Below are 72089 nucleotides of genomic sequence, written 5' to 3'. Positions count from 1 at the left end.
ATCTTGTGCAATTCCTGCCGCATGAAATCTAACAAGGGCATCATCTTAATCGAGTGAGCAGGATAGTTGTCCGGGGTAAACTTGGAGCGAATGTGTTCCACCAGGCGTTGCTGCTCCATTTCTGTCCTGCATATAGGCACATAAATACAATTAAAGCATTCAAATCAGCTAAGAAAGCACGGACAGATTCGGCGTCCTCACTGCTTTAAAGCCAACCTTGAAACGTACACTAGCAGCTATTTTCGGAGGTGCGGGTGCTTTCACTGATGTCTTTGAATCGACCTGGTAAAACAAATTTTCAATAACACAGCATAAGAATATATGTAAAAGTACATACTTCTCCGAGAAAGAACCATCATTCCAGTTTCCAGTTTCGAATTCCCTTTTGTGAACGAATGAATGCTTTTAAAGGGACACTGAAGTGAATTTGTCAAGCTCCCATTTTTGCTTGCACTGTGTAGACTGGCTCAAATTAGCACACTTTTCATCGTTTTTACGATAGACAAATCGGTAATTATTTTACAAAGCGCGAAAGAAGAAAAACTACCATGCGCGGTTTGCGGCGGCCGCACCAACTAAAGCTGTGACGTTAGGAGGAGCGGGCACCGTGATTGGACGATGCCCAAGGTGAGCAACCAAACAAGTTTCGGTTTCGGTTTCGGTTCTGTAAAACACAACCGGTGGCGTTGTTGGATGGGCATTCTCAATGACTCAGTAATCATCGTACCGCGCTTCTGCCATGTTGTCAGCTGTAAAAATTCATAAAGATAAGCCTCCTAGGACGGCTTGGAATCGTAGCATTCACTAGCCGAAACCTACGCAGTGCATGAACGCCCTCCGCGTACCCGTAGACGCCCAAATGTCATGCGCTTTTCCCCCATAATTGGAGCTTGCCTCCCTCATGCCTGTATCGTAAAAAGCGTGTTCGCACCAGGCCAAGGGTCTGTTCATTCTGGCCTGTGCCCACTGCCTGCAAGCAGTCGGTGCTTATGGCAACAGCACTCCAACGAGAACTCGCTAGCGCGCCATGCATGTGCCAGCCTGCGCGCGTTTTGTGAACTAGTTTGTGTAGCCATGAACGTTGCGGCCCAAAAAAAGGTGAACTCAATATAGAAAACATCGGCGGAAAACAAAAAAGTTACCTTACAAAAAAAAAAAGCACGTACCCGCGGGGATTCGAACTCGTGACTTGCAAAACATTTGCGGTGACATACCCAGCGCCCCAGACTACTGAGCCACGGAGCGGGACGCGAAGGCCTTGCTAATATGGGATATATATTGTAGAACCGGTTTACACTTTTATTTAGTTTTGGCATTTCAAGAAGCTTAGGTGACTATTTGTTGTACTGCGATCGTGCAGTAAGCGTCGCCCGAGTTTTCACAGTAGCTCACGTCTAGCAATTGCATTTCGTAGACGGAAAAGCGTTCGCAGATGCGTAGTCGTGCTGCTGACCGCTGTGCTTGTTCGCCCAGCGCAAAAAAGTGCTTCCCGCGCCCTAGTTTTACGCTGTACGGTAAAAATATCAGTTGATTTTATTTCCTTAGTACCTATATTGACTTCGCAGACTCTTCTCCCGCCTTCAAGAGGCCTTATATTTTCCTACTGGCGTACCAGTCAGCGAAGCGTCGCATGTGCGCTTGTGCAGCACTTGTGTGAAGCGAACTTGACGTGGAGCTAGATACAGTGTACAAACAAACCAAGTAAAGAAAGGCACATTCTTCCATTCACAAACGTGTCCTGGCTTCGTTTCAACTAAGCGAACGAATTGCGACCAAGCAATTTTTTTTTTAACCTCCTTGATTGCGACGACCTGCCGGCAGCCGGCGGACGAAACGCTGAGCCGACTGACTCTGTCGGCCGGGGAGCCGTGCAGTAGCGCAGCCGTGGCGCAGCCAATTGCCAGCTCATCCCCTCCTGACGTCACACGAAAACGCCACAGAAAATGGGCGAGCGTAAAGAGAGGAGGACAGCATTTTCGAATTAGTTTTTCTACTAAATAAAATCGCGTAAACGCGCCTAGAGTGGTCGAAACATGGCCTGGGGACTCCGGACTACAATTTGCGCTAGTAATCCCGCAATGTTTACATATCACTTCAGTGTCCCTTTAATGCCTATTTTTCACAGCCAACGCTTCGTCGCGCAAAATTAGGCATTGGGGGATTTGTACCTCGAGCATGATGCGCCTGGTTATAGCATGTTCATCATTTGGTGTGCCGGTCTAGTGCGCTTTGAGCAGCGCACAAATAGTTCGCATTGGTTTGGGTGCGTTTTCAAGGATTGAGAAATATATTGCTAATTTAGAAAAATTTAGTCACCAAACAGACTCCTAAGAAGCTAAAGGCAGATCGAAGGAGACCTTGGCTGTGGTGGCATTGGCGTAGTGTCTACGGAGCCGTCATATGCAAGGCGGGCTCACGACCTGCCTATGCCCATGCACTGGTCGCACGCTGCTTTAACGAATGGCGTGACTTCCCTCGCTGTCTGTGCGCACTGTACAGTAGTCAAAACTGTTAACGACAACAATACACGAGGTGCCTGCCTACGCACACAGTGGCACCTCACGATGGCTACAGCCGCATCTTTGGCGCCTGGTGATCAGCACTGACGATGCTGCTCCACTGCACTCGGGTGCTTCAGGGCATGCGCACAGGCTGGCTTAGCAGCCCCAGCGCTATCGTATGCTGCCGCTTTGTTCATACGCTGGCATCTCGTTCTTTGTTTTTGTCAACAGTTTGGATGACTGTACAGTAAACTGTGCAGGTTATGCAAAATAGAAAAACTAAAACGGGAGCGAGGAAATGATTACAGGGGGGGAAAAGCAGAGGAGTGAGTATGAATTCAGTACCTGTGTTCTACAGCGAGCGAACGTGACAACTGAGACATTATGGGCAGAGCACTATTAGGACGGTCTACGAGACGCGGCATTTAAACAGAGAATAGCGGATTTTGAAAGCCTGAGGAAATCTGGCGCATCGGGGCGAACCTTAATGGAGCGTGTATTTTGTTTTCGTTGTTGAACTCGGTATGCTTGGACTCACAAACTCCGCTCGTTCTATTTAACGTCGCTCTTTCTAACTAAATAAAACCTTAGAAAACAAACGCGACAAAAACGCTATAGCGTTTTTGTCACTATAGTGTTGGGGTCCTGTATGAAATGTTTTACCGGCTTTTTTTTCGATGAATTGACTTCTAAGACCGTAGTAGAGTGCAGAGATCAATGTTTCTGCCGGAATAGATATGCTGTTAGGGTTGGAGTCTATTGCCACTTGCAGCTCCCCTCACAGGCAAACCTTGGGAATCAAAGATGACGTATTTGCGAAACCATGGACCCCGAGCTCATTTAGGTTGGGCCCACCAGCGCACTAGGCTGTGCGTGGCTTTCACTTGTCTGGGGAAAGGGCTTAGTAGTGTCTGAACCAAAGCCAGGGGAGTTCTGGACCTTCACAGGCCCCTTGCAGCGGCAACACGCTACTTTGACCCCGCTTCTAGCAGACGGTGCCTCTGGTCTGAACTGCACTGTCCGGAATGAGCAAGTCGTCTTTTCCTGTCCTCTTCCATGTTCTTTCTCTTTACTATCTCCTTTCCCAACCCTGTCCTGCCATATTTTTCTCCCTTAGTTCTACGCTTCTCCAGGCGGCCAGGGTTAACCGTGTACAAAGGGCTAACCGAGGGTTAACTGTGTGCACTCTTTATTTCTTAGCTTAGGGTAATGGTTGCTAGGTACGGTTAGCATGTGCTAAAAATGTCCCGTTCCCTTGTTGGCCTCGGTGGTGGGCGACCAGCATTGCCACCCAACAGATTTTATGTTCTAGGGATGCTTAATCTATCCTCCCCCAAAATAAACAGAACAGCTCGCTAAAAGGGGTCGCACCGAAGCACTGCGAATCCAACCACCTCAGGCAACTTTCAGCAAATAGCTAGTGGTACACCCTACCGATGAAAAATATATCACTGACCTGACCGCCTTCTTCATTGGAAAGTGCATTAAAACATTGTTGGGAAACCCCACAACGTCCAAAAGATCCCCTCTGGAGACCTCCTTGTTGACGTTACGCGAAAAAAACAAAAACAAAATGAGAACATTCTAAAGCAAGAAAAAAGTGCTAACTTGACCATCACGTTTCGCCACATCGCACGTTTACAGTGCTCAAGGTAATATTTCCAAAAAGCAACTCCTCCATGAGACAGATGCCGACCTCCTTGAGGGAATGCGAGACCAAGGTGGTGTTGGCGTCGTAGGATCGTAATGAGAAGAGAGGGGGAGGACATGAAGACACGACACATCATTCTTACTTCGCCACCGCTACCCTGCCGGAGAATGTGTCGGACGCTTTTATTAGCTGTCGTGTACGCGCCTAAATTCTGAACAAGAGGAGATACTTTAATTGTCCACACAACGGTCATGGCGCGACCGCAGGCCGCGGAAAGCTCACCTGTGCTAAATGAGGTGAAATCGATCACTCCTCTGAAGACTAACCAAATACAATCATGAAAAGTTCGAACTCTAGCGGCTTCCACCCTGCGCACTCGCTATCATGCCCATCTTTGAAAAAAAGGAGGTCATTCAAACCAACGTAACCCGAAGCATAACTTTAGAGGCGCACCAAAACCACGCCAAAAGCACAATGCAAGGCACCGCCCTACGGGAGTTGGGGATGCGTTTTGTTAGTACTGCGGCACAGTGCAGCATAGCTGATGTGTGGCTGTCTGTAACCTACTCCGAGTGGTCACCAGCTCCATCTGCTTCTGCAGCAGGGTCGCCAGTGTCTCTTTCTCCTGTCAGGCTGCGATCGGCAGTACCGAACCCCGCTGTAACTCCTCCCCCCACTGTGGAGCCCGTGGAGGCTGGGGCGACTTGCACTCTTGAGGGTCGTCCCGCTGCTTCCGGTCCAAATCTGCTGGTCCCCACAACGTGTGATGGCAGTGACGGTGGGACCGCAGGGGACCCCACAGCTTGTCATGCCTTTTCTGTACTGCGGGCTCCAATCTTGCAGCCCGCGGTTCTTTCACGAACCAATCCACGGGGTGGATATGGGAAGAATGCCACCTCGTTGACGCCTGAACTTTCAGACGATGATATGGACACTTCGTCATCTCCACTTGCACAACAGGTACCAAGTGAGCACCGCAGAACACTTGGCCGTGGGAAAAAAAACGACTCCTGCGTTCAGTGCCCTAAACAAGATTCATTTACCTGAACCAAACCATAAACATACCGACAAGTACATTTTAATATCTCTATTCCATATTCGCAGTGGAAAATTTAGTCCAATGGAATTGTAGTTGCCTCATGTAAAATTTAGATGGTGTGTAAGAATTGCTTCATAAACAAAAATCCAGTATTCTATGCCTCCACGAGACACCCCTGAATACTAAGCAAAGTAACTTCCTGAAACAATGCATGGTCTTCAGAAAAGATACAGATGGCTTTTCTAATTCATCTGGTGGATTAACCATTGTGAACAGAAAATCCGTCCTATGTCAGCCAATTAGACCACTCACCAGCATTCACGCGGTGACGGTTCGTGTTATAGTCTTTAATCGACCTATTACAATATTTTCTTTATACATATCCCGGGTTATCACTTGTCTTAATCTGAACTCGAGTGCTTGATGGATAACCCTCCTGAACCCTTCATCCTATTTGGAGATCTAGATGCCCATATTCAAATGTCTGGTTCTAGAAGAACTGATGTCCGTGGACGTTTAATCGCAGTTTTCCCGGTCTCTACCGGTGCTTGTCTAATGAAAAACAGCCAACGGATTATAATGACACACACAACACGTACTCACTCGTGCACTTGGCAATCAGTTGTGCTGCTCTTTTTTCACCCATAGAGTGGCAGAAGTACAATACCGTTTAAGAAGTGACCATTTCTAGGTATTCTCAGAGCACCTAGACGACGACGACCCGTACACACCCCTTTGAAATGAACTATTTGAACAAACGGCTGCAGGCTGGAAAAATTTTAAGCAGAAATCTCAGCTATCCCTCGCCTCCTTAGAACACTTGGGTAGTGATGAAGCATGCATCTTGTCACAGCGCACATCCTCGTCTCTACGGAGCATTTCATTCTACAGACTTATGGTAACACAAGCGACCTAACGCGGTCCTGGTGAAATAAGGAGCGTCGTCAAGCGTGCCAGACACAGAATATGGCGTGGGGTATTCTTCGCCAAAACCCATCTGCCGACAACCTTCTAGTTTTGAAGGGCGCCAAAACCATGGGAAAGCACATCTTCCGTAGGGCCAAAAGCAGCAGATGGAGGTCCTTCATAATTTCACTGAATTCTTGCATTATACACGAAAGACATTGAACAGGATACCAAAACTTATTGGACAAAGGTCGTGAAGCACGTGAAGCGGCGATAAAACGGCTAACGCGTCAAGCGGACCCGGAGATGAAGCAGCGGTGAAGCAGCGGCAAAACAGAAAAAATAAAAACACACATATCCACACCGTGAACGATGCCGAGTGTGCGAAGTACTGGGACGCGAATTGTCTTGCGTGTGGCGCTTGTCATTGCAGTCCATTACTGCACCTCAAATCATTCAAAACTCAGAGTGCCTCAGCACGCATGGACGATGACGCTCATCACACAGGCAATACACTACTTGCGTTCCAGTGCTTCGCACCCTGGGCATCGTTCACGGCATGGAGATTGTGATTTTTGGTATAAAACTCTGTGGATGGGCCACTCTAATTTGCAGGCGCCTCCGACCACGAGAGGCGTTTGTCTTCCCCAGTACCAGCCGGGAGCGGGGACTGGCCAGCTGGACGTATCGTTTTACGCACTGCTGTATCACCGCAGGCAGTTACGTAATCGTATAAACCACCTGCGCTAATACTTCAATTCTTACATGTAGCAAACAAAAGCACGAAACAAGAATGGAGTGTAGCGCGTTCGGTCGAACCTTTTGTACAGTTACGCCGAGTTCAGGCTGTTGATACAACTGTCGTTATATCTTTAAAGAATGAAGTATTTGACGTCTTAGCCAACCGAACCGCGTGGCCCGCCGTTTTTCTACGTCCATAGCTAACGATATGGCTGTTGCGTAGGTAGTCGGAACATAGCCTTACGTACTGCATGCGCTTATAATACATCGCGTCAAAATACCTACTTAACTTCCGTGTGGCCGCTTACGGCAGGTATAGTTAACGGAAATACCCCTTGCTCATCGCCGTGTCTCCAAATTTTAACGACCCATACTAAATGGCGACGGCCCCGAGCCTGTCCGAGATGCGGGCACTCGCAATCTATTTCCGCAAGCTATGGCAAGCTATTTATGACCTAGAAGTTATCAATCGATGTCGCCAGCATGCTTGGATGCCGCGCGCTCACTTGCACTGGGCAAGACTAATGCGCACTGTACCTCAACGGCAAGCTTGCGGATATAACAGACGTATGCTTTGAAGTCGGCACGCCTAATTTTTCGTCCACAGCCAGACGGCGCTGTTTTCAAGTCGCAATCCTACTTGTTGGCTCATCGGGACTCCAAGTGGAGCGTTTGTACTAGATTGAAGCACCTCCCCTACAAGCTGGTCCCCGGGCTACAATCTGGTCAGCTTAACTACCTCACATGCACATTCTCAGAGACTGACTGGTACCCGGCTATACATTATTTCGGCCGACATTTCAACGGACACCTTTTTGTGCAACAAAAACAAGAGCTGAGTACAATTCTTTCCTAAACTAAAGCGTTAATCCATATGCCTTACGTCGCGAATATGACATGGGGTGGTAAAACGATGTAGCGCGCGAAGCAGAAGCAGGGAGCATTTAGGCTCATCCGGTCCGTAATTGCATGCAATAGCTACAGACACGATTGGCATTTTAGGGTCGTGAGGCCGTGTCGTAGCCACTACCTCACCAAGGATTCGCGCTTTCGTCTATTAAGAGGACCGGTAAGAGAACATCATCCATAGATTTCTCCTGAATGCTGGTCTCACTTCCCACATTACACGCGAGAGAATACACCCTACGGGTATTCCATATTGAAATTATGAATATTACTGTTGTACACTCTTGGGACTATTTATTTTTACATAGATCTGCCGGTTTCTTTTACTGCTTCATTTTCGAAAAAGCTACTATCCGATCTCCTCCTCAGACGACCGTAATGATGACCCCCACTCTGTGACTAACCCGCGTGTCTTCGCGACTAGAATTGATACCGCAGGGGCCGTATACGGTGGAGTTTCCCTAGTCCCAACCTTTTCTTCTTGTTCTCCTAGATGCGCGCTTTCGGCTGACCCCTAGGACATTCCAAAGCTGCTCCTTCTCCCTTAATCCAGCACCGTCACTCTGGGCGTTCCCTTTCAGTAAAGGACAACACCAATATTATTTCCCGGGAACGCACTAAGCGTGCCTGAAATGACGCAGGTGTGTGGTGTGGGTACAAACAGCGTCAAAACACAGGTTACACAACGCTTGGATTTTTAAGCTAACATCCAGTAACAAACAAGCAAAAACACAAAAAAACGTTAGTGCTTCATTCCTTTTTTGCTGGCATGAAACGTCTATACATGACCAGCAATTGTATACACAGAAGGGGACGACTAATAAATTACGCCCACCTCCCCTCGCGGGAACCCTGGTGTGATGCGACGCTGAGGGTGGTTCAAGCGCAAGCGGAGAGCCACCGTCGACCGAAAGGCCGCCGGAGAGCGGCACACCGGTTATATGCGCAGCTCGCCCGAAGGAGAGGAGACCGCGGAGAGAGAGAGTACTTCACATGCGCAGCGCCGCGCGCAGCGCCGCCCACCCGCGGAGTCAGAGCGCGCTGGGCCGCACACCCGCAGATGTTGAGAGAGAGTGTTGGCTCTCACCTGGGCACGCACCGGGGCCAGTGCGTCTGCCGCGGATATGACGCAACACAATCCGACACAATCCACTTTAATCCAATGCAATCCAAATCCAATCAAATCCAAGCCAATCTAAGCCAAGCCAAGCCAAGCCAATCGAATCCAATCCAATGCCCCTCGTGAGAGAGTGTTCGCTATAGGAGAGGAGAGGGGGTGAGCGCAGGAGAGTGCGGACGCCGACGACGACGACGGACGCACGCAGGAAGGACAGGGCCGCCGACAAGAGATGCTCTCAGCGTCGCATCTAAAAACTTCGGCGTTTTGGGCCGTTCTACGTGTTAGAGATATCAGAGCGCTTTCAGAACGGCTGAGGCAATATCTGACGCACACCTGAACCAAGCAGCATTGATGAGGCACCTGCGCTTTACAGGAATTGTCAAAATTGAAGCAAAACTATTATTGCTATGCTGTTATTTCGGTAGCTAGCCCATTTTCACGCCGGACAAGGGGACTTGGTACGAGTTATCAGTGAGTTGGACTGTCTCACGAAGCACAAATGGTCGTAAAAAACCGATTTCTTTTCTTACAGCTGCTTGTTATGTTTTATGCTATCAATCTCGAGAAATCTCCACGATAAATGAGGTGATCCCACATTAATGGTTTAGGAATCAAAAAGGAGAGTTTTTCTATATTCCATAACCGACTACTGTGACCGCCACGACTGCTTCCTGGTGTACCTGCATACACTCGAAACGTTGCTTACTAAGAAGTAAAAACAGTTGCGGTGTTCTTACCATCCTCAAAAAAAGACTGGGTTGAAAAATACCTGTCGTCTGCGCCCGAGACTCCGGTGAACATAGTCAATAACAACATAGTTTATATTGGGAAACAAATTTTATATTGGCTGTAACCCAACATCGCACCACTCGTGCAGGTGTATTTAAATTTTCAATGTTTCGATGTTTTACAATCAATTTATTTCACGTTGTTATGACTCAGCCCGCTTTATTTAGTTAGGCAGAACATGTCTTCATCTATAAAAACGGAATAATATACCCTGTCAACAAAAAAACACATAATAAATTCATTATTGCTCCGTTTGCTCAAAACACGAGAACATTTTTATCATGGTCACCACGACTTCTTTCTGACAAAGAAGGCCCGCTTATGATTCGCTCGAAAGGAGAAGGGGTTCTTGTCCTGTTACTCTGAAAATCCGGACAAAGAGTTAGATCGTGATACGCGGATTCTTCTGCCTTTCTAGGGCGGCGATCCAGCATGTAAGGAGGCACAGGGATAGATACCCAGACAATAATTGAACAACGTCACCGTCGTCATTATTATGAAGAAACATTGCAATACATAGGTTATAAAGATTTGTTAAATCGAGTCAGTAAAGTCCTTACAATAACAAAATCAACTACCCTTCTATCGCAACGCGATGGCGAAACGTAGCCCCTCCCAAAATAAAGTCCACCTCCAAATAAACCAACGCATGAGTGGACCCAATTTATTTGTCGTGATTAATAGTGTGGTCGCCGTCATACGACCGCAAGGTGCATTTTGTGTCTACGTTTTCACGTCCATGCACCCCTCTCCAATCAAAACTCCTACGACCATGCCGGGATGGCGCAGTCGGATAAACGGCGTATTCATTACGCGAGGGACCCAAATTAAATTCCGACCACGGGAAGCAAATAATTGTTTATTTACTTCATCCGCGATCATCATCAGCGTCAAAGGAAGTTGGCTTTCCTTGGTGGATTACAGACAACATGCGTGAGAGGCTAAGAGCTTCGCTTCATAATGATGCTTCAGCAGGCATTTAGGTCTGCCTTGCTTAGCTAGCATTTGTCAGGGGCCAATTTAAAAGAACCTCTTCCAACCCGCTGCATATTCCAGACGTTCACTGAGACTCCACAAATGTCGAACAAAGCAGGGCTAACATCCTTTGACAACTTCTTTGAGTAATTCTTCCTGCGTTTAAGTACCAGCGCTCCAGGTAGTATGATTGGTAAACCTCACTGCTGTCCATGTAGTACATTTAGGTTACGAACTTCAAAGCATAGATTTACAAGGGAATGTTGGCGCTATACCAGTCTGGAAAATGGCAACTTCAAGTGTGGAGTATGTCGGTATTTTAAATTAACGTGACATTCTGCTCAGATTGTTGGAACGTCAGAGCCATACACAGGAATTTCAAATTTTTTACCTTCCATAACAGGTTTTGCTAAGACGCTTCGGATATGACAGTTGCTTTCTGCAATATGTGGTGATGAACAATGTGATATGCCTTAGAAAAGGATGACGTGAGGTGAGATAGGAAACTCGTGGTTTTGTGCAACCCTGCAGCCAATACTTAGCACTATCAAGCTGAAACGCTTTGTCTTGAGCAAGCGTTAGAGATTAATCATTCCCGACAAAGATGCAGTCACCCGAAGTTGCAGTATGACAAAAACAATAGGAAATTTGTTTTCTTGCGATGCGCAATCTTGTTCAAGCCATTCCGAAATGTTTCGAGAAATGTAGGTATAATGACTTCGGGTGGTACCAAAGCTAGAGGCTTCATCAATTCGAGCCTACATTGTGAGTACAAAAATCGGCCGAACTTCTCACCTAAACACAGCGGAATCGCGTCCGTTTCAGTCGGAGTGGAGGCAATATTGTGCTGAGGTGGTAGGCGTGATATAAGCTCTTCTGTTTTGTCGAATGATTGGCATTCAATGAAAATAAGTGCTGGCTCCTTGGTTGCTAACCCATTTCTAAACTGTCAAAATTCATTGAAAAAGTGAAAGTGCATTCCCCCCAGTTTTTTATTTTCACTCGTAGAAGTGATTGTTCAGGTGGCATAAGCTTTCGCGTCTGCGAAATACTTTTTCCCCAACACCCGGTCCTTTAGGACATCGATCCTCTCTTCTCACAACATTCCACGTCTGCTTCAGTTGACACAAGCGAGTGCTGCAGAGTAGAAACATTTTTCGGTGCAGTGACCTTTCATGTATGGTATGGCCCAGGTTCCCTGAGGCAATTAAAGTGCTTCCATTTCTCGTACACGTCCTCACAGACCATGTCCCAAGCTTGACCTCCATGCCTTCATCAGGAGACCCATAGGAAGGTCATATTTGTTATGGTGGTTATGCAGCAAGGGTGCACATATTTCTGCATCTGTTATACGGCGACGTTCCAACGAGAATTTGGTAGTGGCTTTCCGCTACTCATACGAGTAGCAAGTAATGTCTGAATGAATACATTTGTTTCTCAAAGAAATGTACTCTTGCTGCTACACGGGATGTCATTTTTTGATTGATTTCAAGTGTCCTCTGGTTGCCAAGCGGATGCACTGTACTACATCCGCGAAGATCCAATATTGCTCTTAGCCCACTTCTAGAGGTCGCTAACATCGTCATAAAAGTTAGCCCTTACTTCGCGTGACGGGAGAGTATTGGTTCTGTTCATCCTTAAGTAAGCCTAAAGGGCGTCGAAACTGCACGACGCCCAAACTGTTTTATTTGCGATAGAATGTATAGTTAAAACGCAACAACCTGCAAATCTTGAATTTACCACATCTGTCCTTGAGTATGCCTGCAAGAATAGCTGTGTGCTCATGGACTTCGATCATTCCTAAATGATCATTTATACGGCATATTCGTGCCAAGCAAGACAAAACTTGTTTCCTGCAAATGCGATGTGTGCAAATGAAAGTGCGATGCCGATAAAGGGACAGCAATCAGACATCAACCGATATCTCTTCCGTGATCACACACCTTATGGGGGTAAGTGGTTGAATAATACCGTCAAGCAGCGTTGCCCGCCACAACCCTTATTAGAAAACCGAATTCTTAGAGCAATGGTTATAAAGTTAAGGGGTGCAACCGGAAAACTGTTAAGCAATTGCGACACTACTAATAAAAGCTTAGGGACTGTCATGCGATGTAGAAGTGGAAGTCAAAGCTGCTCACACGAGACTCACCTCAGGGATACGCTTCAAGCATCTCAAGTTTACGCCGCGGAGGCATCAGGGATTGCGCAAAATAGTCTGGGCTGGAACAGGAAGGCCGACTTCTGTTCTCTCAGCTGCACCTTGAGACCTTCCGTTAACTAACAGATCGCCGCTGCATATTACGAAACTGCTTGTTCTTGTTTTCTGCAATATCAAAATTTCAAGTATATTAGATTCGAAACATCTTATGCTCGGGGCTGTGTCCCTCTTTCCCTTGTTGTTGTCCACCATCCGCAATCTACTGCACATGCGCGTCTCTTCAACCCTGTCAGCGTTTGGGCTGACGTCAGCGCAGTCCAATATAAAAAGAAATAGTTAGGCGGCGCCCTGTTTTGATCCCACGTCTCTCTGGCCGCAAGGGGAGGTACGTGGCGCTCTTCCCACTGCGCAACAAACCAAGACGGGAGCATGTGTTACGAACGCGCCTTATGTCCGTCACTCATTCAAACTACGTCAAGAAGCTACTGATACAACGAAGCCAGTCAACGTTCTCTCTCTTACACATGTCCGGCAATCCCCTGGCTACAGCTTTGCTTGTCAAGCGGAGGAAGAATACGAACGCCATAGGCAGTCTGTTTATTCTTCTCTGTGAGTTTTCCTTTTTCACTCTACTTCAACCACACAGTGCGCCATATTGCTACGTGCTGACGCCGTTCAGACGCAGCAGTCGACATGTCGCCTCAAAAAAAGGTACTTATATATCGGCTCAACATGGATGGCAACCTTGTCGTCGCGGTACCAACACTTGCTGCGGCCAATACGCTATTAGATGTCGCGGAAGTCGCTGGTATGGCCGTCACAGTTTCGGTTCCGCGCTTTTATTCAGCGACGTTTGGCAATATTTACCGTGTGCCTCAAGAGTATACCGAAAATTAACTGCTCGAGTATCTGCAGGACCGAGGCATCATATCGTCCACGCGAAAGGTGCCGCCGTACGTCCCCGATGAAAATGGTACGGTCAAAGAGTCGCGACGTGGCACAGTGATTCTGGCATTCGCGAGTGACTCCCCCTTGCCTAAGCGGGTATACCTTGGGTTTTGTAGCTACCCCATAGAGCATGGTTTCTCAAAGTGGGTTCCGCGGAACCTAGGGGTTCCGCAGGCCCCTCCTCAGGGTTCCGCGAGCCACTGGTAAATTTTCCCTGGTTCCGCAGTCGCAAAGTCTTATATGGTGAACTTGAGGTGCGATCGATCTAAGGAACCTTCATTACTCACGCGCGAGTGTCAGTAAGCACATCTCGGCGCATAACAGAAACGCGCGAGCTGCGCAGTAAATCTCGCCAGCAGCTTGTAGCCAGCCAGACTTCGAAAACGGGCCAAGTGGTTAAACTGTTGCACTTGAATCTCGGTCTTATATTACCCCCATGTGCATTTCTCCTGTTTGGAGATAGGTGCCGCTAGCGTACGCATTCGCGTAAAGTCGACGGGGAAAAAAACGATACCCTTGCTTGCTTTTGAATTTATTGCACGTCAATGTAGCATGAACGGAATGAAAAATGGCGGGAGGGGAGGGGGTTCCTTGGCACTTAACGGAACTTAGCAGGGTTCCTCGGGACCAACATGCTTGAGAACCCCTGCCATAGAGGAATATATAGGTGTAGCGACGCAGTGGTTTAAGCGCCAGCGACACGGACACGTTGCCAAGCGCTGCAATTGTCCTGTGCGGTGCAAAGTGTCTGCTGGGCCGCATTCTCACAAGGAGTGCCCATCAAGGCCCCATCCACGATGTGAAGATTTTAATGTATCGCACTCAGCATCATACGGATCATATCCAAAGAAAAAAATCCCGCCATCTACACGAGGTGAATGATGATGAGAGGGGTGAAGCTAAAATGCTTATCGGTAAAACCGTGAAACATTCGCCCACACATCATATAAAGGCTCGACACGGCAACCTTTCCACCGCTGCGTTGACAAGCCCGTCGACGACGTCGATGTTTGTGGCGAATATGTAGGGCTTGTTTGGGACAATGAGAATCACCATGGGTAAGTTGGCGAATTCGGTGTGTGACATTTTAGTCACCTTGGCCGTCGCCTTATGCAGAGCCTCTTGTGTCGCGTACCCCCGGTACGGGACTTCAGCTCGCCGACGACGAACGACAACCTCTTCTTCTTCCTCTCCTCCTTGTTGGGTAGCAACGAATGCGTTGAACGTTTTGACCTCTTCGGCCAATCTTAGGTTGGCCAACCCCTGGGGGATCCTGCCACAATCATCATCATTTCGCCGTGTACGGCAGCAACGAGGGACGGGACAGGACCCGAACAAGAATCTTGAGCTCGCAGGCGACAAACGACAACCACTTCTTCCTCTCCTCCTTGTTGGGTACCAACGAACGCGTTGAACATTTTGACCTCTTCGGCCAATCTTTGGTTGGCCAATCCTTAGGGGGATCCTGCCACAATTATTATCAATCTGTCCTGCCACAATTATTATCAATCTGCTGTGTACGGCCGGGACAGGGCCCCAGCAAAGAGGAGCTCCGCCCCTAAATAGCTGATACTCTCGCTCGAACCATTGAGCAAATAATTGTAAGGTAAATGCCCAGCACGACATTCCCCCCCCCCAAAAAAAAATACTTTGAAACTCTGTTTACGTCAATAAACTCGCTTCAAACAGATCAGTCATCGCAAACCAAGACGGCCCCTAACAAGTCAAGCAACTCTCTTCGAGCAGAACAGTCGTCGAAAATCAAGTCGACATCTAACAAGTCATGCGCAATGTCTGTTCAGGAGAACCCCAAGTCACTGTTATCAGAAAACATACAATACCATTCCACGACTCACTCTGAACATGCCAGTATCTCCAGGACCCTGCTGACACGGAACTACCATCGAAGCCTGACGACCGTCAGCTCTCTCACTACTGACCTTGGGCAGGTGCTAGTACCAAATTTGTTACCTGCTATCAAGCTATGGCCCATTCACTTCCGTCTTCGGGAAGCCTTCCTGAAGTCAAAGGTGTCTTGGCATTGGAGCCGTTGGTGAACGCCACCTTCTCAGTGCAGGGCTGTTCGTCTGGAGGCGCGCCATAACAGCGCAAGCTGCAGGCCCTGAACAGTCACTTCAAACCACTTACAGGAAGTGTACAATTTTTAGTGGAATGGTCGTGGCTTGCGGCCTAAGCTTGCAGACTTTCGTTACCCTAGTACCACCTACCGCTTTCCTTTCATTGTCCTATCAGAGTCACGTGTGGGTGATGAATTTTGTATGAACGGTTATCAACTATTGCACTCGCGGCAATTTTAATGGGCCAAGCAGGCTATTAATCGCTTTTCATGATGACATGCCCTTTTCTAAAGTTGACGTCACGCCGGACGACACAATTCAATATGTTTGTGGGAATATTGTATGCGGCCGTCAACGCTTTTCTTTAATACCCGCCTATCTCGAACCAGGGGCTGCCTTTGACGTGTCCCGGCTGTCCATCTCTCCCTGTCGCGGCTGCCATCTCTCCCTGTAAATGGGGCATCACCTTTCTACGATGAGGGTATGCCACTTGCGCAAGTTTCTTCTCCTCTGAACACAGAGAGCCGAGGCTTGGCAGAGCTTGCCCAAAGTACACTTTCCCCTTGAACTTCAAGACACTGTATGTCGTACTTCTCATTCAAATGCAAATATCATTCCAGACTGTGATGATTGTACTTTTGGTCTAGTGTACCTTGTAAGGGGCAGGGTTTTTTTGCAGTGATGACCATTCTAATCCCTGTCTATGCTACCCAAGAGCAGTTCAGCAGAATCGACCTATTTCGCAATTTCTATCAACGCAAAAGTGATGAGCATTGTGTTGGTGTAGCTGAGTTGTTAATGGGTCACGCTGCCGCTACTTGATTGGTTGGATAGACACTACTCCATGTGCAGTTATGAAACACGAGAACAGGGGTACTGCTAACATAGGAGAGTCAGTGGGTGCGAACTTAACGCATGGTCACCTATCAAGGCCGCCACAAGGTGTGAGTGTCATTGTTGTTGTGGAGTCTGCATTAACAGTGTGAATCCTTCGCTGTGGCAGATGTGCGTTTATCACCTGCTTTATTTTCCTACCCCTCCCATCTTGCGAGTCCATTTAACCTGCTCTTTTAATTGCCCTCCGTCACCCTATCCTCCATAACCATTTCGATCGTTTTTTCACTTTTTTGGTGAAGATTCACACACACGGCGTTTTAAAGCTTCTCTGTAAAAAGGCTTAAGTAACTTCCCGGGGGCCAATCGATGATGTGTACAACCTGGTTGAAATCACTGACGGACAGCACGCGCCTCGACGGCATTAAATGTGGAAAATCATCACCAGTATAAAATATTATCATCATCATCGACAGCATACTAGATCCATTGCAGGACGAATGCCTCCCCTATTAACCTCCAAACGCTTCTCTCCGGCGCTGCTCGAGTCAATTCATGGCCTCCGAATTTTCCTATTTCCTCCCTTCTTCGAGTTATTGCACTCCGCTCCCGCCTAGACCCGTCTCTTGGTATGCACTCTGTTACCCCGGTGGTCGACAGGTTGTCATTTTTTCTACGTGGCTAGCCACAGTCTTTCTCTTTTTATTTGTTTGGATTATGATATCCTCTACTCGAGGTTGTTCTCCGATCTAGGAAGCTTGTTTCCTCTCGCTTAACATCACTCATAAAATTATTTTATTGACTCGTTCAGCCGACCTAAGTTTGCTTTCCAATTGTTAAGTAAGGCGTCAAGTTTCCGTTCAATATGTCATCAGCGGCAGGACGCATTGGTTGTATATTCTTTTTTTTCAGTGATAGAAAGAGCTTACTTTTATTATTTGGGAGTGGTTGCCGAGTCCACTCAAGCCCATACCTATTCTGCGCCGGAGTTCGTTCTTTTGGGTAGGATCAGTGCAGAGGACCTGTCCGAGGCATTATCATTTTCAAATTGTTTTAACGTGTGTGACATATGTTGAACTTGGTGCTTTCGACCTGTTTATTTCTCAAACATTCAGATCACTATTGTCATCGCTTGCAAAGCACATGACACAGTTCAGGTGGAGGTCTTACGTGTTTCATAAAACGCGAAAATGACTTCTGTCGTCACCGTCGTCGTTGTCCGTCAACACAAACAAACGTGATTTGGCGCTGCTTTAAAGCGAGAATAAAGTAATAAGACACATCTGCCGTCGTGTGGTATTCAAACTTGGGTATGAGGAACATGAATTATTTGCTCTAACCACAGGGGTAACCTGGCACCATTTCCGAAGGAACAAGAAATATCCTGATGCACGCTTCGTTAGAGAGGAACGTGACGCCACGTGCGTAGAATACTATATGCACGCAGAGGATAGCTCTGACTGGAGAGGAAGATGCCGCGTTAACTGCACTTCGCCCGCCTGTCACTGGCACCCAGCGTGCCACAGAAGATGAAACGAGTTCAGAGAAAGAAAGGCAACCACGACCTCTTTATATACAGACCCATACAAAAATATTGTATGGTCGGCTATAGAAAATCCTTTTTATGGTCGGCTTTAGCTATTTGGCCCAATATTCTTTAGACGTTTCTATGGGTGTCTTTAGCGAATCGTATCGCCATTCCTATGGGTGTCTTCAGCTTCTTCTATAGCCAGTTCTGTGGTTGTCTTTAGATATTCGTATCGACATTCCTATGGGAGTTTTTAGGTTCTTCTATAGCCGGTTCTGTGGTTGTCTTTAGATATTCGTATCGACATTCCTATGGGTGTTTTTAGCTTCTTCTATAGCCGGTTCTATGGTTGTCTTTAGGTCTTCTTTCGATATCGCTATGGCTATAGAAGAAGCTAAAGACACCCATAGGAATATCCATAGAAATGGCTAAAGACAGCCATAGAAATGTCTAAAGATAATTGGGCCAAATAGCTAAAGACAACCATAAGAAGGATTTTCAATAGCCGACCATACGATATTTGTGCATGGGCTGCAGCCAGAAGAGAATCGTCACTACTTGAAACACAGCGACAGCAGCAGCCTCTGGGAAATTATTAACACGCTGCCATGCCGGCATATAGCCTTGCGGATCTCTAGAACTTCTCCTGTGGCACTTAGGTTGTGTGGCTATCTGCATTCTGTAATATATGCTCCATGAACACTTCAGCAATAGAGGGGGAGTGCAAGGTTGCGACTGCAAACACGTCGCCAGTTTTCATTCACAAAAGGCTTAAACAAAGGCAAACAAGAAAAGAAAAACCAAGGGGTTTATTCATCCCATTCATTACATAAAGGGCTACTATCTACACTACTTCGCCGCCAGTAAACTATTGTTCACATTTGCCGATCGAAACACGCAGCACACGCATTCCAACACTCTGGCTCACGCTTACGTCATTCGCTCGACAGCCACACTACGCGGCACATTTTCCACGAACGCCCACCGAGACACATATACCTACAGGTGCTGGGTAGTCCACAGAAAGTAGAACACTCAGAAGTCGTTCATTTCACTCAGTACTCAGTGCACGAAGTGGCAAGTATGGTGGCTAAAATGGAAATGCACTCTTAATTAAACAATGAAGACGGTCGCACATATCGCAATAATAAAAAAACGTTTTCCAAGTCCGTTCAATTAGTTCCTTGTACGTTTTCTCAGTTCGCGAAAAAATAATTATATTTGTCTCATCACCGCGGCGAAATCTTCACTTCTGTGTACATTGCAATGCCCATGTGGTGCAGGGTAGCTTGTAAACGTATTCTTGAACACCAAAAAAGTCCTGCATTTCTCCCACAATACAGCCTCTTCAGTTCGTAAGATCACTCACCCTGGTGTTTTGCGTACGATGAAATTCCTGTCGCGGTATCGCAGGTATCCATTTTCGCATGGCTTCGGGTTGATGTTGAATTAATCGTAACACTGTCACCGTAAACACCGAAATTTCCGACAGCGAAAAGTGGCACATTTGCTTGGCGTCACACCATCAACACGAACATATTGCAGCCGAGTCGTAAACTTCCAATATTAGGCAACACGTGCCATGCCCGCGCACATGAGCAAGGAGACGAGATGTGGCTGACTGAGTACATCCTGGTATAAGCAGGTCTATCGCGCTAGCAAATAGTGCGGAGATACGTGCCCATCCTTCGACCTTTTTCTAACTTGTTTTCTGGTAATGATTTTATTTGGAAAATACAACATCGCTCAAAGTTTTGTTTTCTTCATCCGAAAAAACTATATCCGTTATCAGTACTCAGGGAAAATTTTCTGCCACTATTATTGCTGCGCGCACGAATACTAACACAGCACGGAACGCCTGACCCTCTTTTCCACGAAAACTTCCCTTCGCACGACCGGGCTACAGCGTCGACGAGCGCGGCACTCACGCCGCACCTCCCTGGCTGGTCGTGGTCCCCTCTACCTTTTCAACGCTTCCCAGAACTTCCTTTCCCTGCCTCCTTCGGTCCAGCTTGGGTCGCTCTCCCCCTTTCTCAATGACTAATTTCAAAGTGAGCTCCGCGGGAGAAGGCATGCGGTTGTTCGCAGATGCCACCATATTTCTGACTGCGCCCGCAGGAACGGGGGCCGCGAAAGTTCTTTCCAATTTGCTTCGACGCTGAGAAGGCTGTTTTCAGAGAAGCCCGCTTTTTCACTTGACCGCGGCAGCGAAGGGCCGCAGAGGAAGAATTCTCCGAACTTATACGTCTTTCGGTCGACGTTCATTCGCTAGATTTGCCGACGCACAGTATCCAAAGTTGCAACCTGAATTTGAGCGTTAATCTGTCTGTAGCTGCCTTTAATCGTACTTTTCCCGTATTGTTGGTATATTAGGTACCTAACGTTATTGAATAAAAACTTTCATAATATAACTGGCCGACGAACCTCATCATCCTTATTCAGTCTGTGTTGTAGATGTAGCTAGGTAAATCATGAGTGTATAAATTACGCGTCATAAGTCATATTGGAACCAGCGGAATAGAATTTAATGGTGCGCTCGAATTATACCTTTATAGGCTAACACTTTTTTATTAGCGGCTGGAGACTTAGAGGCTTATGTCACTATGTAGTTAGCTAAGGAAGCTTTTATGGATGCAAGCCTCCAAATTCTGCGCCAAACGCTTTCCTAATTCCGTCTAAATGTTGCTTAATTGTCACACGTCTAAAGGTTTACAGTTATATATTGCGCTGTAGCCAGCCGCAGAAACTTTTATGGGTGCCTCTCTTTAGCTTTAGGGCAGATTCTCTCTAATAGCTGGCAGAAGACAGCTGAATGGTTCCAATTATGTAGACTTAGAGCTAGACAACGGTCTATATCTAGCCAAATGAGCTTTAATGGCTTTCTCTCTTTAGCTTTAGGACAAATTCTTTTCAATAGCTGGCAAAAGACAGCTCAATGGTTTTGAGTCTGTAGAGTTAGAGCTAAACAATGGCCTATTGCCAGCCAAATGAGCTTTTATGGCTTTCTCTCTTTAGCTTTAGGACGAATTCTTTTCAATAGCTAGTAAAAGACAGCTGAATGGTTTCAAGTCTGTAGACTTAAAGCTAAACAATGGTCTATACCCAGCCAAAAGAGCTTTGTCGCGGCTGGCCTATAGAACTAAAGCCATAGATTTTTCTTTAGCTGGCTACAGTAGCCTGAATAGCTGTGACTATATAAACTAAACACACTAGGATGTTCTATAGTCGTCTAAAAAGAATTGTATGGTTTACATTCTTTAGTGCAGGATGCATAAAAACTTTAATAGCTGGCTATAGCCTAATTTATGTACTTTTATGGGTGACCATAGGGACCCATAGGCGGCCATAACTCACCATACATTTTTCTATAGACGCCCATAAGGCATTTTTGTATGTGGAGGCACAGGCGATGTCGGGTGATAACAAAGAAAGCGGCATATTTGGTTGCAATTCACATTTATCCTTTTGCGCACACTATTCGGAGCGAAAAGGAATAGGTACTACGAAGAGCAACGGAAATAAATACTATTTTTGAGCAATGGTCTGCACTTCAGAGCTTCGATTTGAAGTTGCTAGTTGCGCTGGTCTTTCTGTCACCTGTTTGTTTTTGTCCCCACATACTGTACGCAAACATTTCCACTACGTCTAAGGCGTTGTGCTGATAACGGGGGTTGGATGCCTGCCGAAGTAGCTGGTTTTTAGCTGGATACGAAAAGCAAACACGCCCATGCGTAATCAGATTGATTGATTGTAGGGTTTAACGCTCCGACGCAACGCAGGTGATGAGGCGCGCCGTAGTGCAGGGCTCTGGATTAATTTTGACCACCGGGGGGTCTTTACATGCTCCGAAATCTCGAACACACGGGCGTTTTCGCTTTTCGCCTCCATCAGAAAAGCGGCCGCCGAGGCCGCGAATCGAACCCGCGCCCCTAGTTCCGCAGTGCAACGCCTTAGCCACTGAGCCACCGCGGTGGATCATGCGTAATCAGTTCGGGGCACGTTAGAAAACCCCAGCTGGTCCAATTAAACAGGAGGCCTCTAATTTGGCACACGTATGTCAAATTTCATGTGTGTCTTCGGCACAATAAACCACACGCTCTCGTGAGTACAGGCGACTACTTGACGCTTTTTCGCATTTATGGGGCTAGCAATGGGCTCTTGTAATTATTCAAATTGTGGCAGATTAGAAATGCGAAGACGCAAGATCACACACGTCCTCCTAACAGCATTCCGATATAACCCAGGACGGCATATTTTCCCAGCAAAGGTCTATTATTCAATCATATTTTGACTGAAAATAAACAGTCGCGATCCAGAATATTCACATCAAAGTGAACATGGACAAAACAGGCATTGGTGCTTGGTGGCAAGCCCGCGCTCAGACTGGTAGGACTTTTTTAAAGCAATAACTGATCGTTGTTGAGTCGTCTGGTTGAAAGTGAAGTATTGAGTTCATAACTCAAACTACGCGCGCACGCGGAACACATACCAGAAAACGCCAAGACTGTACGTAGGCAGAGAACTGTGGACAACGGGGGATAGCCCCCAAATGCGAGAATTATATTCTGACTTTAACCACAAACAGCAAATAGTAGAGACACCGCTGCAATGGCTTAATTAAAACCGTTCATAATGACGGAAATTCTATTCGGCGCGGTGGCTTGTCGCACATCTTTCACACTGATCTGCTAGCATACCGATTACCGTCCACGTGTAATATTTGGCGAAGGCCTTCCTTGCGGTGTAATCCAAACCTTTGTAGTTTTATTGATTTGATTGATTGATTGTAGTCTTTAATGCGCCGACGCAGCGCAGGCGATGAGGCGCGCCGTAGTGGAGGGCTCCGGATTAATTTTGACCACCTGGGGATCTTTAACGTGCACCGAAATCTCGTACACACGGGCGTTTTTGCTTTTCGCCTCCATCAGAAAAGCGGACGCCGCGGCCGGGAATCGAACCCGCGACCTCGTGCTCAGCAGCGCAACGCCTTAGCCACTGAGCCACCGCGGCGGGTCTTTGTAGTTTTATTTGCGGAAATTAAAGCGTGATGTACGATCTTCTTGTTAACGAAGTGCCTACAACGACTTTAAGCCATACATATTTCTTGCAGCATGTCCTGTGCACACCATATTGTAATGTTCCTCACTGGAGAAATTGCAAAGGTACTTGTGGAACTCTATTTTACTGCCAAAGTTTTGCTGTTAACCGCAGACGAAAAATCTCAGTCTACACTCGAAAGCCGCGTATGCATGCACACACTGTAAAGACCAATCAATATCCATGGTTTTCCTCCGTGTGGTGGGTGCTATATAGCTCAGTAGAGTGCAAGCTTGGGCGAGTTGGTAATTCATTTTGGAAAAAGGGTGCACAGCGCGGGAGACGGGGACGACGAAGAATACAGGACAAGCGCAGTTCAGCGCTTCTCCTGTGTTCGTCGTTCTCGTGTCGCGCGCTGTGAAGAGAGAAAGAGAGAGAAGGCTCGTTATTGGAAAAACAGAGAGGTTTGCCGGCATTTACAGATGCCTACATGCTTCTCTGCTGTGGGTTGGGGATGGGGGAAGAAAAGGCCCAAGGAAGAGCTGGGCAGAAAAGAAAAAGAAAAAATAACTGTCGTGGACTTGGCACGGTAGCAGACTTGCATGCATATTTTTGTTCTGAGCTTGAGCCACATAATTTGCAGTTTTGAAATTGGGCCAATTTCATCCAAATAGCAGAATAAACTCCGAAGAGCTTGGCACTGCTTTGAAGGATGAATCCATGGTCCTAAAATAATTCTGAGAGTAATTGCTCCCTGTTCTAGACGTTCCATGCTTTCAAGGAAGTGGGATCTTGGTTCCATGTAGGCCGCACATTCTAATAAAATGTGTTCAAGTGTTTCAACACAAGCACAATTGTCGCAGTGCGGATTTGGCGTCGCTCCAAGGCGAAATAAGTAGCTATTTGTGCAGGCACAGTTCAGGCGTGAACGATGGTACAACGTTTCCAGGTTACGATGAAGCTGTGTCGGGAGTCTAGATTTTATTTGGGGGTCAATAGTGTGCAAAAAGCAGCGAGTATTTTGTAAGTTGCTCCATAGACGGCTTCTTTCAGTCACCGCAAAGTGGTGACCCATGACAGAAGCTTCGGTGTTCGTCAAATACCCCTTGCGGTATTTTCGGTAAAGAAGGCCCTTACGGGCCGCTTTATCGGCTTTTTGGTTACCTTTGATGCCGCTGTGTCCAGGTATCCACTGCAATTCATTGTTGTGCCCAGCAGAACAGGGAAGACGGTGAAGGTATGAGATGTCACAGGCTGCGATTTGGTGGGGGACAAAGCTACTCCTCCTTCATAGAATTTGCAGAGCTGCCTTGGAGTCCGTGAAGGTAATTTATTGGTGCGGCTCACGGAGCAGGATGTTAAGGACTGCCTCCTTCAGAGCGTAGAGCTCAGCCGCTGTCGAAAATGTTTGTCGCTCCAGACGAAATGAAAGCATTTCACCAGTTTGTGGTATTATAGACCTGAAGAGCTTTGCATGGTTGATGAACCATCCGTGAATACAAATGTTCCTGCTGAATGCGCTGTATACATGTAGTTTAAAACGATGTGGTAGATTTCTGACTGAAGCATAGTGTTTTTGGGGCCAATTCCTGGGATACCACAATCAATTTGTAGGGGAGCAAGGTTCCACGGAGGGAAATGCGTTGTTTGCCTTTTGAAGTTATCAGACAACAGGAGTCCCTTCGAGTTCTCTTGAGACATCGTCTACACGCAAGACATCATTTCCTAAGTCGTGTTCGCTCCAAGTGCAGCAGCTCCGGATTCGCCCAGACCATTTAGAGCATACCACTGTCTGTTCCAACCCTGTCCTCACCAATAATTCCGCGCGCTGTGAACCCTTTTTCCAAAAGGGTGTCATATAAGCCTTGTAAACATTTTTTGGTGTTTAACGCTCTGACGCTACGTCTTGGCTAAACAGTTCCACTAATCTCTTTTTTTTCAGATACCATGGCCACCGTGGTGCAAGCCAGTTGTACGTGCGAGACCTGCTTGATGGGCGAAACTTTGCTTGATTGGTTCCAAAGCAACGTTGGCCTTGATGTGCCAACCTTAGGATATGGTGCCCGCACGCTTTAAATAACGAACGAAGATTGTATTGTTTTAAGGTAAATCTTGACCTGTCGCGTTGAATACGCGGCTTTCTAGAGTAAAAAGCGTCATTTTGTGCATTTTTATTGGTAATTGGTATAGCAATGCGACGTGAAATACAAGCTCCGTCAACCTGCACATGTGGAGAGGCGAGGGAAGACCCCAAACCTGGCCAAGTCCTTGCGATCCCCACAATCACTGAGCTTTATTTCTTCTAGCTTGAGAGAGCGGGGCCAGCTGCGATCCGAGAACATTTATTTATTACCGAGAACAACCCCTACAAGCTTGGTACAGCCCTGAAATTTTTTATAACAGCGCTGAAGCTTCGACCCGATGTTAGGTCAAGGCCTCATCCCAGTTCAAAGTGCGATAGAGTAGAGGTACGCCGCGGTCGCAGACTGATTAACTCCGGTGTGAGCGTCACTGTTTTCGCTGTTTCTATGAGCACCCAACAGGCCCACCCGCTGCTAATCATCCGGTGCTGTTTATTGTCGAACGGTGACAGATGCAATGCCCGCGAAAGCTTACACTTGGAAGTAGAACTACACGTGCCTTCATTTTCCTTTCTTTCTCTATCTCTTTTCGCGTAGACACGCACGTCAGGCACCGCACACGTACAAGGGAGATTTATGTTTTAATTTTTATGGACGTGTACAGCCTCCGCATGCCAATTCTACGGGAAAGGGTAAAGTGAACACGACACACCTGAAATTGCAGTCATTGTTCGGCCATGAACAGAAGTCAATTTACAGTGAAAGGTCACATGTCGTGTCTGATTATAAGCCTGCAGACAACAGTCGCACCGAAGTGATCACCTCTGCACGCACGTACTTTCCTTTATTTCCCCCCCTTTCTCTGTAACAAGACGGTGACCGACGTGATGTTCACCGCTCCTACGATATAAGGAAAAAGTGGTCGGCTCTACAAAAAAATGTCTCTAGGCACCTAGGTCTCCTTGCGTGCTTTGAAAACGGAAGATTTTTGGCTTTTCTTGGCGAAAATTATCGGTGGCTTTTTTTAAAAGGAAGGTGAAGAGGTTTTAGAATGAAAAGAAAAGTGACTAGCAGCAAGTACACATTGAATAGTTCCCGTGTACGAAATATTGTGCCTATGCATGCAATAGAAGCGCCGCAATACGCACACAAAAGTTGCGCAATGCCCCGCCCCCATCTCGGTGCGCGCTTCCGCAAGACCGGAGAGAGCGGAGGCAAAAACCGGCAGGAAAACGTCCTACCTGGACTTCCGGGCGGATCGGCCGCCTCTACCATGCTCTTTTCGCCGTGTTTCCTATAGAGGCTTGCCACAGGAAGAATGATGTTTTTGTTCTTGTTGTTGTTTTTGTTGTTGTTGATAGCACTTATGTGTACAATTTTCGGGTTCAGAAAGTATTCACGAACGCCAAACGAGGCATACGTTACCATGCCGTATTCCTAAGCTGGATAATATCCCGTCGGGATGTTTTATAACATACGGACGCGACATCCGAGGTGGCTCTGCTTCATGACAGAAAATATACTACACTACGTTAGATACCTTGCAAAACGCTTGAATGCGTTGTTTCTTTTTTTATGCGACGGACATGAATGTCACATTAGATGATCGATTTAGGAAACATGGTGAACATTGCTGTACTTTGCTCCGAGATGTCTCACTCACATTTCTTAAGGAAATACCTGTTTCGTAAACGCGTCGGTTTCCTTTCCCTATGAGATTGGAACAGTGTTCAATCCCCAATTTTCTTGAAAGTAAAACAGGGTGCCAATCCTGATAGCAGTTCTCTCCCTGCGAATAGCTAAACAGTATTCCTACAAAGTAAAAGACCCAAGACCGCGACATTACTTATTTTGCAAGTATACATGCCAGGATAAGGTAATATTTGTCTGAAATGAAAAAAAAACACCGCTCCGAACCACCACCGCACCATAATTTCTGAGTGACTGCGGGGGCCTAATTCTTCTCCCAAGAATCCTTTTGCCTGCATACTATAGCCTGGCAAGCACTTGTTGCCGCTGAACTTCAAGAGTGCTCCAGCGATAGTCGTTGATGTATATAACGATGATACTAAAAAAGTAGGAGTGAAGACTAAATATACGGCCTTTGTCTAACTAGCGCGGTAAATTCTAAAATCTAGAAATGCTGAAACAGGCCATGATTCATTATCACAAACGTTTGGGGATTGTTACCTAAAGTAACGTAACTACAACGTCACTGCCTCGTCCGTCTGGTCTGTTAATTATAATGAGGTGGCCGTAATATTGTAGCAGAATGCGCAACACACACGCGAAAATCAAGCCCTACTAGAAACGATAATGCTGCGGACGGGCGCCCCCCCGCGCGCGCGTCTGGGTGTGTGTGCATGAGGATGAGTAAGGGGGGTGGGGTGGGAAACATCAAACAAAGGAATTTCAGAAGCAGAGTCCGCTTGCTGGTTTATGCGTGTTCTGGCAATATATGTCTCGCATATATGCTTACAGCGCATGAACGCTATATTTTCGCGCCGTACACGTACGTGCTTGTCGCTGGTACATTGTTTTTAAAACGCCGCTTAAAACTTGGGTATAAATGGTTTCGTATACAGTAACAAAGAGTTCAGGCAGTACCTAATAATAACATAAGGAATAGAAACCCCCTATTTTGGTTGCCCAGTTCAGAAATATTCTGACAGAACTTTCTAGCCTACTCCACAGTCACTGCTTTGGGGTTCTCGGTCGTGTGAAGCAAATGCAAATGCAATCTGCAAGATACTTGAGCCAACAGCACGGGAAGTTGAAAAATAAACTAGCAGTCACGTGCGAACACTAACTGCAAGCTTAATTGCCGAAAAGAAAATCGCCGCTGCTGTGCGATCGTTCCCAATGCTTCCGACAAGCAGCGCGGCCGAAGGGTGTCCTCCTTTGACGTCATGACAGGCGCAACAAATCAGAGGCGTGAGAGACGAAGAGGGCACGTCTTTCAAACGGGACCGCGCGTTATGCAAGATAAATGCTAGTTGGACTCATGAACAAAAATTTAAAGGCGATATTCGGAGTCAGCGCCCAAAAAACTATATAAACGTGCCTCGAACACAAATTTTTTTTCGGAAAGCGTTTCAGCTTTCCATTACTGCTACATCCTGCTGGGGTCTCTTTCTTCAAATTTCTTTGAAGTTTGGTGACAGTTACTCGAAAACACATACTACCCATACTGGCACGACAGCTTTCTCCAGAATGAAATTTCCCATAAGCTGGTGAGCAGGTTTTATTAGCACGTTTCGTCACGTTATCCTGTCACGCCTAGTAACGGGAGTGCGGAACGTGCTAGACTAAAATATGCTGCTGGCCGCGTGCTGAGGTATTGTGTGTGGGAATCGAACCCGAGGCTCCCACTTTGGATACGCGGGTTCAATTCCCATAGAAACCCACAGCTTTCTTTTATCGTTTGAAAAAAAAAACGAGTAACACGCGGGGCTTTGCCTTATGGGGCACTTACTGTTTCCTCCTGATACGAGCTGCCGTTTGCTTCTTTACAGCTTGGAAACGGCGGCAGCAACTGCCATGCTACCACGATGCCTCTTGAACGCTAACACGCGATACTGGGGGCACGTCCAGAAGTCAGCAAGCTGTTGGCGACCCGCTTATAAAAACGAAGTCGTGAAACAAATAGGCCTCATATTTGCAGTGGTAGCCACTCAAATTGTTTTGAATAACAAAGCAGTGCACTTAGGTATCAAATACCCACGCCATTCATTATGACCCACATGGCGTCAGTAACATTACGGAGGTCAGGTGCAGTACCTATCTCAACAGCCTGATGTTTGGAAAGTTTTAGATGACGCGTTATTACTATCACCGCAAATTAGAACGTACAAGGGTATTTCGACATATTGCTTCAAAATACATAGTTTGATGGAATCATGCACAAAAAATTAGGTCGAGAAAACTCCTTATCGGTGCAAAGACGAACTAGGCAGTGATGCAACACCGATCTTCAAATCACAGGATTTTTAGGTGCCTTTTATGCATGCCGCCTACAGCACAAAAGAGAATCGCAGGGAACATCGGATCATGAGGGATGGAAACAAACGACCGATATGCCAATGCCAAGAGCGAGTTTCTACTGGAGAATGGTACTGTATTTGTCATTCGTTACCAATAGAAATAAATTATGAAGGGTGACATCACACAACCATTACAAAGCCAGCTAAATTGCCTGTGGTCATCGCCAAAACGAAAAAAAAAACGTTTTGCTTTTGCGTGCACTGCAAGCAGTTTATAAAAGGGAAGAAAAACAGGTCTATCATGGGCACTATTTTCGACTTCGTAAATGCACGGCAAATTCGCCGTGTTTTTTCTGCAAGCAAAACGTTACCAACAGTGGCGTGTGCACGTATAGCTATGATGACATGAAGTGTGATTTGATGCTTAGCTCATGAATATCGCAACCAAGCTATCAGACATTACGCATAGAACATATAAAACCACTTGGCATGTTTTTTCAAAATTCGGACGGAAGCTGAGGCTGTAAAGAGAAACATAATTTTTAACCTTATATTGGTGTCCAAACCACAAAGCGTTCAAGTAACGTTTATCTAAAAGCTACGAAAGCGAGTGAATGGCATGTGTTAAGCTAAAAAAGAATCACGCGTTCTTTTTTATTTATTTCAATCGCTTTTAGCTACATAGTTTAGCTCTCTGCTTCAATGCAAGTTTTGTTGCGTTACCCTTTCCCAGCTGTGTTATGTTACAAGCGTGACCACAGAAAAGGGCGGCCATGACCATCGGTTACATGACGCGGTGAGGATAGCGAAACGCTACACCTGATAACTTCACAGCATACTTACGCCATCTATTCACCCATTCGTCAATCATGAACTCAGTCAGCACAGAAATGAAGAAAACAGTCAGTTTTAGGCACGGAGTATTTTAGGAGCACACAGTATCGGTCCGCGTCCGTGCCCATAGCATTTACATCCGCAAAAAATCCCACAGGAACCGGCAGAATTCGAACCTGTATCTGGTAGACCATATAGAGTTAGTGTCAGTAGTCTTACTCATTCAGCTACTACCGTTTTTTTCTTTCCGGCATATTTTGGCAACGACACACATTACAAAATCAACCTTTGAGGTTGAGGGCAATAAACCGCCGCCAAACATTTAGCTGGCGCTGACATGTTAGTGCACTTTCATCACACTAAGCTTATCTAAAAAACACAGAAGTTCATAATAACAATCATCATTATTCACCACTTCTCAAAGACTACACAGGTCTTCAACAAAAAAACGATTTACAGACCACGCATCAACAGAGTTGTGACGAACATCCATCAGCTACGCCTTATTGCGTGCAAATCTAAGAGAAAGAGCAGCTCGTATGGAATACCTTCTGTGTTCACTGAATGGTATCTAATTCCTTCGGCTGCTAGTGGCAAATCTTTTTTGATAGTTCTTTGGAGGACGTCCCAGAAAAAGACTGCGTCCCAGCAATCCAGGAAAACGTGCTCCACACTTTCGGGTTTCCTGCACAAAAAGCAGTCTGAACCCCACGGCAGAAACAGCCCCCGTCGCTCTTCCCATGTCAGTAGCGGTAGGGTGTCCGAGTGGAGCCTAAAGAAAAACGTCTTTGCAGCCCCTCACACTGCCATTTTTTCAACCGTCTTTAAAGCGTCGCGTCCGGTGCTGTCCCGGTGTCTGGATCGGTATATTGGTTCGGGGAACAGGGATTCAGTTAGGTCTCTAGAAAGACGCTTGCGGGAAACATTAGAGAGGTATTCCATCGAAAACCGCGCCGTGAGAAAATGAAAAGATCTGACTACTTCCTGCAGAAAACCGCTACCGATGTGCCTTACATAGTCAACAGATGAAACAACAAAATTTGGCAGGGCCGTCGCTAGCGTCATTTGCAAACAGGTCCGAACGAAACGGTTTGTCTGGTTCCTTAAAAAGAAAAACCATGATACAAGGTATTTTACAAAAAGGTGTAGTAACGCCAGATCACCATCAACTAGTCTGCAGAACAAATTGCTGCGGCTTGTTAGCTCGAAAGCCCACTGCCAAATGAAAACTGCCAACAGGCACTGGAATAAAACTTTTGCACATTCATCCGGGAACACAATAAAACCTGCATTATATACCAAACCTTCACCAAAAACAGGTTGCATACAGTTGCACGCGCACAAATTGACCATTTTTTACCGCCCCATTTTTCTGTCTGCGAACGCATTTCAGGCACCCTATCATTCCACTACGCCGTATTTTCGCGATACCGATCCAACGGTACACCGAAATACTTTGACAGCGTTGTGGACCACTGAATGTTTTCGTAAAAAGCAGGTACCTTTGCCAATTCACCATGCCACAGCCCGACAGTGTTGGTGACGTTTAACTGACTACCCGTTACATCACAAAAGCTTTGCGTCATGTGCAGCGCCTTACTCACTCTTTGTTTGTCTGAACAGAAAAAAGCCGCATCGCCAGCGTATGCCAACACCTCTGCAGGCCTGCAGGCAAAAACCACGTATGCTGCTACTTGCAATTATCTTTGCCCACGACGGTTCTATATGAAGGGCGAAGAGTAACGGTCTCAGTGGACACCCTTGCTCACTGAGGACTGAACGTGTATTTTATTTGTTAATTACTTACTAACAATTATGCTTGTATTACAACTACTGTAGGCCATTTTAACACCGTCTTGAATTACCGACCCTAAGTTAACATGCTGCTTCCGACCTTATATAAGGCGATGATGCAGCTATCTCTGGCGGCGCTGGCCGCTCATTCGGCGAGCCGACCGGTTATCGCTGGTTGCTGCCCACTTTGCCTTCGGATGATAGCATGAAGGTGTGCGTTTTTCTGCACTTTGACCCATAGAAGCGCCCGTGCCGAATCAACAATCTTTGTGCCCCTTACCGTGAATTGGAGTCACTGAAGGAAGTGGGAGGCATTGGGCCTTTCCAGATGAACCACATCTGGCTCGTCAAGTTTCGCACCCCGACTGCGCGCGAGCGGATTTTGAAGAATGGATCGCTACATGTTAAGGTGCACTTCTGTGCGGTAATCAACCCAGTCCTCCAGGACCTGCACCCGGCGTCAAAATAAGCCGGGGCACGCGAGCGCGTGGCAAAATGCATCGCCGCGACATCTGACGTTGCACATATGGTGTCGATACACCGACGTGCGCGTGCGCGCTCACCACGCTCGCTAGCCAGTCTTTTCATTCGCTTCAAACGGCAACGCTTGTCACATTCAGCGCTTGGCGCCAGGGGCCACTTTCTTTGGCTAACCCCTCTTGCTCGCACACGCTTTAGCGGCCGAGAGCGAGGGTGAAGATGCGTAAGTCGGTCTGCGCTGCTCTGACAAAGAATACATGGAAACGGGACTGCTATCTTAGTTTTAAATACTGCATTCTTTTTTTTTTTACAGGAAAGCTGTCTATGGCTACGATCCAGCTGATCATCTCCGGTAATAGAGCAACGTAGAGAAGAATGTAGACAAGATGTAGACAAGAACTGCGTCTCAAGCCGGGTTCAGAGTGTTGTCGCAATTGTCGTAATATCTTTAAGTAATGACGTCATTTAACGTCTCAGCCAACCGAAATATGTACAACATCGTTTTTTTACGTGCATAGCGCACGATACGGCTGTTACGTATTTAGTCTGAACATAGCATTATGCGAACGCACATCATTGTCGCGTGAACGCCCCCCTCACATTTCTCCAAGCGTCGAGCACCTCGTTCGGCCACAGCATACTGCCCCTTCCCTTCCCCCCACCGCACACTTTCGGAGAGCACTGGCTTACGCCACCACGGCGAACCTACTCCCCTCCCAATTTCGCGACATTATCCTCCTTTGCTTTCCTTCACTCGTCGGTCTTCCCATCGTTCGCACGGTCATGACGACGCCGACGCGGCTGAGTCCAGCGAAGGGCGGAAAGGGGCTGTTCCTTAAAATGTTTTCCCAGTAATTCATTTGTGTAAGGAGGTGAAGCAGACATTAAGAGGATCGTTGTAAGCTTGATCTTTCTAAGATGGCTTTCCCACTTCGACGGTTGAACAGAAAATCGAGTCAATCTTCGGAGGGAATACCATCACATAAAGTGGCTCTAACACTTGTTTTATTGAAACTATACCGAAACAAATTATATGACAATCAGCCGCTAAGACGAATCTAACACAAAGTCGGGTTTTATATATTTTTTAAATTGCATAGTTCACAGTGAAATTGTAAATATTGTAATTCTCGTCCGCTGTCAGTACATATAGGATTCTACGGGAGGGAAACGGACAGCCCCATGTTTGTCCCCCGGAAGAAAACTCTAGTTAATCAAAAGTTCATTCAGTCAATTAAGCAGGAACTATGCTGAATCGCAAATTACAAACAAACATGTTTTGCTTCGTGCACCCTTTGGACCCAGTCAAAGCTCACGTTGAGGCTCGACACCGCAGCTTTGATGGTCATCCTTGTTCGCAGAGTGGAAGGGCACTCAATTTTTTGTATATTTTCTGTCAAACACCCAGGATCACGCCGAGCTCTCCTCCCGTTTCCCCTTTTTTAATTGTTTCAGAACGTGTGCAAGGTGAAGTCTCATCACACCTTCATAAAAAAGATTATTCCTCGCTTCAGTTCGTATTCTGTTTGTGTGATCATTCTTAGTTAACAACCAATTGCATGTTGTACGAAAAAAATATTAAAACTCGTTCCACCGATTGTGATTCATATCTACTGAAACAGCGCGGAACCGCAGTTACGGCCGTTTTCTCCAATACATGGCAACCTCTCTCCGTAGATTGCGTTATAATTACAACAAACTAATTCTCCAACGTTTACAGCTTCGCTACCTAATTACGACAAGTAAACAACACCCGGCATAGCGGTATAATCGTCCTATCAGCATAGTTTCATACAACGTGTTTTTGGATACATTTAATAAAACATGAGTTAAGGCGTTTTCCTTAATCACACTCTCTCTGTAGATTCCCATGCTTCCCTGCGCAACAGGCAGCGTCGGAAGGCCAGATTACACAGACCAAGCTTCCGCCGATCTTCATAAAGTAGGCTTTACCTGTAAACACAAACTCTTTGTTGGGAACTCCGGAGGGATCGTAAAACGATACAAGGACAGGCTGTAGTCAACCCCAGCCCAAGAACCGTGTCGCTGTTAGAAATACTGAAGTGGGAGAGCATATGTGGGACACAATTTTGTCACCGCGAGACGAGCAAGATTAGTTTTCTGTCATAGCAGGGCAGGTCGAGCAACGCATCTTCACTCTCACCCTCGGCCGCTGAAGCGTGTACGAGCAAGACATGTTGAGGAAAGAAAGTGACCCCTGGCGCCAAGCTGCGAATGTGATCAGCGCTACCGTTTGAAGCGAAGTAAAAGAAAGGCTAGCGAGCGTGGTTGGACGCGCACCCGCACATTGATGTCTCGACACCAGAAATGCAACGTCAGATGTCAGAGCCACGCATATTGCCACGCGATCGCGTGCCCCGGCTTATATTGACGTCGGGTGTACGTTTTAAGGTGCACTTGGTGCCATTCGATATGCCTGGCGAGTGTCTGAACCGTGCACTGTGTGACTTCGGTGTCGTCAAGAGTGTCAAGCATGACGCCTGGGCGGGGAACGGCTTCGAGACGGCGGAATCGACCACCCGGGTTATTCCGATGACGCTCAGGCCGGACGTCTCACCGGACGAGCTACCCCACGTAATGAAATTCTACACCGGCCAGGTGGTTGTCTTCGTGCCGGCACGGGCGCCGCTGTGGTTGCGCTGCAGGCGCAGTGGTCACATGACGCGCGACTGCCGTGTGCCGCAGTGCTTCAAGTGCTGCTCGTTCGGTCCCATGGCCGACGAGGGTGTTGGGTCGTACATCAGGGTGGTTGGGGGAAACGAGGAGAACGAGGACCCTGAAGTGAATGAGAACTTGATGGAACCCGAGGAAGTGGAGGCGGCTTCGTAAGCAGAGCCTCAAACGACTGTGCAGAGCCCAGAACAGCACACTCTAAACTTTTTTTCCACCCATATACTCCCTAGAGGTTCTTTTTCGCCTGTCCTCTAGTGATCCTCCTTGTAGGAGTTTTTTTAGTACATGGAACAGGGAGGTTTTGTTTACCTCCTCAAAACAGGGTGTTTTTAGGTGATAGAAAGGAGGTAGTTAGGGAGTGTTAAGAAATGTTAGGGAGAATTTAAGGAGATCAAAATGGAGTATTCTTTACTTCCTCAAGGCGTTTTTAAGTGATGTTTATGGACTTTTTAGGCGGTTGAATAGGAGCCTATTATGGCTCCCTTGGGAAGTAGTTATGTTATTTTAGGGGCGTTTTGAGGAGGTTCAAGGGAAGCATTTACTTCTTTTGCATGGAGTTTTACGTTTTGTAGGACTCGCGAGGGGAGTTTTTAGGAGGTTCAAGGGAAGCATATATTTCTTTTGAATGGAATTTTGCAAAGTTGGGGCGGTTTTTAGGCCTTCCGAAATGAGTTTTTTCAAGGCCACAAGGGAGAGTTTCTAGTTCCCTGCGGGAGTACTGATTTCACACGGTTTTTCTCGGTTTCAGGTTTATTTCAAACGAACTTTCGCATACAAGTTTACATGGTACATGGTGTACACAAGGAGGCTCCGAAATAAAAACTTTGGGCGACCTCCTATAAGAAAGCAAAAATGGTAAATTGCTAAAAACACGCCAGTTAGGAATGGAAGACAGCAATAGAATGCTAGTTGAACAAACCGTACAATTAATATTACTACAAGAACTGGAAATACGCGACAAACAAAGATAGGCGCAAACACAACCACATGGTAAGTGAAATCATTATATAATAATAGCGGGTCGGGAACGCGTCAGTACTTATCAGAACTTATCAGAACGCATCAGCACTCAGTACAGAAAGTGAAAAAAATGGTTGCAGTGGTATACAACAACAGCAAAATTTCAGTTGGTGGTGAAATGAGCGATCTGAGTGCTAGTTGAACAAACTGTGGAAACAATATTACCACAAGAACTGAAAATACGCGAAAAACATATAGGCACAAACACAACGGCATGGTAAGTGACATCATTATATAGTACTGGAGGATTGAGAACGCGTGAGTACTTATCAGTACGCGTCAGTACTCAGTACACAAAGTGAAAAAAATGGTTGCAGTGGTTTACAACAACAAAAATTTTTTTTAATTGGTGGTGAAATGAGCGAGAGCTGTGTAACGATTTGATATTGAAAGGTAACGAGCATTTTGTAGATGGTAAAGGCACAAGAGATAAATGATGTAGGAGACAGACAGCAATGAGATGGCTATGGATAAATGAGTAATATAAAGGACGAGAAATATGCTGCGGAAAATACCAGTGCGTTTTGATAAAGACACAAATGCGCCAAGAAAAGTGACCCAGTCTGAGGGGTTAATTGCAAGGATATAGAACAGAATGCGTGGTTTTGCGACAGCTTCTTCAGAGTGAGAAGAAAAAGCCATGTAATTCGTGTTTTTCCGATAATTTTAAGTTGATTCATTTGGCACCAGTTGCCAACATTATTTAGCTAATTGTTTCAAGCTATATTAGTTGGTTAATATTATTGCTTCACTAAAAGATAGCTGTATTATCAGCATACTGAAGGGCCCATCAAATATCCCCTGTTCAGTAAAAAAAAAAAGAAAACGTCAGAAACATAATACGAAATTCTTTAAACTACTATCCAATGATTACAGGATTGAAAACAAATAAAATATTGGTGAGGGATATTGATGCGATAAAAGTTAATTAGTTCTAAATCCTTCACACGTGGTTTGGTGCTGGCAAGGTCCAAAAAGGCATGTTCCACAAACGTTAGAGCTCTGTGTGCCTTCTTGGGATATTGAATGTTGAAAACCCAGAACGATGCAAACAGACTACACAGTCCTCCCAGTAAAGGTGATGCAGTCAAGACACTCTGGCCATCGATGCGGAGGCTAATTTCCCCGTTCGCGGAATGCAGGCAGGGAGTCAAAGGAACATCTACCTGAAAAAGCAAAAAAGAAAAAAAAATGACCCACATGTAAAATTCAAAACAGACACTATGGGTAAATGAACTTAATAATTCGGTACAGTAATAAAATTGTTATACCAGGTTCCCTGCGAAGATTCAGTACTTAAATTAGGAATGCAAAGTCTTCATAAAACCAAGTGCCAGTACATTAACCATCGTGGCTTTTGCAGCAATAAAAAAGATATTACTTCCGCACAATATACTCGAGCACAACTTTAAATGACAGTGACGTTAAAATGCAAGTCTCTCTAGGTTGATAGATTAGCTCACGGATAACACTATTATACCCCTCTTACACCTGGCATTTTTTTTTAAATAAGATTGAAACTAGCAAAAACACGTTTTCACCGGAAGGGCTTAAGTGGCCTGACGCGCACAACTTCTTTCTTGGCTGCCGCTGGATGGTGCTACTCGTCCATACTTGGGGTGGCAGTACCGCTTTCCAAGGGAGCATGCGAGCTACGCATGAGAAAATCGTTCGACGCCAAAACTTGCGGGGCCTCAAAAGGCCAATGTTTTTCTTCAGTGAAGCGTAAATGCTGATCACAGGTCCAATGGAGAAACATTTTGCTTAGTGGTCTCGAACGACAAATGACAGGGGAGTTTGGGTAAGCATGAGCGATTTATCCGTAACTGACCAAACTTCTTGGTACGTGGTAATGTTGTATTCAGTTGCTTGTATACTGCTATTAATCACCGCTGCTTCACTTGCTCCCGGTTTATCCTGATGCAAACAGCGACTGCAGTCGTGTTTGCGTCACGTTTGATGAGCAGTTGAACAGCGATTTCTCAGCACTTAAGGCATCTTGGCACTAAATCAATGCTGAAATGGCTATGCGGAGGTCCGACTTCCGTTTGAAATCAACTTGCTGGTTGTCTTCAATGACCCTTTAACAACAAGTTACCCTTATGCCTCATCACTGCAACCGATTGTTCCTCCGTGTGGTGCAAAGTGTGTTACTGTGAGTATTTTCAACGTGAAACGAACCGTTTCTGTGATTTGTAGGACTGATTCTGCTATTAATTACTGCAGTGACAACAAGCTATGAAAGAAAATCCCGCCATCTCCACGAAGTGAATGATGATGAGAGGGGCGAATCTAAAATGCTTATCAGCAGACAATGTAACGCATTAAGTGCAAGCTGCTTTCATAGTGTGTGCATTGACATTAGGATATGGCCCCCTGGCAGAATGATGCGCTGCGCGAGATTTTGCCGTACCTAAAAGGTCAGGCAACTCATTTTTACGGAGTATAGGATCTGTAAAAGGGTTGCGAGTTGGGCGAGTTGGTAATTATGCATTGCGAAAAATAAACTGCGCGCAAATTAACGAGGACAAGAGCACATGAAGACGGCACAAGCGCACACTCGCAACTGGTTTATTATTGCACAATTCAAAGCTTTATATGCCCAAGCGCCCAATTGCCGCGCCCCCAATGCGTCACAGTTCTCGGCGCACTCAGCCGAAAATACTAAAAAACCGTAACAACAAAACCACAAAACGAACTCTGAGGCGCAGGAAAGGCGAAAAATCAGCAAAGATAACCGCATCATACATGGATTAAGACCCCCCTCCCACCCCCAACACGCAATCCCAGAAGAAGCACCGAAATAGCGCTCAATGTGCGTCTAAATATGCGACTTCTCGATTAAGCAGGGCGATAGAGGGATGACTGATACATTCGGAACCAGCTTTTCTGATGTGGCTGGCTTCTACAATTTCTCGCGTTCGCTGGTTCTTATGTCGCAAAAGGATGGCTGTGCGCTCAAACACAGGGACACAATCAGGTCTGCATGCGCGGCAATGAGAAAATAAGTGGCTCAGGTCACGTTGAAAAATGAAAAAAAAATATATATATATACGGTACTTTTAGACGTCGTACGCTCGAGTTTGTGACAACGTACCCGTGTGCGGCTCTGTCCGTAAGTTCGGAGAAATGCAGGTGGGTTGTGTTATATTTCTCGTCTTGCATTACGCTTTCTCTTATATATTAGCGCCCTCTTTCCCGATCTCTCCACCTTCCTTCCCGCTTCCGTCTGACTGCGCTGATTTTCGCCAGCACGAAGTAACCGTCACGTTGCTTTGAAACGACGCCGCGCGCGACAAACGATTTTATCTCGAATGCCCTGTTACAAACCGGCCAACAAAAGAATGCGAACGCATACCCCAACACCCACAAACAAGTAAAATAATACGAGTGTGCGCTTTTTTCTTTGCCCGTGCGTGTACGAGCTGTGAGCGGCACGGGAACCCGGGTACTTCGCTGTTAACCCTATCCAAACGTTTGACAAATGCATCGACTGATGAAAGATCACTTACCAGCGAGCTGTCCACACCTGTCGCCGTATCCAAATGCTGTTTGCGGCCGTTCCTCGTGTGACAGGGGCACATGAAAATCTTTCCACCAAATGGCACTACTAGTCCTTCACAAATAAGAAAAAACGATGGCCCAAGGCAAGGCTTGAAGCTCCGGCCGCGCCGTCACCGGCCGCGCTGCGTTGATAGTTTTTTACATCCGGGCAGCCAGTCGTGCCGCCAGGGCAAGTTGAGTCGCTGCAGTCGGGTGCGTTGGCGCGCTGGCACGAGAATTTAAATCGTCTATGTATGCGCAAGCAAGCGAAGCAGATGAACATTGCAATTGTTTGCAACGGCGAGAACTGCATCTTCGTTAGCAGCAGAGTTTGACAACACCTATCGCCAAAATAAACAGATTGAGACAACACGGCCGCGCTCTCTGCCTGTGATCGCGCTGGTTGAAGCATCTATACGGGTATACGTACGGTATTGGTTTTGTAGCTGCGTGCAACCGTCGCGTCCTGCTTACTCGTTCTAATTAGCATTAGGCCACGGTTGAAGTGCTGGTGCACGGAGACAACAGAAGACTAACATGGCGACCGCCCGCTTGAGATGATTACCTCAGATAGGGCGTTTATTGTGGACGTGGTAGTATACAAGCAACGGAACGCCATCTCACAAATGGTGTTAAGTCGTTCTAAATCCTCCCTTTTGCTACCCGGATGGGCAACGGTACTACCATGGAGGTTCGTCCACTTCTTTAGATCATGCCTAGGGAGTACATTTTTTGCTATAGGTACTTTTCAGGGCACATTACTTGATTAAAACTACATTTCCGGCTAGTTTGCGTTTACAGTGCAAGTATCGGCAGAGGCGGCAACGCCCCCGAGCTATGCCAGGATGAAGAAGAGGAACAGGATACTAACAAGACGAAAACTACGGAGCAACAACAACCGAAAGAAGGGGACGCTGGAGCCGACGCAAGTGTGGAGGCCATGGACGCCAAGGAAGCACCAGCAAAGAGACGACGGAATGAGGGGGAGGAGTCCACCAAGTAAAGCAATGAGCCTAAATTGAAACGCCTGGAACACGAATGCAGAAAGGCAGCAGCAGGAAAGGGCAGGTACGGAAAAGAATCCCGGTGCGTGTCTTTGACGCGTACGCAGCGACCGAGGCAGAAGCTGACCATGTATTTCTTTGTTACAGTCACTATTTAGTTTGTTTCCTTGATACCATGCTGTCCGGGTGCTACTACGCCTTATACTGTTAATCTCAGAGGGCCTTTCAGAGTAGGGATCTTGAATCTCCGGAGCTCGCGCCAAAAACGCGCTAGGTAAACCTTAGCAGTCTGGTTTGCGAAAAACATTTGGATGTCATTGGAATTGAACAAACTGAAGTTGATAACGAAATCACCCCGACACTATGGTAGCACCCTTTGTTGTGGAATTTCATGTTGCTGTAAGCCATTCAGTCGGTCTATCAGCCGGATGCTGCTGTCTGCAAAGAAAGTCCCTAGGTATAGTCGTTCGAAACATAGTGAATAGTGAAACTGGAGGATTTGTTTTATGGGACTTTGTTTAATAAGATTTAGAGTTCAGAGGGTTCTGTGTGTACGCCCCCAGAAAAGCGAAGTCCCGCTACGAGTTTTTCGTAAGCATTGAAAGTTATTTTGAAACGGAGAAAGTTTTGCTTGTTCTCGGTGATTTTATTTGTGTTTGCTCTCCCGAAGACAGGTCAAAGGTAGATGGGGTAGCTGATCGCAGCGCGAAACTACTTGGAAAGATTACAGCCGACAGTTTGTTGAAAGATGTGGCCATGATTGCAGGAAATGGGAAAAGGGTTCGTTACACACACGTGCATGGCGCAAGTCATGCGAGGTGGGATCGCATTTATGTTTCTGAGGATTTGACGCCGTTATGTAACAACTACGAAGGACACGAACTGTCGTTAAGCGATCACTGCTTGGTCGAAATTTTGTTGGGGTATAAAACAATACCAAAGTCCAAATTCAAGTGGTTACTCTTGAAGATGAATGCAAAATTGCTTTATGATAAGGTTTTTTTTCGAGAGGGTAAACAATTTCTTCATTATTAAGTGTGGGCTGAAGTGTAACAGCTAAAGTGACGCCTGGCAAAACTTTAAACAAAACATTAAAGTGATCGCTCTAGAGCGATCAAGTGAGATAAAGAGGGAAGAAAGAGAAAATTACACCATCTTCCGGAGGGGAACCCTGAGGTGATGCGAAGCATCGCAGAGTTCTAATCCAATCCAATCCAATCCAAGCCATGCCAAGCCAAGCCAAGCCAAGCCAGGCCAATCGCATCCAATCCAATGCCCCTCGCGAGAGAGTGTTCGCTATCGGAGAGGAGAGGGGGTGAGCGGCGGAGAGCGCAGCTGGCGCGGCGAGGAGAATGGGGGAGGGGTGGACGCCGACAACGCCGACAACAACGCCGGAAGGATGCAGGGACAAGGCGAGTGAATGAGATGCGTCGCATCTAAAAAGAAACAGACCTCCGAAGTATTTTTGAGCAATTGATACAGGAAGGACCGAAGAGCCCGGCCTTTTTATAGATGACATAAGAAACACGAAATGCACCCTCCAAGACCTTGATGTCGAGAAGTACCGCGGTGTGACCATGGGGGCTGGTCCGTAAGAAACGTTGGCAGGTGAACAACCGACTAAACGTGCCATAGCTGACGAAAAAAGGCATTCGCGAAAGCAAGACGTAAAATAAATTGAGTGGGCAGGTGTAGTGACGCAAAACAACGACGACATACCTCGTGCGTTCGCAGATTACTATCGCGGTTTCTTTGCTCTTCGAAAACCCAAAGAAGAAGGGTTTAAAAGAGAATTTTTGAACTGTTTGCCGCAGCTGGAAAGGGAAGAGACGGCACTTTCGGAAAGGGAGATAACCTTAAGCGAAAGCGAGGACGCCATAACTGATTTGAACTCTGGCAAATCGATTGATTGATTGTAGGGTTTAACGCGCCGACGCAGCGCAGGCGATGAGGCGCGCTGTAGTGGAGGGCTCCGGATTAATTTTGACCACCTGGGGATCCTTGACAAGGTAAGATAATGAACACGAACAGCCGTGCACGTGCCACTCAAGGACGAATGCGCCTCCTGGGAGACTCTGATGTGAATGTCTGTAAAGCTGACTGTGAACCCGTGCACAGCCCGCCACTGATCATGGGGCGTGCACAGCCCGCCACCAGCTCGGAAGACTCATCACTTGTAGCACAAAGACAGAACGGAGACAGAGTTAGGGGCTGCGCAGTTCGGCACCTTACCAGTGGTATGTGTAGAAAATAAAGGTTGAATGGGCGGTTGAGACAAGCGAAGGCAGGGGGCGTGGCACGATCAGAAGATGAAGATCGGCCGCGCTCGCGTGCTCGAGCTTGAGTGTTCCGAGACCACCACGAGAACCGGACGTCTGGGTCCTGCTTTCCTTGCTTGATCCGCCACAGTATGTTTGTGACGGCGGGTAACTTTCAAGAACGTGTGCAACCAAGTTTAAGGGTTTGTGGCAGACCTCAGTGTTCTGTGTAACATTGGTAGCCTGTATACAGTTACGTAATGGTATCATATCCAACAGCTTCGCTGGCCATCCAGTTCTGAAAGACATGGTAACTCCTCAATTTTTTTTACCAGGAACGAGCAAATAGCTGCAGGGAAAAATGCAATCTTTGAGGCACATTTGTGTCTTCAAGGGCTCCCTCGAAAGTTCGGCTAAATCAGTGAACTGCCTTCAAACACTTTGGTGGTACAAAAAGCCTTGTAGCCAAGATGTCAACACTACGCTATACTGGTACATTCGTGTATGTAGTCAACATTCCTGCCAGAAAGCATTCAGCAACTTCATACTTGGCCGAGACTCTACAGTCACAATTTCAGCTTATTTAGGACCAAGAAGGCCGTTCCTGAACTGGTTCTGACAGAGCTTCCTAGAGCTTAAATCTGTCCTAGACGAAATTTCCAGATTTCCTGTTCTAAAACAACTGTAGATGGTTCTGAGCAGTAAAAATTCTGAAACTTTAAGTCGAAATAAATTGAGCACTCCGAAGGTAAAGTACGGTCTGCAAAGTTCAGCAGGCGTTAAGCATTCTTTTTCCGCCTATATCTACTAAAAAGAAGCGCACCCTGCTGAAAGCAGACTCTGAGCTGGAAAACAATTAGATGGTTCTACTATTTTGTCACTTTTGACGAATAAAAGACAAATAAAGTGACAAATAAATATTTGCAGTTTTGCATATATGCTTCAAGTTGACTCAGTTCTGAAACATACAGGTCGGGATGTACAGTCTCAGATTCACTGTAGGTAGTTAACGGCTAGTCTGAGGATTCTCCACATCATAAGAATACATGCGAGAAACGAAAGCCAGATATCTTCTCGCTGAGTTTGTGGTGAGTCCGAAACTAATGACTCGAAAAACCGTACTGCTTTGTGGAGACCGACTTCAATAGCTTCAATTGAGCACCATTTAATGTCTAAGTTTTTCTGTGCTCTTCCCCTTTTTTCTTTATTCGCAGGCAGGAGACAAAGAAAACTATGGAGAGAAAAGGGCAGGAGGAGCGGCTAAGAAGAGAAGAGTACGGAGTATTGACAGCAGGAACAGACGGACTGCATGCAGTGCATTCAGCAATTTAAGTCGCACAGGTTACAAGAAAAAGAGTACCTCCACTGCACACTCTGCCACAAATTGTCTTGGTCCCAAGGTAAGTGATCAGCACCCTCCTCAGCCATGAGGAGGGTGCTGATCATGGGGTGCTGAGACGTGGGCAGCACCGTAGATCAGCCAGTGTGGGGCCTTTAGTTGTAGATTGCAATAGTGCCAGTGCAACTCTACTACAAATACTTCTAGAGGGCCGTACTCCTCCCGGAAACTTTCCAAGGAAGGGAGCAGTTGCATCAGGAAATTACGGGGCAGACATTTTTGAGCTAAAAAGGTGACATCACCTGAAGACAGTGACTTGCAAGGATTCAGGTAAGGCATGTCCAAATCTTGTGGCTGGCAAAGTGGTGAGGAACATTTAGGCTGTGTCCTCGTAATCACTGCATAGAAATCTCGAACTTTGAGCATGAACATGCAGGCAGGCTTAAACCATATTCCTGTTCATGTGCTTCATTGTGCTGATTGAACTAGTGTACACGTTTGATCCGTGTTGGGGAGCGTTTACAGTTCTGACAGCCCAGCGTACAACTTGGAGTTCCAAAAACAATTGGAGTGCCGATTGAATTAGTACAGGTCACTTTCGACATCTCAATTGGTCAGGCTTGCGGAGGTGACTTCCTTCTCACAGTGGAATGGCTGCTTCTGTGCGCAGCACGAAGTGGGCCTGAGAAACAGTAGTCATGGGTGCATGACGGCATGGGAGAAGGTATTTTGGTCAGGGAAGGCTCGGCGTAAAAGTCAAAATACAGCTACTACTACTCACAACAGTAGGAACTTCGCTTCATTGCTCTGATTTACTCAGTTCGCGATGATAATGAGCTGAGAGTGTTCCTGAACTAAGGAAATGCACACCAAAGTATCGCGTCAGTCCAGATGGCTTATTTGTGCGTACCCTTGTCTTGTACCGTAACCGGGTGTAATTAGGCCAGGTAAGGCCGTCGCGGCTGCAGGATGACTCACCACTTGCTGCAACAATTCGCCCTGCGAGGTGCACAGCTGCTAAACTTTACATGTCTTCCCGCTGATTTGTCCACCAATTGGCCGGTGTAAAAGTGAGGCACTTGTATTTTGAAGCCTGTATCACAAGTCGGCCTGCAGTAATCACTCTCCGTGCAAACATCACATTCAGCCGCTGAGTGCGCTTACCTCAAGGGCGATAACAAGCTTAGCGAACGTCATGGCTAACCTGGCCTATTTCACCGTAGAATCGGGCAATACACAGGAACCCAATAAATTAGACCGCGTCTCGGTCGCCCATTTACGATGTATCGCATCACCGCAATCACAATCCAAATAGATACGTCCACGTTGACACCCGATTCATTACATCACAGCACTTCATTTGTTTATGTGCCGAGCTTTGGAGCGTGTTGCATGTTATGAGCTTATGGCAACGTGACTTCTAAAATAAACAGCACAGAAGTATTGCTCACAAACTCCGTGCTTTGTTGCTGATTCGATTCTTCAGGAGATGGCTCGGCACCGTCGTGCTGTCTTCGTCTTGGTGGCGTTGTTCAAAGCAGTACTGTCACATGCGGAGCTTACCGGCGAGAACTCAGGACGCCGGCTTTACCTGTGGGCAGGCTCAGGCGAGAACACAACGCAAAGTCCTGCGCTAACAGCTCGACGCAGCACTTGCTTAATTTAAAGGGCCCCTGAGATAGGGGTTTTGGGGGGGTCGATGGTATCGGAGCACAACGGCTATTTCTTGAACTAATCGTGACGTAATAGTGCGCTCTTGATGTAATCAATTTTTTACGAGCGTAAAAACATCAGAAAGCTGCAAAAAACACCTTTTGTGTGTGTGTGCGCTTACACAGTCGCACATATTTGTTTTATACAGGAGTGTAAAGCACTTACACACCGGGCAAAACCGGGCTGGACGCTCCTCCGTTCTCGGCGGAAGGATACAGTGAGCGCAGGAGCAATGAGCTTGCAGAGTGATCGCTCAGCGCTCCATGTCTGGTGTGAGAGTATCATCAGTTTTCTTTGCATTTGCTTTCTTGGACGCTGTACCCGAAAGGATTCTTTGCACCATCGGTGTTTCGAGCGTAGCCTCGACGTTGTTTCAGTTATGAAGTGGTAACGAACGGCGCTCCAAGGGAGCGCCGCGCCGACGACGAAGGCGGAGCTCCGCACGCAGCGCTTTGACGACGCCGGGCACTGCTCGTGATCACGAGGCGCACGCTCAAGTGCGCTCACGCGGGCTGAATAAATCAGTTCAAGACCAAACGCTGTCGCAGCTGATTCTCTGCGCCGGTCGTTGTCGCAGCTGATTAACGGCGCCGGTCTGCGCCGTTAACTCCTGCCAAAGAGTTTCATTTCATTGCTTCCCATCAAGTCATGATCGCAGGAAAGTGGGGTTTGCTGCACCGACCTACTGAATGAACCCGTTGCCTAGTGTCCTTGGCGCGCTTTACCGTTTACCGTGTTAACTGAAGCAAGAGTAGCCATTTGCCGCTGAAAACGAAAAGATTGCACTCTGCGGTTTCAGCATTCCGGCTCTGCCAAGTAGCTACATCTGGAGAATTTGTCTCAAATCAAATGACACAAAAGTTTATTGCCCAGAACTGTTCGCTTACGCTTGAAATATTTTGAATCTTGGACGTATTAAATTGGACTCTCACAATACAATAATTTCCTTTTAAAAGAGCCGTATACTTCTGCTGTAGAGCTTAAAAATGAGAAAACATGACGTTGACGGCGCCATCTAGTGAGAACAATTAGGAACAAGTATTGCATTAACCAGAATTCACGCCTCCGCGAAATATTTCGATATAAAATGAGTAATATATATTGCAATGATTCCGCAGTTACCTATATTACCTTGGCCAACACGATTTTAAAAGTATAAAATAGCTATGCTAGTTCATAAAGGCATCTGAACCACTGGAAGCGTGGGAGGCTGGAGTAGGGGCGGAGATTTTGCTCGCTCATTCTGAAGAAAATTGCCACTTATCGTGTTCCTGATCATCATTTAGCAAGAATGCAGTAAACAACATCAACTAAGATTGCTTGCATGAAGTCCCGAGCGAAGAGCATTCGCTACCCGCCGCGGTGGCTCAGTGGCTAAGGCGTTGCGCTGCTGAGCACGAGGTCGCGGGTTCGATTCCCGGCCGCGGCGGCCGCTTTTCTGATGGAGGCGAAAAGCAAAAACGCCCGTGTGTGCGAGATTTCGGCGCACGTTAAAGATCCCCAGGTGGTCAAAATTAATCCGGAGCCCTCCACTACGGCGCGCCTCATCGCCTGCGTTGCGTCGGCGCGTTAAACCCTACAATCAATCAAAATCAATCAAGAGCATTCGCTGTGCTGTAAAGTTCCTGAAGAACGCCCACCCAATTTTAAGTACAGTGATATCAAGTGAAAAATACGAGATGGGCGAACTTTCTGTTCAGGTGCGAAAAACTACGAAAAGGTGGCCGCACCGCCAACCAAAACTGCGGAGATGTCAAGAAAAAATTCGAGACTGGCGAACTTCCGAGTCAAGCTTGGAAAGGACGAATAAGTGAGCGCATCTACACATGAAGAGATGATTCGGGTTTGCCTTGTTCACTCATCGGCGCTAAAGCCATAGATTTTATGGGGTGGGCGCGCCTTTCAGTAGATTGAATATTTCACCCGTAAAAGGAGGTGGGCGGTGTTTCTAGGGAGGGCGTTCTCTGGGAACTTTGCGGTAATCTAATCGAGACGCGAGCGCACATTTCGCAGGCGCAGGGAGCTCGCTGTTACAGTCGCTAGAAATTCTAGCCGCTGTATGGTTATGTAGCGACGGTAAAAATAAGTTACCGTTCACGGAAACTCGCGCATGCAAGGTCGAACGTCCGCAATCACCAGTTCCCACTGCTCAAAGTCCGTAAGGACTGAAATGTAGCTTAAAAAAAAAGGGTGTCGTCGTCTCATGTGTGACCCACTCGCTGAAGTAACCATGGTAACGACGACGCTGTAAACGAACGACCACCGCCGTCAAAAATCGCGGACATTCCGGCACCCAACCATGAAATGAGTGCTTCGCGTCGGATGAGGTACGACTATGTCGTCATCGCAAGCCGCCGAGCCAACAAATAGTTCTGTCTCGTCAGGATAATAACTTTTGTGAGCGTGAGCGAATATTCTTACTATTTTTGGACTTGTTGCTACAAGAATTATAGAGTAGTTTTCTGACACAAAGAAAAACACTTTGAAATCGATCTGAGGGCCCCTTTAAGTGACCGGCCACGACAACATTACCACACGCATAGCTTCAACGTTGAGAGAAACCAATTCGGACCCCATACGATGGCCAAACTCCGAACCGACCGTACCACAAAAACACACGCACAAAGCATTTGGGTGTAATTATAAAGGAAGTGGCAAAAAAGTCTTTGCCACGTGACTTTGAGCTCTGACTGGCTCTGACGAACCGACCCTTAGCTGTTGTTGGCCGGACAGAGCGTCCTGTGGGTGTAGCCATAGAGTTTCTTACAGTATACACTTACTAAGAATCTCTATAGGTGTAGAAAGTGTGGGCACTACAGTGAACTAGAATACTTGGACATAGTAGGCACCACGGCTTTGCGAAGTGGTGGCGCCATCTGTGGGTGTCAGCCCGGAGCAGGATTTTTACGCGGTTCCCAAAGCTTGCCACAGATGGCGAAACCGCTTCGTCGAGTGGGCTGGCTGCCACACGCGCACGCATGGCCCGCACGAGAACGGCGGCGTCCTTGAAAGCACATGGCACAACGTCATGGAGGAAAAAAAAGCTTAGGAGAGGCCCCCAGCTATCCCCGCGCATTGGCAAAAGTGTGGAGGAAGTCACGTGTTTTCGGCGGCCATTGGAAGTCGCGTTAGCAACGGCGTCCTAGCAACAGCCCGCCCGCCGTTCGCCAGTCATGGAGGAAAGGCAGCGCCTGCCTTGTCGTCCGATTGCGAAGATTGTTGCTTCGCTTTGCTGCGCTGTGGTCTTGCGGAACTCGAAAAGGATGCTGCGAGTTGCGACAGCTGCGCCGATGTGAATATGTCATTTAATTTCTACTTGCAAGTGCACCTTGTACCGCGTCAAGCTTTTGCTCCGGTCGCGATCACGACGCGCCTATTGAAGTGCACATATCGTGAACGCGCCGTCCCGTCGTACGCGCGGACACCCGTCAGGTAAATTTTCGGGAAGTGATACACTGTGTGCAGTACGTAGGCGACTTGCAACCGAACGATTCGCAACTCAATTTTTTGGTTATCGCCGCTGCAATATATAGTTTGCTAGGCCGGCAATGCGCGGCAGTGCCTTTGCAACTGTTACAAGGTAGATTCCCAGTTGATATAATTCCATCGTCCTATTACCTTAGTAGGTGTCCGTCTGTTGACTGGAAGAGTGCTGGATCTGGAATCTGGATCTTTTTGTGGTCTCGCTCTGGATTTCGCTTTTCAACGCTTCATACTGCGAGGTTAGTGTATGAACGTTTTCAACTGATATCACCTTGAATTTATTGACACTGAGACAAGTTGAAACTTGGCGAAAAAAGTTTATTGACGCCACCCACCCTCTCATTTTTTTTTACTCAATAAAACGTTTTGCCTCCTCCTCCTCCTCCTTCGCAAAAAATTCTATCGAAGGCACGCGAACAACGGTAAAAACATTCCACAATTTTTTAGCGTGAAATCTGCATGAAGTACTGCTTACCTATATATATAGAACGGCCGTTTAATTGACTAGTCATCTCTGGGATTGCCAGTGAAACTGCAACGCAAACTTGGGCACTTTCCATTCCGGTAGCCGCACGGCGTTCGCCCACTGTTTGCGGCGTTCTCCATCGCTTGGGAACCTATAAACGGCGGCTATTGCAAACAAAGGATGAATGCACACCAATGTTCAGCAATACTTGTCAGCGGAATGATGCACTAACCGGTGGAAAGTGACGCCCAATTCCTTGGGTACCGATCGCGACTTGCAGCCTGGCACCGAGCATTGCGGCATTGTTAGAGCGAGCCGCTTCGCAAACCTGCTGCGGCCACACTGAAGACGTGTAACAGTGTAACCGCGCGTTTACGTTCACGGTCACGCGCTGCAAAACGGCCTTCTACCTGCCTATCAGCTGATTTCCGCCGGCTCGGCGCTGGCAGATGCAGACGACAAGAGAGGCGATACAGGACGGAGGAGGCGGAGAAGGTGCACCGAGAGAGAGAGGCAAAAAGAGTCCGCCAATGGCATGGAGGGCCAATGGTCCGCCATTCGACTTACAGAAATGGCGTTTCCGGCTGCGCTGGGTGTGACGTCAGGGCCTCTCCTAAGCTTTTCTTTCCTCCATGGCACAACGTGATGTCGGCTCGAACGCCAGGGCACGCGGCGCAGAACCACCGCTAAACGTATCTCCACCGATAATGTACCGGACCTTCGTGGGTCAGCTTCGAGCATCGTTTGATTCGAGTACGTGCATACTGCGGTGGGTGGCATTGTGGGCAACCCCCGCCTTTGCTGGAGGTGGTCGTCAGCTTCCCGACGTCGCCAAATACAACTGCCGCAGTGAGACGAAAGTTTGCATGATGGCGTGGGGCCGTACTTCCTCGACCGTATGCTCCTATCGCCGTACCCCAACATTCGACCTCTTACCGCGGGCCCAGAAATGCTCCCGAAACAATGCGACTGTGATCTCGGTACGCGATCTCGGATCGCGCGCCGGGGCAGGTGGCGCACGACCACGCCCATATAATCACCTATAAACTACCAGAACGCCGCGCGTCTGCTCGAATTCCATTTCGGCCCAGTGCTCTCAATGTCAACGTGAAGAAATCAAAAAAGCGCGGTAACAGCGCAGCTGCTTTCATAATATTTCGCAAGCGTGGAACTGAAATGTCCATTTATTCAGTCCCTTGCTATATCTGAAGTTTATTTTTGTGACATGACATATTACAATTACAAATAATAAAGAAGCCATCAGCCATCCCACTCTTTGATGGTGGACAAAGGTGAAAGCTTCTTTGCACACGACATTGAGGTGCAACATGAATTAGGCAAACATATTAAAACCAGAGGAAGAGGGAGAGAGATTTAAAAATTTGATTTGCCCAGAAGTACAAAGCTTCGGCTGTCTTTGCCGCGTTAATCAGCCAGGAGATCATGGACGCTTGCGGCTTCTTCGGCCATCTGGACAAGGCGTAGCTGCTTTAGGGGATCCGAGGTAGGCAGCAGGGTTTCCAGTGCTCTTGATGTTTGATATCTATGGTAGGTTGGGGGTCTTGTTCCGATGTTTTCTTCGGCATTTCCAGATAATGTGCGTGAGGTCTGCGCGGTAGCCGCAGTGTTTGTACTTATTCGAGATTTCTGGGTGGGAATGACTGCACGCCAACGGGTTCGGCAAGGCATTTGTTTGAAGTTCCCCCCATGCCTCGGCTTGTTCAGCGTTGAGAATGCGGTGGGCGGCTGGGCAGGAGGCACGACCGACCATCTCCTGTGGAGTTTCCCTGCTTTTACAACGCTCCGCGACAGAGTATTTCAGTCCCTCGGCGGTCATCAAACTCGCACCTTCCAAGAGTGGATCGATCCACCATCGCACATTGGCACATCGGACGCACTTGGTCTGGCAGGCCTTTCTACGTTTTTTTAAGGGGTTAATTAAGCGGGGAAAGGAATTGGCCTGTGTCGAGGGATTAGGGTTGTAAGAATCTAAATACACCGTTCTTGCAACTAGCAATTGTTTAGCTAGATAGAAAATTCAAGAAACGTGAAAACAGGAGACGATGCCCCGTACGGTTTTTAATACCACAGTTTGTGACGTCACAAAAGTGTTGATGTGCGAGAGCTCATTAGAGAAGCATCTATATATGATGTGTTCCTGAAATAAACAGTTACGAAGTGGTTGAGAACGTTAAACAAACGTAAAAAAAAGCTTTTCGGGATTTCATCAGATTTAAAAACCTATACTAGAGCTTTTACTCACTGCACGGCAGGATGCTTCCCTCACTATTCCGTCAGCAATCATGCCTTCAGTTTTCCGCCGCGGTGCTCAGTGGCTAAGGTGTTGCGCTGCTGAGCACGAGGTCGCGGGTTCGATTCCTGGCCGCGGCGGCCGCTTTTCTGATGGAGGCGAAAAGCAAAACCGCCCGTGTGTGCGAGATTTCGGCGCACTTCAAGGTTCCCAGGTTGTCAAAATGAATCCGGAGCCCTCGACTATGGCGCGCCTCATCACCTGCGTTGCGTCGGCGCGTTAAACCCCACAATCAATGAAATCATGCCTTCAGTTTCCTTTTGGAGATTCAGTTTCCTGTTGGAAGCATTGGTGTGCAACTAGCGATGTCGACAACCTACGCTGGTGAGAGCCCGAGCTTTTGCAAGCACTATACCCGGCTGGAGATAGCTGAAGTGCCTTGATTAGAATCGGCAAAACGAACAAGATGCACTGCAGGTGGCTCAGCGAGCCGACCAAGCCACAAATCTCTCTTCTGCCCGCGCGGTGAAAGAAGTAACACTGCCACATTTTGCGTTTACTACCGTAAAAACCAACCCAACCGGCGTTCCTAACTATACGAACGCGGGCGCTGCCGGTTAATTAGGTATATATTTTTTTTCAAATGTACCTATAGTTTTCTTTGCGCTAAACAACGGGAAGATGTATGACAAGCGCCAGCAATTTACGAGTTTCGAACGCTTATGACTATATAAACCGCTTGGCTTTGGAAGCTTCTGGGAACGCCGCGAACAACAGCGTTACCCCGGGACGCCGCCTTGGTGCTGTATATACTTGTGTCGAGCGAGCGAGCTCGGACGACAAGGCGAGCGCCTAAAGTGTTCTGCACTTAAAACCTTAGCTGTCCACCTCCGTCAACAGCGCCGCCCGTGGCATCGGCGCGCACTGGAGTCACGTTTCCGCCGGTGGTAGTCATGCCTCCCCACGCCAACCGTCTTAACGTGGCGCCGTCGTGCTATACGCGCGCGTGGGGCTAGGCTACGTCGGAGTATAACGCGCATTTACAGCGAGTCAGGTGGCGACGCATGACGCTAAACTACAAGAGCGAGCATCTTTTCATGTGATGACACGTTTAGACTTGTGGTCTTTCACGTTCAAAATGGTTTTCTTAATTAATAATGCTGTGAAGACGCATGTCCAAGTGGCGCCAATATGGGGGTATTGAGTTTGCCGCCATGTTTAACGCCTGTTACAATGCCGATGGTCCAGAGCCCATCGCCTGATACGCTGCACCGAATAAATTATTTGAGTGAGTGTAGCATGGAAAGCAGTCCGTTTATTCTATGCACGGTAATGACGTAAAGCCTACAGTATGACTTGTGTAGTGGTACGCGTGCGTCCTTTTATTTTCATCATCATCTTTTGCCCTAAGAAACGTTTAGTTTCTCCTTTGGTGAATGATTAAGAAGCTTGCCTAATCGTCATTGATAGCCCTACATGCACACTAAGAGCGGGAACATGTCATGCTTTTAACTACTGCTACATGTGTGACTACTATACTCAAATTTCTCCCGTAGTACTGACTTAATTGTCTAGCCCGCACTTCTATGTCGAAGGCCCGATCCCCCTTGTCATTCTGTTAATAAGCCTAAATGATGGAACGCTATCGCAGCTACCTTCTCCTAGCTTTGACAGCGCCGAATTTATTTATTTATTTATTTATTTATTTATTTATTTGTTTATTTATACTGTCAACCCTCTCTTGAGGGTCATAAAACGGATAGAGTAAAATATTGAGTACAAACATAAAACTGAAAACAAGAAAGGAAAATCGCAAAGCAATGCACACAGGAAAACACAACTGGCAGTAGTTCAACCAGAATAAAATAAGCATCAAGTTCGTTGTTAAAAGTTTGTACATGGGTACTATTAACAAGATGGTGGTGCAAATGATTCCATTGTTCTATCGCATCCGGAAAAAAAAAATGACCACCGAAAAATGTCACCGCGAGCCTTCAAAGGTTTAATGGGAGCGTCATGATTCAATCTTGCGCTGCGTTTTCCTGGAAGGCGTATTTAATAGTTTTAAGGTATTTTTAATAGGCCTTGGAATATACGAAATAATGTTTTAAGTTTTTGTTTCCGCCTTCTCATTTCAAGTAATTCTCAATTGCACGGATCACTGAATCCAGTTTTCTGTATCTAGAGCATACAAACCGTGCTGCACGACTCTGAATTTGTTCTAACTTGGTGACCAAGTGTTTCTGGTTAGGGCTCCAAACCACGCAGGCGTACTCCAGGCCCAGTCAGAAATTTTTGCTTGTTTCTGCAATTCTGTTCAGGTGGATTTCACTCATTTCGAAAAACAGAAGCGCTTGATATGGGGCTCGCCTGGAGCACTGCTAGCCGTCTCGTTTTCTGATTCTCCTAAAAGTACGCTTTTGTGCGGGCAGAGTGACAGTGACGAGTTTCATGCGCGCAAGGACCGTATCATCCAATCTTTTCCGGCAGGTGTTCTCGGTCTCGCAGCCAAACCGTCTGCTTCGCTGCCAGAATCGGCACCGCATTTCGCTGCGAAAACCTTCTGCTAGCAAGCGCCACATATTGTTACGTCCAATTTCTCCCGTAAAGATAGCTGGCAAGGTAAAATTTACAAACATACAGGCATTTTCACTCGCCCAAAGACAGGAGCCCGATGCGCAGTAACCACATTTGAGGCAGTTTCTAATCAGATGGGACGTGATGGTCAAATTCTTTCCTCTCGCTGTTTTTCTGACGATGAACTGTGCAGCCACAATTTTGTTCTTCAATTCACAGCGCAAACAAACAAACAACGACGAAAAGAATAGGGATACACACAGGTAGCGTGTTGTGTCTCGCTTTACCTCTCGTCATTGTGTGTATGTTTTCTGCTGTGAATTCAAGAATATAAACCAAATCGCTCAAGCATTAACGCTAAACATGATTTTGGTTGAGTTTTGAAGAGGACGGTTAAAAAGCTGTAGCCAACGTCTGATTATGAAAGGCGTTGCCTCGCACAATGACATAACGCGCACAGTGAACCCAGTTGTCGAGGCTACTCTCATAACTTGCATTGTTGCGTTACATTCGCCTTTCTACTCGGCATCGACAGTACGCGTCTGCAGGACAGCCCGGACCAAACGTTTGCCACTTTAAAGCAGGATACATGTGTATTATGACTCGATACAGTTCGCACATGGATTGCGGCCGCTAAAGTGAAACGACAGTTTAACGAGGATAAATGAAGACAAATTTGATAGCGCGCGAACAACGCGCTTGGAATGCGAATTAAAAATGTGCGGCGTATCTGTTCACTTTGGTGGAACCTTTTGTTACTATAAAACCTGTAAGGCGTCCTAAGGTGTGAACTCGTCGCATGCTCTCTTTGTATTTTTGTACCAAAATATTTTTCCTAACGCCTACTTTTTTGTTCTTTTGCTGTCGCAAAACAACCATCCACGCGTTTTATAGATGCGAAGCAGCTTATGGTTGCGCCTGTTCCCTCCGCCGTTGTGTGAACGCCGTTGTGCGGTGTCCTTACACCCCCACTGCGCATGCCTGGCCAAGCACCGCTGATGATGATTGTGGCAGGATGCCCCTAGGGATTGGCCAACCAAAGAATCCTTCACGAGATAGCATCGCGTTCAACCACCGTCGTCATCTTCCCGTAGGGGAACCTCCTCCCGAAACGCCGCGATGAGTGCCACGGGCAACGCCGCCGGTAACGCCACCTGCAACGCCAGCGTCAACGCCAGTGTCAGCGCCAAGACAGCGCCGCGGAGAAGAGGGCACAAGAAAAAGAACAAGAAGAAGAAGGAGCGGCACCTCCTCCTGCCGTCATAGTCCACCCGGAACCTTAAGATGCCGACGTCATTCCGAGCCAAGACTTGGTGTGCCTGATCAAACACGCGAGTCTGTGCGGGGCCGTGCGCAAGCACCAGGTCATCATAGACCGGGACGAATACTACAACTTGATGAGTATGACAAAGGCGGAACAACATGAGCTACTGCGTGAAATTATCCACCGGCAGACGACGCCGTCAGCACCTCCGTTACGGGTCTTCTTCACAGGACCGGCCGGTTGCGGCAAGACGTTCGTTCTCCGGCTTGCCATGGACCTCTAAAACCGGTACAGCAACACCGGCAACAACAGCGCCTATAACGTGTTCGTCATCTGCGCGAGAACCGGAAAGGCGGCTGTGGCAGTGGGAAGAACCACATTGCACGCGGCTTTCAAGCTCTCTCGGAAGACCACCGGCCCCAACAAGGACGGAAGCCTCAGCGCCAGCGAGTTGAACACCTTCCGCGTGGCCTTCCGCAACGTGAAATGCGTGATCATAGACGAGGTGAGCATGATGTCTGTAGACAACCTAAACGCAGTCGACTTGAGTCAACCCCATGGCTGCTTCGCATACTACTCAGGGTTCCCCTACGGGAAGATGTTGAAATTTTTTTCAATACCTGAACACTGCAAATAGATACATAGGTTGATTTTAGGATTTAACGCACCCACGCATTGCCGGCGATAAGGTGCGCCGTAGTGGAGGGCTCCGGATTAATTTTGACCACCTGGCGATCTTTAACGTCCCTCGAAATCTCGTACACATGGGCGTTGGTGCTTTTCGCAAAAAACACTCAAATACCATTCGTGTAATAATGTTCTGTCTTAAACATGCCTGGTGTTTTTTTTTTCTATACAATGTTGACAAGCAGAAAGCGTGTTTCCGGATTTATTGTTTTGCAAACAAATTGCTCAAATAAACCTCTAGTTTTCGTATTCTTTCCCTTTTGGCCGGCAGGCCGAATCGAGGGAGAGACACACCGACATTTCCGGGTTGAAGTACCTCAAGAAACAATATTGTCCTTATTATATGTGCTGGCGTCTACTGCACCTTTGAATAGTCACGAGACTACGTGCTACTCCTCAGAGAAAGTGGATACGGAAGATGTCCAATAACAGGCATCTCTGCGTCCTGACGCGTAAGCATGGCAGTGACCCGTAGACTTGTAAAGTGTCTGAAATAATCAAAAGGCAAAGTGGGTGCAAACCTGGCAGCGAAACTGTTAGCATTTTACTTCACGCAAGAAGTATCAATCCAGCAAAAATGTTGTTAATTACGCATCCTGCCAACTGCGGTCTTTCTATTCTTTCTTAACATGCATGATATTCTTTGTTAACATGCAGTACACGGACATGTTCGCAGTTAGCAAACAATTAATTATGATAGTAGCACACACGCTCGCCTAATACATTAATTAGTGTGACAATGCAGATCGACGGATTCGAAATATTGTATAGTGTAAATTGGCCCAGCTACAAGAGTATTGCGTATTATCTTGTATTATCTTGGGTATTATCTTGATTATTGAAGACGACTTGCCGCCTTTTTTTTGTTTACGAAGACTGGTGTGTCTTTAATAAATGCTGCAAAAAGGTTATATGGACGTTGCAGGCTGAGGACCGTTCCCGCTGTGTAGCCTTGTATCAAACTGGCGTCCTCACAATTCACAACCTTTAACAGCAGAAACCATCCTAAAGCTGATAAAAAGTATTTTAGGTGATATCTATCAGGTAACAAAAAAACTAAATTGGGCAAAACGACGAAATTGAGAAAAAACGATCATGAACATACGCTTGCCGCCCTTAGCCTCCGCTCAGGAAACTACCGTACCATTAGTAGAAACAGACCTAGGGGGGACAAAACCACGCAGCCGGAAAAATCTTTTGAACCCAAACTCACTTAACTGCGGATGAAATAACGCTAATATCCAAAAATTATTTTAAAGGATAGCCGAAACTGACATATTTTGGACCAAACAAGTGAATCGGTAAACAAGAGCTAGAACTGGCCTGCGGATAACAGAACTAACCTATATATTGTTCGTAATGCACAAATGTGTTGCAAAGAGATATCAGTCGTGGTAAAAAGAAATTTGTGTTAAGTCACACATGTAAAGAAAAAGAACGGGAGCATGTGGCAGTTCAACCTGGCTCATACGTGCGCTACTGAGAAGCGGAACCCGAACACTAGGAGACCAGCCAGCTAGTGCTCCTTTAAACAAGGTATGATCAGATATGCGTTCATAAGTGCCCCTAGAAGGTGCAAAGCGTCACTGTCCATACCAGGATACAAAAAAATTGAGGCTAACTCAACGTAAAAATGGTCGGAAGAGCAGAGCAGTGGTCTCCCATAATGGGCTGTGGCCACGTTATCCGCTCACTGATACACCCATCACGCTCTTCGCCTCCCTCTCTCAGTCCTCTCCTGATGAATTGAACGGAGATTTGTCCAACGCATTTCGAATTTCCCGCCTTCGCAATGCTTCCGCTCCCCCCTTTTTGAAACACCGCGAGCGGGAGTGTTTTTTGTGCGTGTGCGTGTGCGTGTGCCTGTGTGTGCGTGCGCGGGTGCGTGCGTGCGCGCGCGCGCGCGTGTGTGTGTGTGTGTGTGTGTGTGTGTGTGTGTGTGTGTGTGTGTGTGCGTGTGCCTGTGTGTGCGTGCGCGCGTGCGTGTGCGTGTGTGTGTGTGTGGTGCGTGCGTGCGTGTGTGTTTGTGTGTGTGTGTGCGTGCGTGCGTGTGTGCGTGTGTGTGTGTGTGCGTGTGTTTGTGCGTGTGTGTGTTGTGTGTGTGTGTGTGTGCGCGCGTGCGTGTGCGCGCGTGCGTGTGCCTGTGTGTGCCTGCGCGCGTGCGTGCGCGTGTGTGTGTGTGTGTGTGTGCGTGCGTGCGTGCGTGCGTGTGTGTGTGTGTGTGCGTGTGTCTGTGTGTGCGTGCGGGCGGGCGTGCTCGCGTGTGTGTGTGTGTGTGTGTGCTTTTTTCATTCCGCAGGTGCCGGCGCCTTACTGAGCAGTGCGGAACGCGCTATTTTTTTCATGAAGTCCAACCCAACGAGCGTTCCTGACTAAATGAACGCCTGTGCTGCCCCTTAATTACATGCATTTTGCCTCAATTGTACCTGCAGTTCTTTTTTTTTTCACTAAACAACAAGGATATGTATGACAAACGCCAGCGGTTCACGAGTTTCGAGCTGTATGACTCTATAAACGTCTTGTTTTTGGGGCGCATTGTGGAACGCCGGGACGACGGTACGCCGTGGGGCGAGCTACGAAGACAATCCGAGCCCCTAAAGTACTCTGCACTTAAAACGTGAATACGGAAGCCGGTAGCTAAAACCGTTGCTCAAACAGCGTGCGCAAATGTGTTCGCGGACTCCAGTTTTCCTCACAGGAACGACATCTGGCAGCCACTTTGTAGTATTTTACGTAACCAAAACACTGTTCACTTGGGCTTGAAATTCGTTTTATCGAGTTCGAGAAAAAAAAATGTTTATTTTACTTTTGTGTTGGTACGTTTTGCTTGTAATTATCGTTTACGCGCTTCCTTTGAGCTATCGTTAAGAGTCTCGCCAGAGCGTTCGGGGCTGGAATTCGCTTAAACGGAAATAGCTGTCGCTTGGCAATGTTCTTCCTCGCCTTTTGGAAGATTCAAAGGTGTCCCCGCCGTGCATACTAAGACGGCTTGTGAGGCGGCCACTTTTCTGATGGAGGCAAAAAGCAAAAACGCCCGTGTGTACGAGATTTTGGCGCACGTTAAAGATCCCCAGGTGGTCAAAATTAACGCGGAGGCCTCCACTACGGCGCGCCTCATCACCTGCGTTGCGTCGGCGCGTAAATCCTACAATCAATCAAGACGGCCTGTGAATAGCTGATACGTAGCACTCGCGGCAGCGGCTGCTGTGGTTTGGTAATCTCTTCCTCGTCACATGGGGTAGATGTGGATGGCCTGACGCACCGTATAGTACACCCTTTCCTCTTAAGAACACCGTCTTGCCACGTTGTTCTTCTATTTGTCTAACCATACCGATGAAATGAAAAGATGGTCGCCCTGGAGTACGCATAAGCAGACAGGTTTGTGCTGCGCACATAGGCTGTTATGCGGAAACAAGTGGCCTTTCGAACTCGCGCGTGCAGTTAAGCGAGATTCGCCGAAAGAAGTTTAAAACGACCCCCGCAAGAAATACCAAAGATGCCTACTGTCTACTCAGCCTTCGCAATTTTGCGTGTGCCAACTGCGAAGAACGTAAATATTTAACTCATGGCTAAGCTTGCTTTTTCTGGTAGATAGTTCGAAGGAAACATCGGGGGCGGATTCAAAATAAGGACCTCGTGGATTTTGTTCGTCATCTTTGTGTTCGTCTTCGGCTTCCTGTGGTCTTATCTTGTACCTCTACAGCAAATCGCTACGCTCGCCGGGGCTGCGTGGGTTACGTTGTTTCCTTCATACTGGCTCTCTCGCTTCACATGGAAAAAAGTGTTCGTCTTCAGAGTCAGTGGCCATGGCAAAGCTGTGCTCATCACAGGTAAGAAAGACTGGAACCCTTACTAGTTTGTTGTATTAGGAGAATGACCTCGTGCTCAGTACGCCTTAAAATCATCTTAAGAAGGCCAGTTTGTGGTTAGATCAGGTGCCTAGATTTGCTTAGCTAAGGACGGGTGGAAAGGAGGCGGCGGCTCACCTTAATTTTTACAGTATTTGAAGATGGGGTGTGTTAATTAGGGGAACAGAGTTGGAAAACTGGCACCACCCTGGTTACTGGGCGGACGACGTAGTTTTAGGGTTTCGTTTTGTCTAAACATGTGCAGCTTTCCCGCTCATGGCAGTCCTTTGAAAAGCGATTACTCTGTAGTTATTTAGTGAAATGTAAACTACTTCGCGCACCTTATATTGGTGGTGAAACCTTGCTTTGTGCACAGTTTCAAGCCTTGCACACTGCGCGACTAGGTTCCAGAGCCATGGAAACTCTCTTGTATAAATGCACGGGGAGTAAACTTTGACATCGAATTACACAAAAAATATAAAAAACTATGTGCACTTCTGTGGGAGTTTTTATCTTCACGTTGACTTCTTCCTTCCTGCCAAATATCACTTTTCTGAAGTGGTTTTTCTAGGTTTCTGAGAGGTCAGAATTTTGAGCGAGAAAGCTGGGTACGGAAATGTGATGCTCGCCTGAAACTTTGTTGCCATGTCTTGAAATGTTGAGTTTTCAGTGTTCGGACTACCATACATTTTATCAATGCCTAGAAACTACTACAAGCCGTGAATGTGTTTTTAATTTTTTCGGCTCTGGTTTCACTTCTCCAAACCTATCCCCTTTCTTTTAGTGATTGCGTTGAAAACCTAGGAAACCGTCAAGTATAATAAGTATATGGGGTCGGCAACGTTGAGCCGGAGCCCCATTGATACGCATTAAAAAAATATTCATTATACCAAAAAATTCTTTGTCGTCCATAACAACCTATTCATCGGAAATTTGTCCCGGGAGCATGTTGTCAACACTAATTATACCCGATTAGTGTTGAATATTGATCAAAGTGCACATCAATTAACGAGTACAGACCGCTAAATTTACTGGTGTGTCGCCGTAGAACAACTTTTACCCATAGAAATGTGAAGTTCCATATTGCGGCTCCTTCATCATGTGTTTAAATTACATATATTTGAAGAAATACGTGTCGAGTAAACTTTTTAACATCATTGTGCATTGATGTTAAAATGTTTTGGGAGTTTCTACCCAACGAGCGCCATTGCATGGTTCCTGTTTGACGTGTTGTTTTTGCTAGCTTCAGTACGTTTCAGGATGTTCTGAACTCTGCTCAAGAGCCTGCAGCGCTTTCTTTAAAAAATTCATTTTAATGAGGTCCTTCCCAATAGTTTTTATATTCGGGACTTTGTTTGTTCCTGTGCTGACTCACGTTATCCGAAAAGTGAAACGAACTTGATACAAAACTTGAACTTTAACTTGGACCGTCTAAAATTCCTCAACCAACTTTTCTCAATGACGCGGGGTTCGAGCGGAATTGATCGAATAATATCGACACTGTTTTTGCTCCAGTTAGACAAACCCAGGTAAGCAACCAGTGATAGAGTTCTTCACCCTTCCACAAAGATAGCTGTGCACTGCGTGACGCTAGCAGTATTAGGTGGACGTTCAGCTCTGAGGGGAAAGAAAACATAGTTTTGCCGCACTAATTGCTGAAAGTAATGCATCCCGTAAAAACAACGTCAATAATGCAGGCTTCGAGGAAATGTAAAGGCTACATGCTGAATTGTTACGAATGGCCGAACTTTTCATGCAACGTACAAAATACACATCAAATTCCCGCCAGGAAGCATTATCTTTTCACTTCATGTCGTCCCTCCTTATATAGGCCTAGGTAGAACGTCGACTCGTGTCCAAGACATGCATTCGCAGGAAGCAGTGCGCAAGTGCAATAAAAATACTATGTTGGAAGGGGTTTGGAATTGCAAAATGAGAGGGAACGTCTGTTGCTTTCACGTCCTACAGGTGTTGGTGGTGAAAGTGGGAGGTAGCACGTAGAAAAAAAAAAGGTCTGGCTTTTTTGAAGCGTGGGTTGCGCGTAGTACAGCCTACGAAAACTGCAGACGCGCCAAGTGGGAGTTAACAAGGGTTAAAGGATCGTCCATGTTGCCGACACTGCCGAAGGCTTGGCTCACGGCTGCTAAGCAAGCGTAACGGACGCGTCACCCTGCAGCCCGTTCATTGGTTGTGGTTTCGAGAAGCCGCATGGTCGGTATTAATCAAGGGTTGTTATACACCCAACCTAAAGTATCCCTGTCTTCATTTGTCCGCATAAAGGGGCGCGTGGGATAACACATTATTACGCAATACAGTGCAGATACGCTTTAGTATACCGGTGCGATAAACCATCGCCTGCTGTATTTTTTTTAATAAATCAGCCCCGAGCGGCCAACCAAGGCCTTCCCCTTCTACTCCGGCCACTCTCCCCCAATTGCTATCCTTTTTAACGTTTTAGTTACGTGACCGGGTAATCTCGGGGAGACGGGTGGTGCAAAGCGGCAACGTTAACCAAACGTGCGACGCCGCAGCGCTGCATTTTGACTTGCCGGATAGAGCCCCACTACTTCAGCAATCTTGAAAAACAATTTCTGGGCACAAGCCACTTTGTAATTCAGTTGCGCTCGGGGGATTCCTGTTAAGGTCGGGGCCCTGCATCATGACATGTGGCGAAAGTGGCGTACTACTCACTCCCATTGTGATTCATTGATTGTATGGTTTTACGCGCGAACGCAACGCGGGCGATGAGGCACGCCGTAGTGGAGGGCTGCAGATTAATTGTGACACCTGAGGATCTTTAACGTGCGCTCAAATGTGGTATACACGGGTGTTTTTTGCTTTTCGCCTCCATCAGAAAAGTGGCCGTCCCGGCCGCGAATTGAACCCGCGTCCTCGTGCTGAGCAGCACTACGCGTTAGCCACTGAGCCACTACGGCGGGTCACTCCTATTGGAAAGCGGCCGATGCGTCACTTCGAAAACATAAAGGAGGCGAGGGATAAACGTATAGAAAAACAGCGCGACCGGCGCTTTTCAGTGTCGCCGGTCAAAGGTCTCAACAGGGTGTAATGGCCGAACGTTTAGCTGCATTCGCTCGTGGTTTTGCCACGGGTCACCAAGGCGTTCTTTCCATCAGGATACGGCCTGTTAGCGTTCAACATATATAGCATCTCATCTAGCTCCTGGACAAGGTCAACATCCTCCCCTACAAGCAATGACAGACGTTAGATAGTTGTAATTGCCGTAGAAATGCCACAGCCAGGTCGGGCTTAGGGGCGCTGTAATTGCCATGACCACAATGCGAGGAGGCGGAGCCGGCAAGTGGGGGGGGGGCTTCATATCCCAATTTCTGTGACGTCATATTTCTGTCCGCCATGGCCGCTCCGCTGGGCCCGCTGCTACAGGTGCCCAGCAAGCGCAGCCTGGGTGGCGTAACGCGCTCCGGTATTAAAAATACCACCTGTGGAACAGAGTACAGCGCCATGGCAAAGTATGAGACAAAACTACAGCGGCAAGCATTGTAATTTGTCTTTGCGTTCATCTGCCTTCCTGCTATACGATGTTCCAGACCAGAGTGCCAACTCTCACGAGAGCATTCTCTTCCGCAGTAAAAACACTTTTTTCAAACCCGCTTGAACTCTTTATTTGTTGTACAAAATGTCGTTGTCCGCGATCGGGGCGTTCTGCTTTAAACATTGATGTACAGTAATACACAGCAAAAGTTGGCAACAAGCACAGTAAATGCAGTTGCAAATCTTTTTGTAAGCCTCAAATCCCTCTCCTAACTTCTAGGTTACCTTCCTGGCATACGAAGCAGTTTCGTACTACTTGACAAAAGGAAATTAAACGAATTGAAGCTGCAATGCGTCCTGATGGTTTTGTAGCTTTTTTACGCATCAAATTTCCGAGAAACCAGACATGAGAATCATCCCATTACCTGAGGCCACGCTTTTCTAATCCTGCTTGGGAGACAAAGGAGGAAGAGTACGAATTAATTTTGCTCCCCGGGTCACGAGTTTTAGGTGAGAAAAATTGCTCCGTAAATGACGAAACGTTACACTGGCTTCATCTTATTTTTTAAATCTGTATCTCTTCAATCTCTCTCTCCAGGGTGCAGCACCGGTTTCGGTCATGGGCTTGCCAAGCGACTTGCTCGCGAAGGCTTTCTAGTGTTCGCCGGCTTCCGGAACGCCAGCGGTGATGGTGTTGAGGAGCTGAAGTCATTCTCAAACATCAAACCTTGCAGCTGGATGTCACTGTACAGGAGCAAGTCGATGGCGCCTTTGAAGGCGTCAAAAAAGAGATTGGTAATAGAGGCAAGTACAGTAAACTTTGAAAGACGCAGTGCGCCCTATTTCTTGTTTCCTATTGTACGGACCTGATTTAAATAATTAGCATTACCAATGTGTATTGGTACCTTTTGTTGCGTTCTAGTGTACCACTAGTTGGGATCATAGCGTAATAATTTGTTTAAGGTAACAGCATTGTGAAATTCAACCTACTCAAAAGAGGCCATGTGCAGTGCAGAAGTCAACACGGAAGATAAATGATTTATTGCGCCAGAACATACGTATTCTTAACCATAGGTCGGCAAAACAGAAAGAGCTCACACACAATCACAATTCTTTCCTTCACGCTGTACTCACTCAAACTCGGACTCGTCTTCTCTCAAATACACTCGTACTCATTCATCACAAACGAATTTGTACTCACACGCACTTGTGCTCAAACTAATTTCTCTTCACGAATATTCGTGCTCAATCTGCGCTCATGAGTACTCAATTCTTCTGTACTCGTACTCATACTCAATATGTACTCACTTGTACTCATACTCAATTTGTACTCACTTGTACTCGCACTCATCTTTACTCACTCGTGCGAAACTTACCTGTACTCACGAGTAATAATACTCAATCTGTACTCATTAGTACTCGAACTCAATCTGTATTCAATATTACTCAATTTGTACTCGCGAGTACTTACCTTCTCTGAACTGTTAGCTAGGTCGGGGCGCAAGCGAGACTAAATAGGAACAATTTTAAATGTTTAACTGATTAGGCGAACTCAGGTTGCATACAGATAAGGACACAGGAGCAGGGAACAAAACGTCTTACGCGGTGCACTGTATGTTAACCGATCGCACTTCGCTATTGTGGTTAGATGAACAACAAAGAACAAGCTATCATCAGTGTGAATGTCGCTGTGCAATGGCTTTAATGTGCAGTAATAATTTACGAGAATAAGGCAAATGAATTCTAATTTTCCGCCGTACGGGTGCGGATAGAACGGGAAACATCTCTGCTTTTTCACACAGCACACAATGGAATGCCCACCCACGGTTTATATACAGTGGTAGAGGGATTACAATACCGAGCACAGTAGGGGTAAATACCATTAATAGCCGGTTAGCTGACTATAGGCAACCGAACAGATCATTTCTACTTCTGTGCCTAAAAGCCTAACATTTCAAAATCTAAAATGATTCACCATTCCTCTGCTGTTTTAACCAAGTATTTTTGAAGTGTTTTACTTTTAGTATTGCCCGCCCGCATGGCACGTAGGGCATGTAGTAATTGCATTCAGGCCCAACAGCTGTGTATATTATCCCATGAGCCTCTACTTTGGCTTCCCGTCCTATAATTATATTAAACTATATTGGCAAAAAAACACATTAGGAGCTCAAAAGCCACGATGAGCGAAGAGACATCTTCTTAGCCAGATATTCCTGCGTACAGTGAACTTACGGTGAATGACTAATACAAACGAAGGAAATAATAAAATTTTCCATTTTATTAGTATGCATTCGTTCCGAGTAGCCCAAATAAAGCGGTTTAACCCTTAAATGCCCATAAGGTTTCTATTGAAGATAAATGAGTGAATTCTTCCAGAAACACGATTTATTATACTGTGAACACAACTACAACCGAGAAAACCCCTGCAGTTGCAACGAAAAAGAAATACTGCTATTGGAATATCCTTCCCTGTGGGCGTTCAAGGGTGTCCTACTTTATAGGAAACTTCGCGAAGCCAGAGCCGCGCAGAGGCGAACCTTGTATGTTGTGCAAGTTATCTTGGACCGATTGTGGCTTTTTGCCCTTGAACAATATCAAACCGCACGTAGGGCGCTGCCGCCTGTGAGAAAAGGGGCGTGGCTTATGAAAGCACACCTTCATCATCCGAAGAATAAAGGCTTGGATCTTTTTATCTCCTGCATTGTGCCAGCCCTTCATCTTTCCTTGCTTCGGAAACAGGTTTCCTTGCTTCGCAAAAGGTTTACTTGCTCTACAAGACTTTTCACTCTATCACAAAACAATGCGTCAAAGAGTCAAAAATCAAGGGTGTACGTGTAATACGCGGTAGGCTTCAATAAAGCTCGTGGCTGTAAACAAAACTTCGGGATGATTTTTTTTGTGCTGAAGGCAGTGTATGTACCAGCGGTCATAATTACATTCATGTTCTTCAAAAAATGTCCCAGCTCGCATTCGCGTTTGACAAGCTGGCCACGTCTGCAATGCTATCAATTTCTGCATCTTTTGAATGGGTAAACACAGCTGATGCCTCATTAACGTAATCTTCCACTATCTGTGCACTGGTCTGCATCGTCAGGAAGGGAATAAAAAGGTTGTGAACCTCTTCTGCCGTTAGATGCCGAGCCATACAAAACAAAAAAGAAGGTAGCGCAAAAATATTGGAATGCGCTGAAAGCCCGTAGGGAAATATGTTCCCATGTGGTAGATTTGATCCAATCCTTACTCGTAGTACATAAAAGCAAAAAGTGGGCTCAAAAACACGCTAGTACGCTGGCTAAGACATCAAATTATGATATCAATAGCATTTACTTACTTTGCCCGTAGTGGATTACTTAGTAATCCATATCTCGTAGCCCTTATGGTGCGCAATGTGCGCAAGTCAAGACTGACAGAAAATTGCGGCATATGATCACAAGACTTGCAGCGGGAGCTAGTGGAATGAAGATAAAAGAACAATTTTTTCCTGTCGTGGTAGGAAGGCATCACGCTAGATGGCGCCACAATACTCTGAGGGAATATGCATCCCAGCGGGCTAGAGAGGAATTTGAAGAAAGAGGGAATTAGCTTCCCTGCGGGCGTTTAAGGGTTAAGGCTTAGCATCTGCAGTAAAATGCGCATTCGGCAAATAAGGTCGTTGAGGGGCTGTAATAGCGCAGGGGTAGATCATCAGGTTAAGCGTATCACGAAAAATGATAAGAGACACTTAGAACCTTTTAAGTAAAGCGATAGCCAAGTGAGAACATCTGTTGATCTGCCATTGAACGTTGTTTTGCATTTTCTGCCGCACCCGTCTGCAATAAGTTAGCCCCTGGGCAGCAGCAGCCTCCAAAGCTGGTTCCGCTAGCTCGAACTCGCCAGGGTCATCCCGTTCGCTCAGGTCTGTACCGTCACACATCACGACGGCTCATATTGCTCGTACGGCTGTGCCCTACCCTCCATTTACACTGCGCTTTTCCTTCACAGCACTCACGCCTTCGAAAATTGTAAAAGATGAAAATGTAAGATAATCGCGAAGGTACACCTGTTCAGTCTTGTCCAGTAAATGCAAAAGTTGTGAAACATAACGAAAGAAAACACGAAGGCAATAAACTAACAAAATCTGAAAGCACAATTCACTCATTTATCATCACGACATGCACGCAAACAAACCGAAAGGGTAAAACTTAAAATGAACTCAAAGTCTCTCTGCTGCAGCCCACCGACTCAATTAAATCCAAATATTTTGACAAGAAACGAACAGACTCGGTATAGGCTGACGTGCTCCCTTTATGCCATCAAAAAACTTCAGCTAGGAGGAACAGAGAATTAGCGTAAAAATGCTTTCAGAATTTGAAAATTTATTTAGCTTTTCTCCGCTGGACGTTTTGTGCCTGAATGCAGCTGACGGAGAATAGGCCACCAAGTTATGAATAAACTTTATTCTTGTAGTTGCCTGAAGTTCCTATTTTCTGCAGTTCTGTGGTGCGTAGTTGCCAACGCGGGAATCGGAACCGGTGGTCCCCTGTAGCTGCTGCCTTTTGAAAAAGTGGTTAGGGTCCTCGACGTCAACGTTTTCGGAGCACTGCGCGTAATCAAGAAGTTCCGGCCCCTACTCAAGGAAAGCAGAGCAAGGGTTGTAGCCGTCGGAAGTCCCCTGGCTGCGATCATTCAGCAAGTATTTCTAAAGACTGCAGTATTCTCTGTACTACTTAATTAATCGAGAAAATGTGTCTGTCTGTCTGTCTGTCTGTCTGTCTGTCTGTCTGTCTGTCTGTCTGTCTGTCTGTCGGTCTGTCTGTCTGTCTATCTGTCTGTCTGTCTGTCTGTCTACCCTTCGATTCATCCGCAGGTCGAAAGCTAGCAGAATACTTGAACGAGATGTTTAATAGAAAAAAAAACATTTCGAAAGTATTAAATCTGATAGCAATGGTCACACTTGTCGACATTGCTCGGCAAAAAGGAAACATTAGGCTTAGTGAAGCAAATCATGTATACGTAACTGATACTACCACAGTTATTTTGATTACAAACAGACGTGGGCTAATTTTTTGGGATATCAAGCAAAAAACGCGCTGAAAACAATATTTTAACCACTTGTTTGGATGTGGTGGTTCGGGCGGCAAGCCGAAAAGTAACACAAGTTCCTAAAGGATGGATCGCCAGCAGTGCGAACACGGGCAAATTGAATGGAGTTTAGCATACGTGTACAGCCGTCATTACGGGGACAAGAACAGGCGGAGAACAGCGTGAGAGGTAGGCGCTGGAGAGAGAAGAGGTTGCTTTTTGGCAGGGGCTGCAGAAGACAGTCGTCTTTTGACATATCTTACGAAGCAAGCAGTTACGCGGCCATTTTTCTTGTTCTTCGCGGAAATGCTACAGAAGGTCTAGCAGGACGCGGAAGCACTGGCTGTTTTAGTCCACGTGGTACTGGTCGCGGCTTGTGGCAATCCGATTAAATATTTTTGCCTTTACTATTTCTTTGAATTTCATAAAGGAAAATAAAACTAGATTAATTGTTTGTTTCGCTCGTGATGAATTTAGACCCTTTTTTCACTGCAATACTCAGAAATGTTCATGCGAGCTGTTGTTTGGAGCACAGCTGACGGCGAAAAAATTAAAACGTATCTGGCTGCAGTAGAACGCTGTGTTAAGGTTATCGCGTTATGAGTTACTTTTTGTACTTTGGTTAGTGTTAAAATAACGTGCAAATCTCGGCTTGAAAATGTGTCAGAAGAAGGGCCAGAACGCTTATCACCAAAACAGCGAATTTGGCGTGTAGCAGTAAGTTTATATAGTGAAACAGAGAAATACGACGAACGGGAGAACAGAAAAAAAAAACTCCGGTTCGCTTGTCTTTCCCTTTCTTCCGTTGGAGTGTAATGTGCTACTTTAGATATGAGCTTATCATCAAGCAATGTCCTCTACGCCGTTTTCTTTGTATTTGTTGATTATGATTTTCACAGTGAAGCTTTCATCCTCCAGTTGCTCGGAAAATTTTGTGTCGTAAACAAAAAACCCAGGCAGGACCCCGCAGTTGTCGCCTAAGACGCCGAGCCCATGCATCATGCTAATCAGACATACAGCATATTGATTAGTACTCGGTTAAAAAAAACACAAAACCAGCACCTTAACCGCATTATGGATGACAAGGCGCGTGTGAAAAATTGAGCCTTCCTCCTATCACTAAGTGCTCCGGGCAAAGATTATGTTTGCAGATTATGTTTGAAGGCTAAGCAGGAATAGTGTCAGTAAGGGGAACATTTGTAGCCCGAGACGCTGAGCGCATGCATCACGCTAGGCAGGACCCAGCATTTGTCGCCACAGAAGCCGAGCGCGGCCGACAAGCTCGCCGAGACATCGAGAAACATTTCATACCCTCCCCCATCGGCATTTGTAGGGGTTTACAACAGATGAAGACGCGTGTAGGTGTGGGGAGAAATCAGATGCATGCACTTAAAGACAAGCAGGGCAATGTCATCACAAACAGGGATAAAAAAGTCAAAGTAGCCGAGGTGTTCTATTGAGATCTGTACAGTAGCCGGGACATCCAGGATAATGCCAAAAGAAAAAGTAGTTCAGAGGAGATAGACATCCCACTAGTAACGACAGAAAAAGGAAGGCTTTGAAAGAAATGAAAGGCGGAAAAGCACCTGGTGAAGATCAGATAACAGAAGTACACGCATTGCCTAATGACTGCGAGTGTACCGGAATCTTGAAAGAACGCGAACATCATACTAATCCATAAGAAAGGTGACATGAAGGACGAAAAAAATTCCCCGCATTTCCCCGAGGGGAAGAATGTGAAAGTGCGAATGCACGAGTTGAATTTGCGCGGTTCGGTAATGTTCGCGAAAGAGAGATCACACACACACACACAACTACAAAGAAAGAAAGATGCATTTATTCACAGACACCTATTTGTGTTGTCGTTGTACTTGATTGCTAGAGCGGATCTCAGCTTTGAAATTTCGTGTCAGTACTGCTTTAAGCGGGTACATTAGCCCTTCTCACGCCCGATTCCTGGCCAATCCCCCACGTGGGTATGTGCCATGTCAGCGGCCAGGCAGCGCGCGCCCATCTTTGAAATTTCGTGTCAGTACTCCTTTAAGCGGGTGCATTAGCCCTTCTCACGCCCGATTCCTGGCCAATCCCCCACGTGGGTATGTGCCATGTCAGCGGCAAGGCAGCGCGCGCCCATCTCCCCCCGTTGCTAAGGAAGACGAGGAGCGCGCGCACCCGCAGCTGTTGCTATGCGGACTACGGCGGCGGATGATTCAGGCTCGCTTAAGAAGTGCATTCGCACTTAAAAATTATAGGCCGATCAGCTTACTGTCAGCCGTCTACAAGGTACTAACCAAGGTAATCTCTAACAGAATTTCTGCCACTTTAGAACTTCAGATTTCATTCAACCTAAAGAGCAAGCAGGGTTTTGTAAAGGCTATTCAACAATGAACCATATTCACACGATCAATCAGGTGATAGAGAAGTGCGCAGAGTATACTGAACCCCTATATATAGCCTTCATTGACTATGAGAAAGCATTTGACTCGGTCGAAACCTCAGCAGTCATTCAGGCATAACGCAACCAAGGTGTAGACGAGCGTTATGTAAGAATACTAGGGGATATTTACTGGGTCCACAGCTACCATCACCGTCCACAAGGAGAGCAGTAAAATACCCATAAGGAAAGGGGTCAGGCAAGGAGACACGATCTCTCCGATGTTATTCACAGCATGTTTACAAGAAGTATTCAGAACATTGGATTGGGAACAGGTGGGAATAAGGGTTAATGGAGAATACCTCAGTAACATCACATTTGCTGATGACGTTGCCTTGTTAAGTAACTCGAGGGAGGAATTGCAAAGCATGCTTACCGCACTGGACAGACAGAGTAGAACCGTGGGGTTGAAAATTACTATGCAGAAAACTAAAGTAATGATCAATAAAGTCGGGACACCACAGCATTTTCAAATTGGTGGTGAGGCCGTGGAAGTGGTAAGCGAATATATATACTTAGGCCAAGTTGTGACCCCGGATCCCAACCATGAAGCA

At 46.7% G+C, this 72089-nt stretch overlaps 1 protein-coding gene and 1 pseudogene across 2 annotated transcripts in view; one reads left to right on the top strand and one right to left on the bottom strand.

Moving 5' to 3' along the window:
- LOC144141779 (indolethylamine N-methyltransferase-like) overlaps positions 1 to 121 on the bottom strand; it is a 1049-nt gene extending 928 nt beyond the window's left edge. The window contains exon 1 of the mRNA XM_077673274.1: positions 1 to 121. This exon is cut by the window's left edge and continues 928 nt beyond it. Within this exon, the coding sequence (XP_077529400.1) occupies positions 1 to 119 (119 nt within the window). The 5' untranslated portion in view covers positions 120 to 121.
- A 40459-nt stretch (positions 122 to 40580) lies between these two features.
- On the top strand, positions 40581 to 64973 carry LOC144143147 (17-beta-hydroxysteroid dehydrogenase type 6-like; annotated as a pseudogene). The gene is made up of 5 exons (XR_013317078.1): positions 40581 to 40639; positions 44117 to 44183; positions 60278 to 60512; positions 64639 to 64844; positions 64963 to 64973. The product of XR_013317078.1 is annotated as a 17-beta-hydroxysteroid dehydrogenase type 6-like (transcript).
- The last annotated feature ends 7116 nt before the right edge of the window (positions 64974 to 72089 follow it).

This window comes from Haemaphysalis longicornis, unplaced genomic scaffold, assembly GCF_048455015.1.
Source record: "Haemaphysalis longicornis isolate Haplotype H1 unplaced genomic scaffold, Haemaphysalis longicornis Haplotype H1 scaffold_6, whole genome shotgun sequence".
NCBI classification, from domain to species: domain Eukaryota; kingdom Metazoa; phylum Arthropoda; class Arachnida; order Ixodida; family Ixodidae; genus Haemaphysalis; species Haemaphysalis longicornis.
This window is presented reverse-complemented; position numbering and strand designations above follow the sequence as displayed.